Below are 71633 nucleotides of genomic sequence, written 5' to 3'. Positions count from 1 at the left end.
GAGGGCTAGCCCTGGCCAAAACAATGCAGGGTGGCCCTGGGTTGGCCACGGGCTAAAAATATAGTTTCAGACCCAATCTACAACGAATTGGATGATATCGAGGCCTGTCTAGGTCCAGTCTAAAAAAAATGGAGATGAACAAGGCCAAGCGCTATATAGCGTTAAAAGAAGAAATAATTAATCTATGTAAAATATACTTGAAAAAAGTTAGGTCACGACAGTAGAGACCTGCACCCTAAACAAAATATTTATGTCCTTTCTTTTTTAGGTAATTCAGGAAGGAAAAAGGCCCCTAACCTTTTTTTTCATATAAATTAAGAAATTAGCTTTTTTGAAGGTGTCAGTGGGTTGTAAACAAGATTATAAACTACAATATGGTAATTAGGTATGGAGGTGCTACCACCACGACCCAGCTCGTTTGCTTTTTTAGCTTATTGGCCTTGCAAACTTTATCTCACGACCTAAATCTGGCCCCATCCCAAAAGCCCGTGGTGCAACAGCCTAATTGAGAAGGGTGTGGTTTGTAAAGAGCCGAGGCTCTACAAAATCAAAGCAAAGCCCACCTTCAAATAGTATCAAGAAATGTGATTTCAATATTGAAAATCTTTGTGATAGCCTTAAAATATATTTTCATCTTTAATTATAAAATTTAAAGCTTAAAAAATAGTGTAGATCAAGCTGAAAACTCGAAAATCTTGAAAATTGATGGTAAAAAAATGTGTTACAAGATGTACTATTTTCAAATCTTGAAATCCATTTTTTCTTATGTCCATGCATCTTGATGTCAAGATGATCAATTTGAGGATATTTGGGCATCAAACAACCTTTTTTAGTGAATTTTTTGAGGTAAGCTCTAATTTGATTGTTTAGAGCCTCAGCTCTATGTGAACTTTTTCCAATTGAGAAAGGAAGTGAAAAATAACTAAAGACCTAAATAAAGAGCGTGTATAGTATTGAGCCCATTCAAGCATACTATACACAACTCCCCTCGGGCAAAATATAGATATTTAAGAGTATTAGTTTTATCCAAAATTTTGAGATCTATCTAAATATCTCAAGATTATTATTTTAAAAAAGAAAGAAAAGATTTTGAGTTCTCTAGCATCTAGATCTTACTATTGTTGTTCGGTTTTAGGATATCACTTTATTTAAATACAAAGAGGGTGCAAATTAATTTTATTTTTACTTGGAAGTTGGTTATTAGGTTAAGAAAGATTATATTCTCAAAATTTGAGATCTAAAAAATATTCATAACTCTAGCTTTGCCCAAGTGATCAAATGGAGAGATTGCTCCTATAGCACCAAAGCTTTTCACCTAAATCCAAAGGTGCCTAAATGTAGAGGGTAGGGTAGAGAGGTGCCTAAATATAGAGGGTAGGGGAGAGAGCTGAATGAGAGAGAAAGGCTAACTATATAGGTGGCAATGGATCCAGATCCGACTTTCTAAAACTTGAATATAATGGGTTGGTTTCAAGTCCAAATCTTTGGACTCAAATACTATCTGAATTTAGGTCTGGGTTTGGATTCAAGTCTAGATCTGATAATGTTTTTTTGGGTCCTAATATGTGAAACAAATTTAAATATAATTAAATGTGTAATTATTTTAATTTTTTAGTAGTCCGATTGCCAGCTTTTTTTTTATCCGGATAGGAGGACCCGACCTGACCCGCTGCAACCCGAGAAAGGCAGAGTGAGAAGCAGAACATTTTGAAGTCAAGATTTCGAAAAGTGTGACGCCAACCTAAACTCACAACGCCAAATGCCAATGGAGAGAGGAGGGTTTCTGAGATAGAAAGAGAGGAGCCAACGGAAAGCGACTCAGAAATGCTCAAAGACCGATAAACTCAGAGAGAGACAGAGAGATACCAGAAGGGGAGGTTTAAGGTTTAAGGGTGTAGAGAGAGAGCCAGATAGAAAGTAACGAGGGCCGAATGGAAAGCGGCTCTGCCCATCCGCCACCCAAACGCCACTTTGATCCCCCGGAATGCAACGGCGCCACCCCCAAACGCCGCGTCTCCTCTTTCAAGTCGCCGCCGCCCCTTAAGATCACAGTTGGTGAAACCCTATTCCGAATCCTGTGCCCCGCCAACAAAACGGGCGGCGTTATCGGAAAAGGCGGCGGCATCATAAAGCAATTTCGCGATGAAACTGGGGCGAAGATTAGGATTGAAGAACCAGTTCCAGGTTGTGATGAAAGGGTGATTTTGATAATTGCACCCTCGCCGGAGCACCTTAAAAAGCATTCCGGTGATGAGGTCGCTAGAAACGAGGACTCTGTTGAGGAGGTGGCGGGGAAAGAGGAGGGAGGTGAGGCTGAGGTCGAGATTTCACCGGCTCAGAAAGCACTGGTTAGGGTTTTTGAGAGGATTTTGCAGGTCGATGGGGAGAGAGAGGAGAGGATAGAGAGAGAAGAGGATTTAGAGAGAGACAATGGTGAACAGAAGGTTTCTGTGGTCCCTGACTCTGTTGTTTGCCGGCTTTTGGCACCGGGTAATCAGGTGGGCTGTGTTCTTGGAAAGGGGGGCAAAGTGGTGGAAAAGATCAGGCAAGAGAGTGGTGCTCAAATTAGGGTTTTGTCGAAGGAGCAGTTACCACTGTCTGCTGCACTGGGTGATGAGTTGATCCAGGTACTGTTTTGTTGGTGTGGATTTTTGAGTTTTAGGGATTTTGTTGTTCATAGAGGACCTGCGTTTTTTTGTTCTTTCACTGTTTTGGACTCTAAAGAGCTCTTAGCTCAATGTGTTAAGTTTTCTTTGAAAAATATTAGCAGAAATGATATGTTCTTTTGTATTATTATTTTTTTAACTAAAAAAAAAAGTTCCATTTTTTGTTTTTTCTTTGGAGTTAAAAAAAATTGCTTGTTGTATTACTTTTATTGTAGTTATATTGCATGTTTTCCCCATATGGCATGCTTTATTGGACATTAAGAACCTGCACTGTTCATTTCTCTCTTTATGGTTTCTAAAAGAAAGATGAAATGACTCCATACTAGAATTATGTAAGTAACTAGGAAATGCTTAGTAACTCAATGAAAAGAAGCAAAAATAGGCTAGAAAAGAAACTGCATTGTTCAATTCTCCGATTATGTGGTTTTTAGGGGGAAAAGAGAATGAGCTTATACAGATGAATACAAAGATATAGAATTATATATAAATAACTAGGACATGCTTAGTAACTTAATGGAAAGACAAATTAGGCTAGAAAAGAACCTGCATTGTACAGTTCTCTGTTTATATGGTTTCTAAGAGAAAAAATGGAATGAATCCATACAGAGGAATACAAAGATTTAGAATTATATATAAATAACTAGGATATGCTTAGTAACTGAATGAAAAGCAAAGATAGGCTAGAAAAGAACATGCATTGTTCAATTCTCTGATTATCTGGTTACTAAGAGGAACACGGAATGAACCCATACAGAGGAATACAAAGATATGGAATTATATATAAATAACTAGGAAATACTTAGTAAGTTAATGAAAAGCAAAAATAGGCCAGAAAAGAACCTGCATTGTACAATTCTCTGTTTATATGGTTTCTAAGAGAAACATGGAATGAATCCATACAGTGTATTTCAAAGATATAGAATTATATATAAATAAGTAGGAAACGCTTAGTAACTCGATGAAAAGCAAAAATAGGCTTGAAAATAAAGAAAGAACTCACTAAATAGATGGCCACTTCTGCAGGCTACATCCTTATCATTATAAATGTGCCACTTTGAGGGGGCTGCTTTCTTATAGGACCCAAGATCAATTTCTTCTCTGTTATACCCTCTGCCCAAGGTCTTTTTTCATGACAAACAATCAAGTAAAAGGAAATAAGACAATATGGAAAAGGCTACCCATAAGTGATCTCATCTTCTACTTTTATTCTCACATAATCAAGTAGCAAGCATGCCTTCCTAAATAACTCCCTTAGTCGAATATATTTCCTTGTCAACTGAAGCATTATGCAATGTTTATATTTGGACCCCCTTCGAAATTTGGCTTAGTTACATGCAAACCTCCAAAGGAGAGCCTTGTCAGCTTTGTAGTCCTGAATCCTTGAAATTTGAAGCATTTTGTTTTTAATTATATTGCATGTTGCTCCATGTCCCCAATCTTTTGGGTTTTACTGCACTTGAAGGACCTGCATTGTTTGTTGTGTGGTTTCTATGGAGCTGCTTGCTCTCACCAGTTTAGTTTCTTCAAATGAAAGAGGAGTCTGGTTTAGTTTTTGGGTTATAATGCCCATGCCCCATTTGCTCAATGGTCGCAATCATTGACAACTTTCACTGAGTTCCATTCTATGTTGATTGGAGGGAAGATATTGCATACTTTCCTTAGTTTCAAAGAGAAAGGGACCGTTTACTTTGCTTGTATGGTTTTATGGGGGCAGTTGAATTGAATGGGCAGGAATTTTTAGCTTCTCGAATTTGGCTTTTGATGGCGAACAAATCCATAGTTCATAGAGGGGTCATATTATCCTCTTTGGAACTTCAAGAGATAGATTTCTGTTCTTTCAGGTTGCAATAATTATGGTCTGACTCAGGAAGTTGTAAATGTTGTTTGTAGGTTGATCAATTGCTTACTTCAGGTTCAAAATAATGTTAGGTTTATTTTTGCTTTGAAGTTTCAAATAGTCAATTAATTTATCAAAGATACATTGTTTTGGGAGCTTGGGCTAAAGTGTTGATCTTTTGCCTCTAATTTGTTTAGTATACAACCTTTATATTTTTTAGTATACAACCTTTATATATTTTAGTATACAACCTTTATGAATTGGATTGATGGGGTACTGGATCTTGTAGGAAATATTGAGTTCAGGTTTATCAGTATCCACTATTTTTCTGTGACTTTCAAGGAACAGTTTATTTGCGGAATGCACATGAAGTAGGTCCTCGCGGGATGGCTCGAATCTTCTCATTCAACATTGAAGATCGTGTGATTATGTAAATTTCTTCACCATCATGTTTGATGATGTGACTGTGAAGCTAAGAACATTCAATCACAATGAAATTGATATCATTCTCAGTTTGGCCTCAAAACATTCCCAAAATCCATTTCTTGCTATTATCTCGCTTACTATGAGTTTGGCCTCAAAACATTCCCCACACATCCCGCCCGTCCCCAACTCACATCTATAGCTCTTCATATGTATACTCTCCTCCTTAGCTAAAGAATGTGATTTTTTATTCTTAGCTCTTCATATGTATACTCTCCTCCTTAGCTAAAGAATGTGATTTTTTATTCTTAGCCTTATCGAAATGGAAACCTGTATTGCGCATTAATGAAGAGGGGTAGTATGCGTACAAGTGGATCAACGTTTGGCGTTAGTACTTTTTCTTTTAGTTCTCTTTCTAATTGATAATTCGTTTGTTGGAATCCTTTAATTCTGCTCTTATCTGGAGTTTGGCTAAGCGTAGGATATATATTTTATGAATTCATGCAATTCATATTATGCATTTGAAGCATAGACTTCCTGATCGAGTTTTTGTGGTGGATATAAAAATCTAAGAATTTAGAATTTACTCATTAGCTTTTCGGTTTCTTGGCAGATTATAGGGAGCATTGCGTCTGTAAAGAAAGCCCTTCTTTCTGTTTCAAGTTGTCTCCAGGATAACCCAAAATCGGATGCATCCAACTTTTCTTCTGGTAAGCCATTAGCATCGCTGGGTCATGGTTCAGGTTCTCATGCTCAACCAGGCCCATTCGCTTCTAGGGCTCCATCATATGGTCCTGGAGCTCCTCCCTTCGAATATCTATCAAGGAACCATCCTCCACTATCAGGACAAGAGACTGTGGGACATGGCCTTAGAAAGGTTCAAGATGATGAGGTCGTGTTCCGTTTATTGTGTGCAAATGACAAGGTTGGTAGTGTTATTGGCAGAGGAGGCTCCATTGTACGAACTTTGCAGAGTGAGACTGGTGCTTTGATCAGGATTGCTGATGCAGTTCCAGAATGCGATGAGCGGGTCATTGTTGTATCAGCATGGGAGGTGTGTATGTTTTCTGCGCCTAAAGCTTGTAGTACTTTTAGTGATATTTCCAAGTGATAGAGCCCAATTTGTACTTGCAATCGATTATCTAATAATTTATGTCTTTGATGGATTGGTCACCATTTAGAATTCATCAGCTTTCTTGGAAAGTTATCCCTTCTAATATGATACACATTGTATTTTATCCCTTCCAACTGTAAATACCTAGTGTTGCTCTTTTTCTAATTTGTCTTTTAGCTGTATTTCTTATACTATACAGTTTACAAAAAATATGAAAGCAAAAATACTGATAATAACTTGTAAAAAAATATTAATAATTTATGTCCCGTTTTTTTTTTGTGATGTTGTTTAAATTTTTGAATTATTTGAAACTAGAGATTATATGTTATACATCATAGAATGGTGTGCTGCTTCCGACTAATTTGGTAGAAGTATTAGATTTAGAGGTTATTAAATATTGGGAAATATATTAGAAACAATATTATTATATTCACTTTGGGGTTTATTCATTTTGGCTGGCAAAGGGAAGTGCTTCAGCTCTTCAGCAGATTCAGGGGAAGTATTTGCATGTAATATTTAAAAAATTAAAAGAACCTTTGTATATCTAGGATTTTCTTAAAAATTTTAATCTATAATGTTAATTTTTTCAAAGGTTTTGGATATGATATTGGTATGTGTCTGAAATTTTGGGTAATATGGGAGGCATTCTCATGAAATTTTCAATAAGTTGTGGCATTTTGATGAAGTTTTAAATATATCAGTAGATTTTTGAAATTTTTAACGATATATTTAAATTGACTGCTGTGATTTGCTTTGCTTCGGTTTCGGGCCTGAAACTAAAGACTTTGAAGGATGTGCCGAAGTGAAGTGTGGGTTATAGCATTTTATTTGGAGAGAATTTGACATAGGTGAATCTGATAACATTGGTTAGAAAACTGTTTATTGCGGTTGTTCCTACAGGCTTGGACCCTTATTTTTTGAAATGTTGACAGTATGATTGTATTGCTATAAACAAAAATTACAACTTGTCTAGTGGGGTTCAAAAGTTGGGTGCATTTCAAAGATCACATACAAAAAAATGGCACTGTGCACTCAAAAGAGAAGCAAAAAATGGCACTGTGCACTCAAAAGAGAAGCAAAAAAGTAAACTGTGGAACTGAGCTCCAAAAAATGCTATTAGGTCCGACCAGAGACACTAGCTGCACCCTCTTTGCTAGTAGATCTGCTGTAGAATTTGCCTCTTGCCAGGTATGCTGAAAGGAGTTGCGTATATGCCTGCAAAAAAGAAATTTGCTGAAAAATATTCTCTAGGCGCCATGGGCAGGTGGAAGCATTGGAAGCCCTTTCTTGGACTTATGAGGAATAAGGTTTTTTATTTTTTTTAATAACAAAGTTATGAGGAATAAGTGTTATTTGGTTATTTTGGATTCCTATGAATTCATCTTTTGATTACATGAAGTGTTATTTGGTTATTTTGGATTCCTATGAATTCATCTTTTGATTACATGGATGTTTATGCAGAATTCAGAATCACAGCGGTCTCCTGCACAAGATGCTGTTATTCGTGTCCAAACCAGGATTTCAGAGTCCTTGGTTATGGAGAAAGGTGCTATGGTTTCTGCAAAGCTCCTTGTTCCTTCAAACCAGGTCGGTTGTGTGCTAGGAAAGGGAGGGGCAATCATAGCTGAAATGAGAAGAGTTACAGGAACAAGTATACGTATTTTCGTGAAAGACCAAGTGCCAAAATGTGCTTCAGCAAATGACGAACTAGTCCAGGTGAGTTAATATAGCTACTTTTATCTTTTATTTTATAAATATTTTTTCTGGCTCTTTGCATGAGCAAGTCGATTAGGTTTTTATTTTGTTTTTGTCAGTAAATGTTCAATCAGTTGTTTTAGTTATCAATTGTAGATAATCAATTATTTCACAATTCTATCAGCGTGCTTTTTTATGTTTGGGGCATTGATATTTGATAACTTGTTCACTTAGGTCTCTCTCTTAACGTGGCATGCTTGGTTTCCATAGAGGGTTACATGCATCTTTCTCTAACCACCTTGTGTCTTTATAACTGTAATTGTTGCGAAATTTTATTGGGGATGATTACATTTTTATAATTTTCTAACCTCCTAACTGTCAAACTAGCTGTTTGTTTTAAAATATTTAATTATAGGCTCCTGCAGTATAAAAAGTGACGATTTCTATTCCCTTGAAATTGTCAAAAATCCAGTGGATCAGTTTTTTTTTTTGACAATGTAAATCCAGTGGATCATTGTTCTGAGGTCCATAACTTCCAATTCTTGTCGGTTTTGAGTGGGGCTGAAAGGTATTCCAGCTTCTGGCCAAATTTCAGTTAAACAAGCACACTTTTTATGGTAGGTGGATGCGTGGGGTAAATGGACAAGGCTAATTAGATGGTAAGCATTTTCTTTTCTTTTGTATGGATTTTCTCAATTGCATTTGTTTGCAGGTCACTGGTAGCTTGCAAGGAGTTCAGGATGCTTTATTTCATATCACGAGCAAGATACGTGATCATCTCTTTCCTAATAAACCACAGCCCAGAGTTGGTCATGGCCCTCCTTTTATGTCTTCTACATCAGAAATTCCACCTCCACCCCATGATCCATATAGAATGAGACCTGAGATGGCCTCTTCTCCAAGAATGTATTCGTCAGTTGGGTTCTCCAATAACATCGAACGATTCCCTCGTCCTCATCATAGTATGGATCACTTTGAAAATGATTCATATTTATATCGTGGTGAGAGGTCAGGATTGGGTCCCTCTTTTGATCGTCCTCCTTCTCCAAGGGCATGGGCTCCTCAGGTATAGTGGGTTTTGCACCTTTAAGTTCTATGTCAGTCTCAAGTATTTTAGGAAAGAGAGTTTGTCTTGTTCCTCCATTTTATCTGTTTGCCTTGTTCCTCCATTTTATCTGTTTGCCTTGTTCCTCCATTTTATCTTTCAAAATTGTGGTAAAGGCATTAATTATTAGAGAAAAAATTAAAGTAAAACAGCTGCTTTGTGTGCAGCCAGTAGGGGACAGTGGAACTCCTAGAGGCGTGACAGATATGGGAAGGCCTCTTGGTCCAAGAGGTTCAGGCTTAGGAAGGTAAACTGTCATTTTGTTATATGTGGCTTCAGTGAACCTTTGTTTTTATATAGTTTGGTTCATGAGATGTATTAAATGCATAGTTTCAAAAAGTGCTAGGCGGGTCCTAGGCGGCCTAGGGGTCCAGGTCGCCCAGCGCCTAGGCAGGCGCCCCAGCGGGCACCCAGAACCTAGGCGGCCCAGTCGAATCCAAAAAGGATGCTCAGTCAAATATGCTTCTAAGGACTTTAAATCTTCTAAAAAACCCCCCAATAGATTTATAAAACATCAAAAATTAAATCTAATATCAATGAGTGATGTTTTGATTAATTTTTATCAATTTTGAAAAAAAAAAATTTCTGCCTCTGGGCGGGGTGGCCGCCTAGGCGGGGCGCAGGATTTGGGCACTGGGCGCCCGCCTAGGCGGGTTCCGTACCGCCTAGGCAGCCGCCTAGGCCTGGGCGATGTGCCCAAGCCTTCTAGACCGCTTAGGCGGTCTGTTTTTTGAATCACTGATTAAGTGGCATATGATCTGAGCATGAATCCCATGCAGCTGCATATGAATCAATTGCAGCTGTACATTGGGGTTCCTGTCATGTGTGCCATTGAATCTCTCTCTCTCTCTCTCTCTCTCTCTCTCTCTCTCTGTGCTGCTGGTGAATTGGAAAGGATGCAAATTGAACCTTCAAGCAAATGATTGAAACACAAAGCACCATGCCCTTTGGCTACGGGCCAACTGTAGTTTTTCTATTTAGGTAAACAGGTCTCGTAGGCTTCGTCTTAGTGGTAGATATATCGGTTTGGATTGTCTTAGTGGTAGATATATATCGGTTTGGGTAAGGAAGGTCAAGGATTCAAAGCCTTTATGTTCATCCCAAAAAGCCCAAACAAGCTAAATTACCCTTTTTGTCTCCTTATTGGTGGTTAGACGTCAGTTCTTTTGATTGAATGGTCCTGGCTTGCTTCATTTGCTTCCTGAAAATCAATGTATCGAGTTTTTTATCCAAAAATGGATCAATCTATTCATTTGGTTTAATGCAAATCTTCATTGTAATAGATTGTTGATTTGCAATATATTATGGTCCTACAATTGTAAACCTTGTGCCCTGAAACAGTTAGTTGCACTGAATGAGACGTATTCCTGATAAGGCGTGTGTCAGGAATATCTCTGTTCTTAAAATCTATTCCTTCTTTGAACTGCCTTCCTATGCATGTTCACTAATAAATAGCTTTATGCAGTGGAAGCCAATCTGCTGTCGTAACAAGTACCACTGTAGAAGTTGTAGTCCCTCAATATTTGATGGGGTCAATTTTTGGAGAGAATGGAAGCAATCTAAATCAAATCAGACAGGTGCTTGCTTGTGCCAATTTTACATCTCTCTCTCTCTCTCTCTCTCTCTCTCTCTCTCTCTCTCTCTCTCTCTCTCTCTCTCTCTCTCTCTCTCTCCTGAATCTGCAATGCTATGATCAGATATCAGGCGCCAAGGTGAACATGCATGATCCAAGACCTGGTGCCTTGGAAGGATTGGTAGTCATATCAGGAACCCCTGATCAAACTCATGCTGCACAGAGCCTTCTCCATGCTTTCATTCTTAGTGGACAGTCAACACCATGATCCATCATATTGGTATGTGCAAGTTTATCAATTCCTTTATGGATTCATTTTCCTCCTTTTTCTTATGTTTTTGGTTCAGCTAATCTTTTGTGGGATTGCTGTGAAAATTATGTGTACGTTTTGATTGGTATCCCTTTATCCAACAGTTGAAGAGGGGAGGATGCACATGTAGATTAGACAAAAATGGAAAAAACATATCCCCCGATTTATTCGGAAGTATCAGAAAATCCAATTTTGTCTCAGGTGTGAGAAGTATGGAACTCAGACATTCATTTTAGGATTCTGATAACTTTAGTGTCTGAACCCACACCTATATTTATATTAATTGCTCTCAAGAAAGGGGGGCCTATTTTTTGAAACCCTAACTAATAAGTTTTCTTGATAGAGTTTTGTGTTGAGGAATACTGATGTGTTTTTGTTAGTTGAATTTTCTTCGAAGATGGCGGCCAAATCGGCTGCATGTAAATTATTTCAGGTTGGCACCTATGAGCCAATGAATGAAGTGTTATCTATAGAACTTTGCCTTGACATTGGTTTACTCTAAAGTTTTGACTAAGATTTCTTGGGTGATTTTTGGCATTTAAACTCCAGTTTTGGGGTATTTCAAGATGGGTTCTTGGATCATATGGATCATAGCTGGATGCTGAGGATGATATGTGAATTAATTATGTATTGATTGACATAACCAGGATTCATTACTTCATTAAAGTATCTCATTTAGCTGTTCTTTTTCTTTTTCGGTTCTTTTCAAACTATTGTCTATAGTACATTCTTTTTCTTCTGCCTGGAAATTGGCTTCAGCAAGAACAGGAATGAATGGGGCAATGAGATATATTAAATTTAGGTATCGATCAATGTGTATCTAGAGAATCACAGAGACAGAGAAAGAGAGATGCCTTAAATTTAGGAGAATTTATCCAAATAATTTAACTATCAACTATATAAATTTGGAAAAATATATAATTAGAAGCATACAATAAAATCATTTACTTCTTGATTAAAAAGTTCTCAAACCAAACCGTGAGTCTGGTCTTGCTTGTGCCATACGTTGTACCATGACGTCTAAGAAATTTTTTATTGGGCTTATTTGATCATTTTTTTATATTTTTTTATTTCTAAAAGAGCGCCGAGAATGAGAGACCTTAGAGCATATTTTTACACGAATCAAATGTGCCTTTAATGAAAAATATATATTTTTTATTTGGAACACAGAACTTGCAAGGGGAAGTTTTATCATGTGAAAATATTTTTACACGGCTCATATGTGAATGAAAAATACATATTTTTTATTTGGAACTCAGAACATGCAAATGTAAGGGCAAAAATATCAAAATATCATTTTCAAGATCCAAAATCCAAAATAGAGGCATTATGGCTAACTAGTGATATGCACGTTCGTTTTACAAGAGATTGATTATTAATTATAAAAATAAATTTTTATTCTAATTAATATTTTAAAATGACTTTCGATTATAGAGAGAGAGCTTCTAGATCCATCTTTACATAATTCTAGAGAGAAAAAAAACCTACTTTGTCTTATTTGATAAAAATAATTGAGAAACAATTTAGTGAATACAAAAATATTTTTTTTTTATTGTAATTTAATGCATTCTCCTTACTTATGGGTCAAATTAAAGCCCAAAAATTTCCTTATTATATTTTTGTTGGTTTTACTTATATTAGTCACTAAATTAATTTTACTTATATTATATTATATATATATATATATTAGTTATTTATAAGTTAGTATTATTTTGATAAATTAACAAAACTAAAGATGCAAAAATGAAAAACAATAAAGAAATTATCTTTTTCTTTTTTTTATTTAGCATTATATGTTCTACTATATTATTAATTTATATAATTTGTATTGTTAATATGTTATTAATTATTTTTAATTACAAAATACATATATTATTCATTTTAAGTAAAAATTATTTAAAAAATTAGATAATATGAAAATACAAAAATATATTACGTGATACATATAATAAAACCATAATAAACATGTATCTATTACAATCATAATTAATCATAGTGTTGGTATTATTTATTTTTCCTCCTTTTATGATGGTAAAAATATTTTTTCTTTTTTTGAAATTTTATTTTGAAATTTGAAAATTATAAATAAAAAAAAGTACAGATAGAAAATGAAAGGAATAGAAAAAGCAAAACATAAATAAATAAAAGCAAATCGGAAGAGCTTTCTTTTCTTTTCTTTTTTCAATTACTAATTATAGTGATACTATAATTTTTTATTTTTTATTTGCTAATGCAACTTGTATTTTGAGGTTGTTATTTCTACAATATAATTTAAAGTTTTTATTGAAATATAAAAAAAATAAAGTATAATATGTGTAAATGGAAGCTATAAAGAGAGAATTTTGAAATGTGGAAGAGAGGTAGATAACTTTTTTAAAAGTTGATCTATTAGGAAAGAAAGAGAGTGGATTTACGTGAGAATAATTGTGAGGAGAGAGAAGATACAGAAAATCGTAGAAAGAAGGGGAGATTTATTAGGAGAGAGAAGATAGGATAATTGTTTTAGGAAATTTGATTTATTAGGAGAGAGGTTGGTACTTGAGAATATTAGTGAAGAGAGAGATAGAGAGAAAAACGTGGGAGAATTGTAGTATTATATTAGTATATATTTTATAATAAGTCAATAATTATTATTGAAATTAATAGTATTAAATATATTTAGTGCCAAGAGATTATTATTTTCTTAAGAATACAATATACTTGTATGATTAATATATCAAAAAAATAAATTGCTGCAATTAAACCATTGTTCATAGAATTGCCCAATCTAACTGCAAACCACCCGATAAGATTGGAACTGGCTGGTTCCGGTTTTGGGCAGTTAGGGGATCAACCGGAATTTTTTTTTAAAAAAAATGTATATAAATTCTCAAAAATAAGGAATTTGATTTGTAATGCATTTTTAAATATTCTTTACATTATGTTAAAGATTAAAAATTGTTTTGGTCATTAATACTCACTTTTATATTTTTTCATCTTTTTTAGAAAATTTTAAAAGTAGCCCATGGAAAATATAACATGGGTTAAAATCCATTTTTTTTCATTAATTTTCAACTTGATTTGAAAGTGTTTTGTTTTAATCATTTTTTATATTTTTTCTTATTTTAATAGATTTTTTTGTATGTTTTTTAACATTTTTTTTACCGCCTAGGACTTGCCCGATTATAGCGGTTGAATCAGCCGATTTATTGGTTAGGCCATGCCCAGACTCATGTCCGATTAACTATTCCGGTTCGATTTTGCAAAGATTGAGTATACATAAAAAATGAAAATTCACTTAATGCAAAGATATATTAAATTATATTTAAATATATTTCGCTTATTTGGAACCGGAAAATAAACCTGGAGTCGAATAGTATTCGGATCCAAGACCCCTACGCATATCAGGATCGGGTCTACCTCTCGGGTTCCACATAGGGTCCGAGTCCATTGCCAACCCTAGTGTATTTGCTCACGCGGGACCACGAAATCTTTCGCGCTTTCGTTAACGTAGATTCCTAGTTTCTCGGGGGAATGGATTCTTCATTTTAACCCATATTCTGTCTGATTTTCGAACCATCAAACTCTCTCTCTCTCTAAAAATCAAACAATCAAATGTGTAGAAATAAGCTCAGAAAATGCGATCCGAGACCTATACTCCACCTTCTCATTTACCTTCTCTTCATCTATGCAACTTTACTCGTTATTCATACGATTTTTGGGCGTCTTTTTATAGGGAATCACGCCGTCAAGATCAAAAGATCGGCCACTCTTCCCCTTCGTTTCAACTCGCAAGGCACCTTCAAGATTCTGCAGGTTTATTATCACCTTCTTCCTCTGAGAATTTCAGTTGATTTCGTATTTTTTTGGGCTTCAATTGATGAAAGTTTCCACGGGTTTTTGTTTTTATGCTTTGCGGTTTGAGAGATTCGTAGCATTTCGTTTTCCTTGGATTCGTTTCTCTCTTTGAGGTATGAAAGTTGTGGCATTGTTTCATTATGCTGCTTTGGAGGTTGTAGATTATCTGCTTTAAGCTATGAAAAATTCATCAGATTTTTTTCTTGTCTGCATCAGTTGTTGAAACTTTCAATAGATTTCCCTTTTTTTTTTTTGAGCTCCGAAGTTTCTGTGGATTTTGGTTTTTTTGCTTTGATGTTTTGACACTTTCAGTGGATTTTGCTTCCTTGGATTCGTATCTCTGTTTGAGCTTTGAAAAGATGAGGACATTACGGTTTTCTTGCTCTGATCTTTGAACTTTCAGTAGATTTCATTTTCTTTGATTCAGTTATTGAAAATTTCAGTAGATTTCAATTATTTTTTGTTGAGATTTTAAATTTTCATCTTGCTTTTGACCTTTGAATTTTTTTAGCAGAATTGATTTCCTCTGCTTGAGTTGTTGAAAACTTCAAACCATGGAAAGAAGTTGCTAACAATTTTAGCAATTGTTATTGTTCTTACTTAGATCTTCAAAAATTTCAGTGAGAATTTTTTTATCCTTAAAATTTCAGTGAAATTTCACTGAAATATTCACTGGATAGCGTTTTGATGAATGCGCAGGTTGCTGATATGCATTTTGCAAATGGGGTAATGAGCAGATGCAGAGACGTTTTGCCCTTTGAGTTTCATTACTGTACCGATCTTAACACTTCGGATTTCTTTAGAAGAATAGTGAGAGAAGAGAGACCAGACTTTATTGCTTTTACAGGTAATGGCCTAAAATTTCTTTTCAAAATAAAAAAATAATAATAATTGGAGAAATTTAAGAAACTTGGAGAGGAAAAAATATAAAAAATATCTATATTTGCAAAAAATAGAATAAACATGGATATGACGATAAGACTTGTATATCTATGTTACGAGGGGGTCACAATTACTGTTAACCGTTAGATGTGAAATCCATTAGATGGGGGACTGTGCTATATACCTAATTCATTGTTCAAAAATGGTATTTCACAAAATTTGTGAAGCACACCCCTAACCGCGTGATTTCACATCAGATGGCTAACCGCGTGATTTCACATCAGATGGCTAAGAGTGGATGGCTAAGAGTGATTATGACTTGTACCAAAGGTAAACGGTCCTGCAGTATCTAGTCCCTTCTTTATGCAATTCAAACGTAATAGACTTTGATTTTCACTATATTTTTGATGAATTTATGCCCTGTACTCTTATCTAAAATTATATTTATTTCTGGAAAATGGTTACATGAGCCGATCAGCCTATCGCACTTTATAGGCCGGAACAGCCATGACTGAGGGGAAAAGAGACAAACGGCCCAAACTTGCAGGCTAATAATATTAGGATTTTGAGAAAAATAGGGTTCCTGTGGACCCCAAATTTTGCTGACATGAAGGCTTCATCTAGCTGCAAAAAAAAAAAAAAAAAAAAAAAAAAAAAAAAAAGGAAAGAAAGAAGAGGAGGGGTTGTATGATAAAAATTTATCATAGAATGAGTCTGCCATATTGTGTTCCTGCTTCGATCCTAGCCATCCAGCCTTTACCGATTGGCTCATAGAGTTGTCTCCTTTTCATATTCAAAGCCCATATTTATATTTAGGCATTGTTTTTTTATCAATCAATTGAAAAAAACTTTCATGGAAGGAAAAATTGTTGCACTAACTATGAGATTTTTCATCATTTTTGTTATAAAAAAGATGATTTTTTTGTTTCTTACTCATTCCAAACTTCCAATTTTTAGTCTGGAGTAGGGGATTAGGCATTTGACCCTTTTGTATATGATGAAATCTAAGGAGCAAACAAATTACTGAGGTCCTTGATTTCTCTTTGCAAGGTGCAATCCACAGAATAAGACAATTGGAAGGTAGCACAAATACAAATTAGAAAAGTATAAACAATACCATTTAAGACAATTGGAAGGTAGCATAAATACAAATTAGAAAAGTATAAACATGACCATTTATCTTTGGCATAAGAAGGTCGCAATTACTCTTACTTGTTGGATGTGAAATCGGTCTGTTTGGTGTGTGCTATTGGCCAAAACCAACGTTAAAAAAAAAAAAAGTCTCAAATTTTGTTAAACACCCCAAGCTGCCTAATTTCACTCCAGACTGCCAGCTAATACCAAGGGTAATGGTCTTATAGTATACAATTTCAGATAGATATAGAGATTCTCAAGTGTATTCATTATATAATAATACTTAAAAACATTAAAAGGTGTGGAAAGTATGAGTGCTCTGAAGTCACTTGTACTAGTTTGGACAATTCTCTTCACCTTATTGAAAGCATCAAATTATTTGGTTTCGGAAAACCAAGGTCTTAGATGCTGGTTGTCAAGGTTTGTGTCCTTTGGTTTCATTTGTTTTGCCCCTTAAATAGGAGATAACATATTTGGACCAAGCACATCTGATGCTGCTGAGTCTCTTATTAAAGCCTTTCATCCAGCCATTGAATCTAAGATACCTTGGGCTGCTATTTTGGGAAACCATGACCAAGAATCAACCATGACTCGGGAAGAGTTGATGACTTATTTATCTGCAATGGATTATTCAGTTTCACAAGTTAATCCAGTTACATATGGCTACTCTGATGGGGAGAAGAAGGTTAGAGAGATAGATGGGTTTGGCAATTATAATATTGAAGTGAGTGGTGCTATTGGTTCAGAACTAGCCAATATGAGTATTCTCAATCTTTATTTTCTTGATAGTGGAGATCGGTCCACTGTTCCGGGAATTCGTGGGTATGGATGGATCAGAGAAACTCAGCAAATTTGGCTTCGGCAAATTTCTGAAATGATAAAGGTATGATATGAGGACTCAACTACTATATATATATGGGTTTTGTATATAGCTTATACTGGTTCTCCAATCTTAACTTGTCCAATTCTTAGAGGGTATAATGGCAACATCTCTCTGTTTAATAAACACTTCCACATACCCCAAGTAAGGAGCAGTACTTCTGCTTCTTTGATAATTAGAAGGTATAATGGCAACATCTCTCTGTTTAATAAACACTTCCACATACCCCAAGTAAGGAGCATCACTTCTGCTTCTTTGATAATTAGAAGGTATAATGGCAACATCTCTCTGTTTAATAAACACTTCCACATACCCCAAGTAAGGAGCAGTACTTCTGCTTCTTTGATAATTAGTTAATTCATTTTGATGCCATGCTTTTGAAGCTTTAATCTACAATTTTGTGAAATTTTGGATTTTGTTTTGGACTTGTAAAAGTGAAGACAAATAAATGGCATGTCAAAATTTTGAATTTCGATCAGAAACCATGTATTAAGAGGGTAAAAAAAGACTATAATGTATTTTGCAGTTGGCTAGAATTATATTGTTATTCCCCTGTAAAGTTTATAGTTCGTGTCAACATTCATCTTAGAATCATATTTCATTTGATCTTGGTTTGAGTTTTGGCTGGTTCGGCCCATTCTCTATAACCAGTATTCTCATCTTTAATACTAACTATTGTAACCGGAGATTCTCTTTTTGAGTTTTTTACGGGCTTATCCGATGGCAAAACTAGTTTTGCCTTACTCCTGTGAGAGAGAGAGAGAGAGACCATTGCTGCTACGCAAACCATCACAGCACACTTTCTGAATGGTACTTGCTACTCAATGCCATCTCTTCTTCTTTCTTTCTTCGTTTTTTTTTTTTTTGGTAGGACATTTTCAGTGATTATCTCTTCTTGCATTTAGCTCTCACAAACTTTGCAGGTCTATATTGTTAGAGAACTGAGAGCACCATGGGATTTTGGTACTGACAGGACAAGCAAAGGGCAGGTCCAGCACCTGATACTCACCGACCGCCTTCTCTCGCTTTCTTTCACATTCCAATTCCCGAAGTTCGACAACTATGGTTCACCAAATTTGTTGGTCAGTTTCAAGAGGGAGTTGCATGTCCTACCTATAACTCAGGTGTTCTAAATACACTCATCAACATGGGAGATGTAAAGGCAGTCTTCTTAGGCCATGATCACACTAATGATTTTTGTGGAGAGCTCAATGGGATCTGGTTTTGCTATGGAGGAGGTTTCGGGTACCATGGTTATGGGAAAGCAGGGTGGCATAGGAGAGTTAGGGTTATACTGGCTGAGCTAGAGAGAGGTGAGAGAAACTGGAAAGGGGTCCATAGAATCAAGACATGGAAAAGATTGGATGATGGGAGCTTGAGCAAGATTGATGAGCTGGTGTTGTGGACTAATCCCTTGTCCACCTGATATTAAGCCTTTGTCAAAGCTTCTTGAGGTGGTGAAGAGGTTTGCTCAGATGAACTGCTGAGATTTTACATCTGGTTGGCCAAGAACTGAATTGAGTCATCGTGAATGGACTGTTTGGATTGTGATTTATTGGAATGGAGATTTGAGATGGAACTCGAGTCTTGGTAGGTCAGAGCCATTAATTTATGAACTCATCTGTAGTGTGTGTGGATTATCAAGAACAGTCCTGAACTTAGGAATTGGAGTGTTTGAAACATGGAAGAGTAGGAAACTTTTGAAAAATCCTGATTGGTTTCACTCCCCTGTAAATTTTATTGCGACTCAAAGTTCTTACCATTACACTAAGAAAAATATTTTTCAATTGAAATTTTAGGACTTTAGGCAGTTGTATGAATGCTGGTTCCATTTATTTGAATTTGAAAACCCCCTGCCTTATTTTAGTCCCTCACACCTTTAACCTGTGTCCAAAAGAACATCTCCAAAACCATGGCGTATTGAAACCCCTCTCTCTACACCCCTTCCTCCTCTCTCTATCTCAAACTGCCCAACAAAAAGCCTCTCTCTCTTCTATGAAACCTTAAACCCCACCCCTCTGCCCTCCTCTTGTCCCTCTTTCTCTCATCTCAAACCTCCCCTGACCCCTTCTCTTTCCCATCCTCTACGCATACTCTCTTGACCCTATTCTTCAATCTCTCTCTCTCTCCATTTTGAATTAGGTTGGGTAGGTAGAGATGGAGAGAGAGGTATCAATCGATTATGGATCTGTGGGTATTTTTTTTGGGATATGGGTTAAAGGTGATGTTAAGATAAAGAACACAGTTAAAACGGTAATTTAGATAGCGAAAACATGAAGGAGAGGGTTTAATGTCTAAATAATTAGGGTTTAATGTCTAATTATTAAAAATTTAAGAGATCCACATGTTTTTAGTTAGCTAAAATAAAGATTACTTTTGATTACTTTTTGGGGAAATTCATCAAGGCCGAGAATATGCATTTGAAATGGAAAATTATACAATTAGACATTTTATTTTTGGTGCAAGGTTGTCACAGTTAATCTTGACCATTGAGTGTGAAATTAGATAGATGCATTTATAGCATTGATCGAGCTCAAACTTCAAAAAAAAACTTCTTGAACTTTGTGGCATACCCAAGCTATCAGATTTCACATCAAATGTTTGTAGGAATTGTGACCTTCTTGTGTCAAAGATAAATGGTCTTTATTCTATTCCATTTCAAATTGTGGAAATTATAGTATATATAATAAAACTTGGAAATATCCACATCCCATGGTTAGATGCTTTTTTGTAAATTATTAGCGATAATAAATGTATGTAACGATGCCTTAAAGTTGCCATGTAGATCAACTAGATCATTTGTTGATGTTAATACTGAACAAGAAGCATCTAAGTGAATCACACCACATTTATGTAACATGGACACGTGTGTGAATGGGTCTTTACGTTCCCCGACGTGTTAGGAATATGACACTTGTGTCTGGTATTTTAGATGTCTGAACGCTTCTTAGACATTCTTTTAATGATCTTACGAGATCCTCCCACATCTATGTGTGTAAGCCAAGTTTCACATCAATGTGATAATTTGTTTAGAGATATGTATTAAATTTAATAGTGATTATTTTGGGTCCTACACACATAAGTGTGGAAGGGTTTCATATGATCATTACTCTTTTTTTTTTTTTAGATGTCTGTGTCAAATTTGATGGTGATCATTTCGAGTCCTACACACATGGGTGTGGAAGAGTTTCATATGATCATTACTCTTTTTTTTATATTGGTATTATCAAAAGGGAAATGTCCTGGTGAGACCTTCCCACACTCATGTATGTAGCCCAAAGAATCACTGTTAAATTTGGCATTATCTCTAGAAAAGTTAAATCCCACACCCATGTGATAACTTTTCTAGTCTAGAGATCTGTATCAAATTCAATGGTGATCCTTCGAAATATCTTTGTTAGATGCTAAACATCGTCCATCCATATAAGCATATTTCCTATTTTTCCAAATAAGATATTTTGCATATGACATCCAACACCAACTATGCTAATTTCCCACGCATTGCATGATCTCCAATCTAGTTTATTAATCTTGAACCTTAGTTTAAAATTATGAATTTTTCATTTTAAATTTTTAGTTTTAACTAATATGTGCCAAAATAAAAAATAGATTTGTAAGCCATTGCTATAAAGTGTCCTATTTATAACATCTAATATATGTTATTCATAAAAATTAAGATAATGATAGCTATCCTCTCGAACTTTTAGAGAAGGGTGTCATGGAAGTGAGAGGTTACTGGGAGGAGAGAGAGAAGTGTTCGGAAAAACATAGGAGGAGAGTGAAAGTGGGAGATGCATGAAGAGAGAGAAAGAGAGAAGTTTGGAGTATATAAGTGAAGAGAGAGAAAAGATTGGGTTTAAAAATAGCATGTATTTCTCACATTTATTTAGGTCAAAAAATACGTTTAAAGTGGTCACCTGGTCAGAAGATATTTTTTGAAACATTGAGTTTATTTAGAAATAAAACCTAAAAATAGAAAATATGAAGATATTTTCTTATTAATTAATGCCAGTATATACATATTAATGTGGGATGGTAGGAGCATATTTTTGAATTCTTTACAATCACGATTTTTGTTCTAAAACTTGTAACTTTTAGCAGCTGAAATATGATATTACTACGCCCTATTTATTATTTTAATTATATTTTTCTGCATTTAATTATTTTGAACTAATTTATGCCTTGATAAAATAAGAGCATTTCCCGCCTGTATCACAAGAAAATTCTTAATCATAAAATTTATCCACAACAACCATAATAATATATCATATATTATTTGCTGAAAAATATTAAGAATGCGAGGGGAGATTGATTTACGAATCGAAAATCTTTCATAGATTAGATGTAAAAAGTTTGGGGGAAAAAAATCATTGAGAGGAAATAAAAATTCATATCAATATTTTTTTTCTTGATTGATAATTCACATTCACATTTATTATATATCCATATCATGTGTATTATAAAAAGAAAAGGTTTCTATATAATTTGTTAGAAGATGAACTATTTTTAGGACTAAAAATCCCTTTTTTTTTCATGTTTATGAATATTGAAGTCGAGATGATCGATTTGAGGGGTTTTCAACATTCAGGACAGCCTTTTCTTTAGTGGGTTTTTTCAATGCACCTTACTCATACAGTGACACCTTATATAAACTTTTTTTATAATATAATGTAAGATTCAGTGACACCTTATATAAACCATTTTTTGAACTTAAAATTTCATAATTGAGGGTAACAATAAACTTTTATATGATTGCAAGGTTTTGCGGCACCGAAACTGCATTTTCGGTATAGTTTTGAGGTATACCTTATTTCAATAATATAAGGTTGACACCTTATACAAACCTCACCTTTATTTTGTTTGCCCCCATTATTTATATTCATAATCCGAACCTTAAAAGACCATAAAAAAATTTCCCCAATTTGGGTACTAAATTGCTGTGTAATTTATATAAAAACTATAGTTATTATAAGCGACTTCCCTCGTGGATACAACCGCCATTAATTTTTATGGTTTACCCTTAGATAAATATATAGGGATAATCCAATATATTTGAAACAAGATAACTATTTATCACAAGAGTTAACCCGATGACATATATTTAGGTTGATGTGGCTTTAAATTTATTTATTATTTAAATTCTTATGGGGTACTAGAATTTTACATATAATTATTGAAAAAGGAAAACATTTGCCATATATTTCATGTTTGAAAATTGAAGCAAAATATTTAAGATGTGTCCTTAAACTTATAAATTATTGGAAAATTAAAAAATACAAGTTTTCATATAATTATTCATAAAAAAACACTTCAATGTAATTCATTTTTCTAATTTAATTCAATTTTCAAATTTTGAAGTAACAACATAATTAGGACCATGTTAAGTTAAATTCACAAATTATAGAATAATTATAAAGCAATAATATTTGTCATATAATTATTCACGAAAAAGAAAATTTTATTTATAATTAATTTCTCAAATTTTCAAGAAACACCATATTTAGGGTCAAATAATTTTAAATTCATAAACTATTGAAAAATTATAAAATAATAGTATTTAACATAATTATTAAAATAAAAAATTGCCATATAATTTAATTTTTGAAATTTGGAGCCACAAGATCATGTGATTTAACTCTAGGAAGTGTAGAACATAATATATATAAAGAAAAGACGTTTACCATATAAATATTTAATAAAATAAATTTTATGTAACCCACTATTCTAATTTCACTCAACAACATGCTTATAAACTGCTTTAATTATAAAAGAAAAATAAAGAAAAAAGAAAAAAATTATATAACAATTTATCAAATTTTTTTCATATAATTAAATTTTCAAAAGTTGAAGATATGTGTCTTTTCCAATTGAACTATTGTTTCATGTGGGCTGGACCACATTTATATAATATGCAGTCTAGAGGTATGAAGCATCCATATTAAAGATGGATGCAAATAAGTGATCCATCTAAAAAAATTGTAGTTAACGGCCAAAATGTTTTATTAATATAATTATTATTTATAAATTTTAAAATTTATTTATTTATTCATATAATATGATCTCCATATTAAATATTATGTATTATCTAGAAATCAGGATCGAATTATATTTCAAACATATATTTATTGCCAAGACCGAATTTCTACATTGCGGGCTTGGCCGCATGCTAACCGCGTCCTTTCCAATTTTCTCTCACGGGGGTGTTTTTGCAATACTGTACTACTTTTGGGGATACTTTCGCCATTGTCAAATTACCCCTATGATGCTTCTCTTCTTTCTTTCATCGCTCAATTTTTATTTTTTTTTCAGAGAAATCTTCTCTCCACATAGAGTTTCTAAAAGAGGTTTTTCTCTCTAAATCTCTCTAAAAGAGGTTTGCTTCTCTTTAAATCTCTCTAAAAGAGGTTTCTCTTTAAATCTCTCCCTAATTTTGCTTGGTCTTTGAAGGGTGAAGCTTCCTAACCATTCCTTTAGGATTCGAGGTTTTTGTTAGAGGTATTTCTACTATGGAATTTCTATTGTTTTCATATTTTTTTTCTGCCATTTATCGTTTTAATTTTAGTTTTGACTAGGTTTTCAGTTTCTGGATGCATGCATTAGGGTATCAGCTAAAGTAGAATGGTTTTAGATTTGATCTGAGAAACAATTGGGGTTTTTTAGGTGGTTTGGATCCACTGATAGTTAGGGTTTTTGGTTACATAATAGGTTCGGTTGTTGATTCTCTAGGTTTTAGTGTAGTTTTTGCTCTCATGGCTAGTATTAAAAAATAGTTGTAGGTTTTGGTCTGGTAGCTAAAACATTTGGGGGATTGTTTTCTGTACTGCTACTGAAACAGGACCCTGTTTTCTCGTCCTAGAATTATATGTCGTTAAACATTGAATTGAAATCTCTACATGTTCAGAGCTAGTTCTACACTCATAATTTGTGGAACAATTTTTTGTTGAATTTCTGTTGGGGTTTTATTTCCTTTTAGTTTATCCATGATATTTTTCATGTTTTGCAACATCTAATGTTCTCTTTGAAACCTATATTTTTGTTGGTTAACACAATTATTTCATAGTCATCGACTATCTAGTTGGGGCATTGTCTTAGAAGAGCTTATGATCTAACCATTTAATCCACCTTTATGTTTATTTGATATGACTTTTGTTTTTTTCCATGAAAATATTTTCTTTTCAGTCTGAGCTCTTAATTTTACTTACCTTCTTGTTTTTGCTACTTCCTCATCTTCCTGGTTTCCTTCTCTTTTTATCCTTTTCTGTTTAAATGGTTAGTTAGGCTAGGCTTTTGTTTTGTTAATTTGATTCTGGTAGGTCTCATATTTTGCTTCCTCTCTTATTCTTCTTGCGTGCTGTTTCCTCTGTCTAATTCATTTTCGTTGTTCTTTGGAAACCATCAGTTTAAAGTAGATTCGGTACCAGTTATGTGAAGAGATGTCTGATAATCACAGTGTTGAGATCAACAGCCAGGCCAATCGAAATCTTCATCAGCATCATACCACATTCTCTCATGCTTATTCAGCTGCTCAAAACCCCATGACCGATCCTCAAGTCCAAATGCATGGGATGCACTTGCCCGGTCAGATTGATGATGTGAATCCAGAGGCCCAAATTCATGGGGGTGATCCAATGCATGTGCATTACATGCAAGAGCATGGGCACCCACTTCAAAACAATGATAGTGGTTTGGAGGATGATGGTGAGGAAGGTGGGGGTAGCGAAGGCATGGAGGGGGATGGATCATCTGATGCTGGTAATTTGGGAGACCCTCATACTGCCATCCCCTTGCGAAGTCAGGGCACAAACCAGCTTCAACTGTCATTTCAGGGCGAGGTTTATGTGTTTGATTCGGTTGCTCCTGAAAAGGTAGCTTAGTTTGTTCCTTCCTTTTCTTTTCTTTAATTTTTTGGGAAACTATATTATAATTCAGTGGAATATGGAAGAAAACAATGGTCCGTTGGCCATTGGCTTATCATTGATGTGATCATCATGCATTGATAAATGATGTACGGTGACGGAGGTAAAGAGTGGAGAGTAATGGTGGGTCCCACTCTCCCATCGCCATCCACCATTTGGTTGAATGCTGATATCCATGTGGGCATGGTTTTTCAATAGACCATTGGAAACATTATATTCTGTTTTATATTATAATTGATATCTACTTTTTGTTTTTATGTTTACTCTATAGTGGTTTACCTTAAATTTTATTGATGTTATGATGGAGGACATGCTAGCTGCATTGGTTACATGCACTACTTGTGCAGTTTGTTTGCAGCCATTTATATATTGCATTGGTGGGCCAGTGTTTTAGAGATTTGACTCGCCCCAAAAATCGGCCACTGTCCGGAGCAAGTTGGCTCGGGTTGGCGAGTCTTGTCCTCATAAAGCTGTACTTTTTGGAGAATATTTGCCTGATTTTTTAGACTTCATCAGATTTGCGTAGAGGCTGATCAGTCTTGGGTAGACTCAGACTGTCCGAGTCTTGCTATTCCCGATCTGGCAGGATGCTAGTTCCAAGTGACTTGGGCAATCTGAGTCGGACTAGCTAAGTTTTTAGAATTAGATGGATATTTTGAGTATTGAGCTGAGTGAGTGGGTTTTGGATTGGGAGAGGGGGGAAGGTGTGTTCTCTTGTGTGGGTAGACATGTTGAGGCTCTTATTTTGGAGTTGCTCGTTTGTCAGCTAAGGGGCAGGCAATGTGGAATGTGAGTTGCAAATTTCATGTTGACTACATAAAAGATGGGAAGAGGTGGAATGTTTTAAGGCTTATTTTTTTTTGTTATCTATCAAATTTTGGGGGAATGCTGTAGCCATGGTTGTTTTTTTTGAATATGTTGACTGTATTGAATGGAAAGTGAGTACAGAATGTGAGAGGAGAGGGGGGCAGGGTACCCACAGACGGGTTCCACGAAAAAAATAAGCAACCCACAAATGGGTGCCCTGTACAAAACCAAGGGTGTATCAAAAAAGCTTTACATGAATTGAGCCATTATAACAATTCCAATCTGTGATTGGGAGTCGAGCGAAGGTTCCCTAATGGTTGCTCAGGTTAGCTTGAGACAAGGTTGTAGCTGCCTTTGCTAGGGAATCAGCCTCACCATTTGCTTCTCTCCAAACATGATTGCATGAGATTTGTAGATTCCTTGTGAGTTAACAGATTTCTTCGAGTATGTTGTCAAGCCTCCAAGGCCAGGGGGCAGTGCCTGAGGCCCAGGCTATAACACTGTAAGAGTCGCCTTCAACTGTTACATACTGCCCCCAGCTAGTGTCTAACTTCCTGAGGCCTTCGTGGAGGGCAGAGGCCTCCGCAATTGTTGAATCAGAGACACCAATAGGAATAGAAAGGACTAAAAGGTATTGCTGTGTGGTCGCGGAACAAGCCACCTATGTTTGCATGGCTTGGGTTTCCGAGAGAACACCCATTGAAGTTAAGCTTGATGTGGCCCTCTTTGGGTGGTCTCCAAATGGAAGAGCGTGATGGCCTTTGAGTTTTGAAGGAGAGAATGGGAGTCCAGTTGTGGAGAAAGTCAGAGTGGCAAAGGTTTTTGAACTATTTGTGGTGAGTGGCCCAGAAGATGACTGCTTCTCTGATCTTTACTACTACTGCATTCACCGGAGATGACTGGCTTTAAAAAATTCTGGCATTTCTCTTAGTTCAGATTGTCCAAATGGTGGCGGCCACCAAGGCCTGCCACAACAGGTGATGGCCTTAGGCCAGGGTGTTGAGAAGGTAGAACTGATGAGATGAGGCCCATCAGGTGGAATCACCCACTGCCATTGGAATAACTGAAGGATGTCAGCCATATAGACGAGGCTACCTTGCAATGGATGAAGAGGTGAGCATTGGTCTCCTCGTCCTCAGTGCACATAATGCATCTATTTGGGATTTGGAGACCTTTCTCTGCAATTGATCTACAGTAAGGGCTCTCTCGGATCCAGTTATCCAATTGAAGAATTGAATCCTGGGTGGAACCAAAGGGATCCAGACTTTGTTTACAATAGAATTAGGGCAAGCAGGGGAGCTTCTGGGATGAGCTAGAGAAGAGTAGAAAGAGGCCACCGAGAAGGAACCCGAGTGGTTGGGGGTCTAGATGAGGCTATCTTGGTCTCGAATGGGCGCGAAGACAGAGTTTAGAGTGATGGAAAGGGCTGTTAATTCCTGGAATTCTGGATCCGAGAGTGGTCTTCTGAGGGTAGGACTCCACACCCTCCTATTGCCCATCAGTTGAAACGGGGATTCCACAGTTGCATTAAAGTCTAGGGTATAGGTCTTTAAGGGGTTCATTCTCCAGTCAAGTATCGATCCAGAACAACGTTTTGTTGCCCTGCCTAGGCCTGTACCTGATCATGGATTGAAAGTGTGAGTAAGAACGCAATATGGACTTCCATATCCTCGAGGAGTTGCTATGCGCTGGTTGGGAGGGGTACCCAAGAGGGGTCTGAACTGTGGTATTTTGAGTTGATCACCTCATGCCAGAGATGGTTGTTTTGGGTAGCTAAGCGCCACCCCCATTTCCCAAGTAGAGCAAGATTTTTCTTTGCAGACATTCTTCCAAGATATAAGATGGATCTTCCTATCCCCGTTGCTGGACCACAAAAAGTTTCTCATTAGCTGCTCCAAACGGTGGGCCATCGAGGTTGCCATATGAAAAAGTGACATCTGAAATATAGGGGTGCTAGAGAGAGCGTGGCTTTAATCAAAGTAAGGCGGCCTATTGGAGATAGGAACTTTCCTTTCCACCCTGCCAATCTACAGTCATATTTATCAATGATATGGCTCCAAAGATTCAGTCTAGGCTTACCTATGCAGAGGGGCAGTCGCAGATATGTGGAGGGCAAGTCCTCCGACGAGCAGCCCCAGTTTGAAGCAAAATTTCTCACAATAGAAGGGTCCAATGCCACACCACTCATCTTAGATTTGACCTTATTGACCTTAACTCCTGTGGTCATCTAAAATATCTTGAGGAAAAGACGAAGAGCATTAAGTTGTGCCTGCGATGCCTCACAAAACAACAAGGTATCGTCGGCATATTGTAGGTGAGTGATCAGTGGTCCCGAGTTGCTGATATTGAATCCATTGAGCAAGCCGGCCTGGTAAACTCGAGAAATTGATCTCTTGAAAACTTCAACTACGATCGTGAATAAAAAGGGGGAAAGAGGATCTCCTTGGCGGAGCCCCCTGGAGGATGGAAAGAAACCTATGGGAGATCTGTTGATAAGAATGGAGAAGTGTGGGCTTGAAATGCAACCTTTGATCCAAGCTCTCCATTGACTACCAAAACCCATGCGATGGAATGCCTCATCAAGGATGGACCAATTAACATGGTCATAGGCTTTCTCCTAATCGAGTTTGATGATTAAACTGGGTAACTTAGCACGATGTCAAGAGTGGATGGCCTCATGAGCAACGAATGCACCATTGAGAATTTGACGCTCTTTAACAAAAGCTCCTTGACTTGGCGAGATCACTGAGCTAAGGACCTCTCGCAGTCTCGAAGCGAGCACTTTGGCGAGAATCTTATAAGAGCTATTGATCAAGCTAATAGGCCTAAAGTCTTTGAGTTCTTCCGCCCCCTCGACTTTAGGAATGAGCGCAATAAAAGTGGCATTCATTGCATGATGAATGATTCCTCTAGAATGGAATTCATGGAAGAAGGCCAGAATATCCTCTTTTAAGGTTCCCAAAAATCTTAAAGATAGCGATTGGGAATCCGTCAGGACCCGGAGCTCGGTCTTGGCCAAGATCTGAGATTGCCTTTTAAGATTTCAGACTTTTCAAAAGGCCTTTCGAGCCAACCAGCAGAAGAAGGAGAGATGGTTTGGAAAGAAAGATCATCCAAGGGTTTAGGGCATCGAGGTTCCTCAAAAAGTTTTTTGAAGTACTCAGTGATTGCATCTTCTATCAAAGGAGGTTGATCGAGCACAGTATCTCCCACTCTAATCTGAGTAATGGTATTATCTCTTCTTCTACAATTGGCTATTTTGTGAAAAAATTCGGTGTTGAGGTCACCGTGTTTAAGCCATTTCACTCTTGATAGTTGGGCTCAAAAAATTCCTCTTTCTTTAAGAAGAGTTGTAGTTCAAACTTGGCCTCGGCTCGGCGGGATCTCTCATTATCTGCAAGAGGATGAGTCTCCTGTGTAGAGTCCCACAATTGGATTGAATGGAGAAGATGGCCTTTTGGGATCGAAAATTTTCTGGTAGCAGAGCACTATAAGCTTTAAGAGAACCCTTAAGACATTGAAGCTTCTTTTGGAGCCGATACCCTACCCATCCGTGGACATTGCTAGAGAAAGAGGTCCACCACTTGTGAAAAAGGTTATTGAAATTATACTCCTTTAGCCAAGCCAGCTCGAATCTGAAGGGTTTGGATGAACGAATGGCTGGAACGGTGTCTAACATGATAGGGCCAGAACCCAACCTTTCACAACTTTCACAACTTTAGAGGATAACAAGTTGTGAAAGGTTGGGTTCCATATGACCCAAATGCCACTCGATGCCCCTAAAGTATCTAATGCCCCCCACTGACATGGTCTAGACCCCCAAACTTGTCGAATGAGGGAGAGGGAAGGCCCAGGGAGTTTAGTTTCAACCAGGGTTAGAACAAAGCGGGAGTGAGAGGAAGCGAAGTTGTGGACGTGCCTGCATTTTCTTGGGTTGCCCAATCCCTTGATATTCCAAGTCAAGATCGTCATGAGGGGGTAGAGGGGAGGGGCCAGATTTGGAAGATCGCCGAGATGAGGGAAGATCAAAAGCAGTCTCCTGAATTCTTGAGACATTCTGACTGTAATTGATCCCAAATTCCAAATTGGCTAATTCTTGTTTGCCCTTTGCCGTAGTCTTGGGTTGGGTCTCTTGATATGGAAAAACAAATGTTTTAAGGATTTCTTGGGGTTCATTGAAACCCATGCCCATGACCTTCATGACCGAGTTGATATCACCCTGAGCTTTATCCATGTTGTCTATGAAAGACGAGCTAACAGAGGTGGGAGAGTCCACGAAAACAGACTCAGCTGATGATAGGCTAAGGCAGTTGGGCATGGGAGAGCTGCGTGCATCTTCAAAGGTGGGTAGGGGGTTATGAATCTCCATTGGCATCGTAGCCTGTCGTGAGACAAAGGGAAGATGCTCTACTCCTACAGTAGGACAAGGGTGTTGAAGGTCCAAAGAATCCATAGAGAGTTGGAGGAGAGAAGCACTGCACCTGCAACCTGTTGAGGCGAGGGAGGCGAGGAGGGGAAAAGGGCTGGTAATGGTTGGGGATTGAGAGATGTCTAGAAGCTAGCAACCTTGAAGATACAGGTGGAGATAACGACAAAAGAGAGTAGTGGTTAAAACTGACCGGGGAAAAGTAAGGAAGAGAGATAGAGGGAGGGAGCCAGCAAGCCGGCCAAGAGGGAGGGAGCTGGCCAACAAACGTAGCAGGCCCAGGGAAGGGGGGTTGAAGCAAAGGTAGAGACGGAAATGGCTTATAGGAGTAAGGCCAGCCAGAAAAGAAATTTAAGAGGGGAGGGCAGAGGAGAGCAGACAGGATTCGCGTAAGGAGGTGAGGGCTCCTGATTGCATGGGATAGAATTAGAGAAATATGAGAGGATGAGCGCTAAAGGAAGAGAAAGAGGGGAAGATTTAAGGGAACGTAAAGGATTGAGGGGGATGGCGGGAGACAAAACATCAATGAGGGGGGAGTGCAAGGCTTACCGTTGGTGGAGAATGGCAGGGTTGCTCAGCCGTTGGAAAGAAGGCGCGGCATGAGGGTTGCGAACTTGGTGGTACATAAACTAGATTCTACAATTCCTAGTAAAGAATCTGAAAATTTATTATGCCTATCATCTCTTAAGCATAATAAGATAGAATTATTTAATCCTAGTCTCGTCAGTGGTTTTATAGCTACTTGGATTAATCCTATATGTAAATATTTATAATTTTTATTTTTATGGGCTTGTATTACTTTATTTGATAGTAATTGGAAATTTTCTTGTTCACTATGAATAGATGGACTTTGTTCGACTGTTTTTATTGCATATCCAGTTTCTAATTCAAATGTTCCTTTTTTATAGACATCTGTTATTGGTACCTTAGGGATATTCCAATTTTGTACTTGTTGTTCTATATTTTCTATGATAACTTCTTCTTTATTTTTTACCCTTAGAGTATTCTTTACTGGTAATAAAGTTTTATTAGATAAAGTTCGAATAAAATTTTTCATTGAAGGTACGGATAATGACTATAGACAACCTCATACGTCCTTTATGACCTCAGCGGCTCTTTCCTTGCCTTAACGATCTTTTTGACTGGGCGTCAAGTAGTCTTAACTCTCGGACTATCTTTCTAATGGTAAAATTTTATAAGTTATTTATCTGTTTAAACTTTATATCTATTGAGTAATGGCTCTGATACCAATGATAACCAGGACCTAACTTGGACCTAACTTGACCTAACTTTTGCTATATTTTGCTATATTAGATATTTTAGATAAGCATTAAATAGGCAAAATTATAATTGAAGATTATACTTATTATTCCTAAATAATATAAAATTGTCCCTATAATTATGATTGCAGCATATAATGAAATATCTAAGATAATCCAGTTAGTATAAACAGTATTACGAATCTTAAAACTGAATATCAATTTAATTTGCATAGAAACAGGATACAAGAATTGCTAACAAACTTACTAACAAACTCTTATTATAAACTTACTGTTTACATATGCAATAACTTATAAACATTCTCCATTCCTGAGGACAGTAACTCGGAAGGGAATCAAAGCTGCAATCACACATTTGTACAGAATGGTTTATAAGATACCATCTGTATGTACAATAACAAGCATGGATAAAGTAGGGTAGAAACAGTTACCAGATACAGAGAAAATATAATCCTCAGAAATAATAATCCAGAAATACCACACCAGGAGAGGAGATAATTACAAGAACTCAGAGAACAGAGCTGAGAGAGAGAGAGAGAGAAGTATTTTAGAAAGCTTCGGGGAAAGCTCAGAGAAAAGCTGGGGAAAGGCTCTCCTAGCTTGAGCTTCTTCTCCTTCTGCTTCCCTTTATATAGAGGCTGAAACTCTAGCTGATATTAATTGGATTGGATTCGTGGATTCTCCTTGTTCGCCATTTGGATAAAAGTAGCTGCTTTTATAAAGTTAAAGATTCCTTTGGTCGAGGCAAAGCGGGGCAAAGCTGACTGGTTGATGACTTGATGAAGAAGGCTTTTTGTCCAGTAGCGTCGGCTGCGGATGTGACTATTGTCGGTGGAGGATCTTTGCATGTCGGTGGTGCGTCTTTATGTACAGTGACATCACAGGTGGAAGATTCTTCAACTTTATCTATCTGAGTTCTTGTAATTATCTCCTCTCCTGGTGTGGTATTTCTGGATTATTATTTCTGAGGATTATATTTTCTCTGTATCTGGTAACTGTTTCTACCCTACTTTATCCATGCTTGTTATTGTACATACAGATGGTATCTTATAAACCATTCTGTACAAATGTGTGATTGCAGCTTTGATTCCCTTCCGAGTTACTGTCCTCAGGAATGGAGAATGTTTATAAGTTATTGCATATGTAAACTGTAAGTTTATAATAAGAGTTTGTTAGTAAGTTTGTTAGCAATTCTTGTATCCTGTTTCTATGCAAATTAAATTGATATTCAGTTTTAAGATTCGTAATACTGTTTATATTAACTGGATTATCGTAGATATTTCATTTATGCTGCAATCATTATTATAGGGACAATTTTATATTATTTAGGAATAATAAGTATAATCTTCAATTATAATTTTGCCTATTTAATGCTTATCTAAAATATCTAATATAGCAAAGTATAGCAAAAGTTAGGTCAAGTTAGGTCCAAGTTAGATCCTGGTTATCATTGGTATCAGAGCCATTACTCAATAGATATAAAGTTTAAACAGATAAAGAACTTATAAAATCTTACCATTAGAAAGGTAGTCCGAGAGTTAAGACCAGTTGACGCCCAGTCAAAAAGACCGTTAAGGCAAGGAAAGAGCCGCTGAGGTCGTAAAGGACGTAAGAGGTTGTCTATAGTCATTATCCGTACCTTCAATAGAAAATTTTATTCGAACTTTATCTAGTAAAACTTTATTACCAGCGAAGAATACTCCAAGGGTAAAAAATAAAGAAGTTATCATAGAAAATATTGGACAACAAGTACAAAATTGGAATATCCCTAAGGTACCAATAACAGATGTCTATAAAAAAGGAACATTTGAATTAAAAACAGGACAATAAAAGCAGTCGAACGAAGTCTATCTATTCATAGTGAACAAGAAAATTTCCAATTACTATCAAATAAAGTAATACAAGCCCTTAAAAATAAAAATTATAAATATTTACATGTAGGATTAATCCAAGTAGCTATAAAACCACTGACGAGACTAGGATTAAATAATTCTATCTCATTATGCTTAAGAGGTGATAGGCATAATAAATTTTCAGATTCTTTACTAGGAATTGTAGAATCTAGTTTATGTAATGGTCCAATATATTTTAATTTCTTTCCTAATTATTCAATATCTCTAAGTGATCCAAATATATTAAAAGTAATAACTCTCAATATAAAAACTCAAGTGTTTGACATGAACCCGGGATCACAAAATATAGCCTTAATCTATAGAATTTGTTATAAGGTATTGACTACATTAAGCCCTAATATAGTCCCAATAGACACTAAAGGACATACTACATTCTTTCAGACAAACTTAGATAAATCAAATACAATAGTACCTAAAACCATAAATTGGTCTCAAATTGAACTTCCAAAAGATTGGACTATTCAAACGGAAAACCATGAAAATAAAATTCCTATCAATAAAACCCCGGAACAGATAATTGAATACCCAGATGGTGAGGTAGAAATATTTATTAGTAATAGGAAAACTAAAATAAATATTAGAGATGATATTAGTATCACACCCTCTAAAAGGACAATATCTCCTCGAAGGTCTGTATCTTCAATCTCTTCTTCAGAACCTGAAATTCAAGGGTTAATAAGAACCAGAAATGGCATACATAAACCAGAATATAGACAAATAAAACCAAGCACCTCTAATAGTGAAAACATTTATCAAGATATAGATTTTCAAATTTTAACCATACAAAAACAAAAGAAAGTAAATATGGAATATATAAAGAATGATTATCTATCTGATGAAAATACAGATATAAGAAATTGGTATCTAAAAACATTTTCTAAAAAACTAATACATATAACACATAGAAGATATAATACATTTCTAAAAACAGAAAAATGTACTATAGGTTTCTTTGAATGGTTAAGACCAATCCTCATAAACAAAGGAGTATCAATTCCAAGTTTTGATAAAGTTAATAATTGTGAAATAAATAGGATTAATATTTTGGAAAAACAATATCAAACCTTTAACTCAATAGAAGGTGAAATTACTCAGAGTATACACCCTCCAGAAAAGAGTTTATACATAAAAAGGATCCTCAAAAGATAAATCAGAAGTCAAAATAATGAACGAAACCAAGGCTACACCTTATAAAATAGCTGTAAGTGACCAACGAAAGGTCAATTGTGTGGTCCACTACCAAAGTTTGAAAAGGCCCAGGTCCAGAGAGGTGGGGTCGAGACGAAGAGAGAGACGGCAAAAGGGCCGGAGCAGTCGGTACAAGGATTGGAGAGGGTTCCTTGGGGACAGAGAGGGGAGGTCCCATGTGGAGAGTGGGCTACGAGGATTAAGGGGGGTCAAGGTAGGTATGAGAGGTGGATGTGTCATCTAGCAGAGATGGTGGAGATGGGTGGTGATGAGTATTAAAACGTGGTGGGGCGGGAACAAATGAAGTGGAGGGGATAAGAGAAGAAGGCATGTGAGAAGGCAGCTGAGCAGCTTGGGGCTTTAGAATAAGGGGTTAGGTGAGCAACAGGCTGCATGTGAACGACAGTTGTCTGCTCAAGGGCGGCAGACTTCAGGGTAGTACTAGGAAAGTTGCTAGGTGGGGCAGCAGGTGGTGTGCTGCCGGGTGGCTGAAGCAGAGCAGCAAGTGGCGTGTTGACCCCTTATTTCCTTGGGATGGGTTCCGTGAGGGTGGTGCTGTGGGCGAGGCCTCGCGGTAGCTGGACCAGATGGGGCATGCGACGCCCAATGATTGAAGGATTTACAATTGTTCTTTGGTGGTTGCCATCGTTTTCGACGCACGGTGGTCCAGCCTTCTGGATTAGCATTTAGCACTGTGATGTGATCCAGGATGGAGGTCCTGGACATGGCGGATGGCAGCAGGTGAGGCTGCGTACCATGTAATGGAGCCACGAAAGAACAAGCCTTCGATCTCAAGCCATAGGAAATTAGGAAATCAAAGAGGGTCGACAGTGTCAATGAGAATTTGAATAGTCCCCAGGGGTAAAACCTCGAGAGATTTTCAGTGAGTAGATATGAACACCTCGCATGCGTCACCAATAATCTTGAAGGTCGATCGATGCCGAGCCTGAAGGGGAATGCTAGATAGTCGCAGCCACACTCGAAGGGATCGAGCTGCTCCAAAGTTCATGGTCCAGCAAGAGAGCTTTAGGGAACCACCTCTGAAACTGGGGTTCTTCCACAGCAAGGCTCTGTCTGCATTGGCCTTGGAAGGGAACGAGAAAAGAATTTCACCATTGCAGAGAATACGGCAACTAAGATTAGGCTCTTTCCAGAGGTTTTGTCCCCACTTCTCAATGCTTTTGAAGTCATCTTGACGGGGCAAGAAGCGACCCTCCAAGCTGTTTTGGAAGGACAGTGATAGGGCCGAAATCTGTGGACTGCTGATGCGAAGGAAAAGAGGGTTGGTGGGCTTGCATGGATTTAAACTGAGGCGAGGGGGATGGTTGCGACATGAAACTGGAGCAGGCGTAGGGCTGCAAATATCAGGGTGTGGAATATCGTGCTGAAGCGATGAGGCTGCTGGATTCTGATGGGGATCAAGAGGCAGTTGTGTAGAGCCTTGGTGTAAAGGGTGGGAGGGGCCAGGGATCAAAGGGGGGTTTCCCGGGCAAGGGACAACCCAGGCTGGAGCCCTGGCCTGAGCCGGCATCAACGAGAGCCTGCACAAAACTGATTAGTTGTTATGGGTTTCTCTGCTTGCTCTCCTGCCTTTCATTTCTCTCCCAACTCTCTCTACCACTCTCTCTAGCTCTCCCTGCTACTCTCCCTCTCTTTCTCGAATGTCCTGCTCTTGTAGCCATGGTTGTTTGTCGTAGTTCTTACTATTTTCATAAATTTTTTTTATTGGTTACTAATTTTACGATTTCTGTCCTTACCAAATTGTTTCTTGGTAAGCATTTTTTGTCCTTACCATCATCTTATTTTTCTATTGCTTTTCAATTTATAATCCTGTTGTGAATGACTCCTAAGGTACTAGAAGCAGTTTGTTATGGTGTAATTCATGTTGAGATTCTGTATTCTGCAGGTGCAAGCAGTACTTTTGCTATTAGGGGGACGTGAAGCGCCTTCTGGCCTGCCTGCAGTTCCATTATATGGACATCAGCTTTCAAAGGTACCATTACTTTGTAAGCTTTTTTTGGTTTGCACATGTCACAATTCTTGTTTTTCTTCTTGGGCCCATGTTAAATGACTATTGTTCAGGGATTCACTGATCCTGTTACCCAGCGCATGAATCAGTCCCACAGAATGCAATCCTTGAGTAGGTTCCGTGAGAAGCGAAAAGAGAGGAATTATGATAAGAAAATTCGGTACTCTGTACGCAAGGAGGTTGCGGAAAGGTACAACCAAGAGATTTTGCTTGTATATTTTTTCTTTAGCACTTATTTCTCAGACTTGAGTCCATATGCTAGGTCACGGAGTTATTTCTTCATCCATATCTATGTTCTTTTTTGTGATTTCTGAATCCATAAAATTATTATTTTACCTGTGCTTTTAATATTAAACTTTTTACTGTTCATATGTGACGTTTCTTCAACTAGACTAATCACCTCTACTTTTCAAATTGCTGCTGCTTGATACCCACAATAAGTGATGAGCAACTGAAATTGAAGAATCTGGCATCACTTCTTTTTTGTCTTCCTTACAAAGGACATGAATTTTCTATGCTAGAATGAACATAATGGACATGTTAATCAGAAGACCAGGCATCTACTTCAGTTCAGGCTTACTTTCATTTTTGGTTGTATATTTGTCTTATGATGAGCTTTAAATCATATGTTATTTCAGGAAATGGATTTGTTTGGTTCTTAATGCAATTTGTGGATTTAATGTGACCCAAGAAGTGCTACAGATAATGTTACATTTCTAGTGTTGTTCCTGATGCGCCTCTGTTTTTTTGAATAGGAACATTGTTGTGGGTCAAGTTCAAGGATTTGCTCATGTAAAGTCTTTTCTTCTGTTTATTGTTTTTTCAATCTTTATTTGATTATGCAGTGTTGTTACCATTTGAGTCCGGTCTAAGTCAATTTCTTATGAAACATGGGTCTCTGGATTAGCTTGGAAGAAATCATGTTTCTTGATGTTGATCCTGGCCACTGCCCTACTATTCTTCTCTTCAAAGATGCTTTAGATAACCAAATTTTGAGTTTCTACCTGAGCTCACACCGGATGGAAATCTCCACTTTTCTTATTATGTGCATATTCTCTTTTTCTAAATGCTCACTGCCTTTCACTCAATGCAATATACCCATTTTGATGCCTTGGCCTTTTTTTTCTCGTACTTCAAGACCTGCTTGAGCCGAACCGAAGTAGCATTGCAAAGAAACGCACTTCTAGACTCCCAACTTCCAAGTATATCCCAGTTTAAGTTTATCGCACACAATATAACACTATATTGACTTCCCTTGGTATATGATTTATGTTCACAATATTTAAGTTAGATAACAAGTTTTTCTCTCGAGATATTGTTTCTACTTCGTACAAAAAGATGATATGGGCTTTTCTGGAAATGCTAATTTTTGGAATCTATAGCCCTAGCCAGTTCCTGAGTAACTATTCCCTGTATTCCATTGCTGAATGCAAAGCCTTCCAAAACTGTAAATACTGCTGCCAAAGTAGTATCTTCATAACCCAACCTCGGTAACACATCAAGATAGGTCCCTCCATGACTCCTTTTTTTGTTTCGCTAGAAAGGAAATTTCATTGAAGTAAAAGAAATGCACGCTAGAAACAAGACAGAGTGTGTCTGATAAAAGTGGTAGACAGTCATCGTTATAATGCCTGAACTCTATTTGTTGGTAAGTTGGGAATAATGGACACTTTGTTACCTAAACCACTTCTGGGATGCATAGCAGGGCATGCAGATCCTCTATGGGACTAAAATCCTGGCTACGGGTAAAGTACTGTCCATATGCTTGGGTGAGTTATCCTGGTAAATTAATGTGACAGTGAAATACTAGTTCACTACCTTGGCTAAATGCATCCAGAATGCCGGACACCCTTGACCCATAAATGCATAGTATCTAACAATTATCTTCCCACACTGCAAAGCAAAAGAGAAAAGCAAAAAATGAAAATTCTGCTTGCAAGGTTCCAACTGCATAACCAGTACTTTAAACACAATAAAAATTAATTTCAATTGCTATTCAACTGACGCAGTTGTAAGAAAAGCTTTACCAAACAATCTTTTTGATATTGTTCATATGATACATTAGATGCATGATGTTATCCATATTTTTGTATCATTTTGCATAAAATTTGCAGTTGGAATGTGTTTCGGCAACTACATGTTTTCTGTTGGCCTTTCATTCCCTTCCTTTGCTTTTAGCCCTACAGATCTATTTGGTTCCCTTCCATAGAACTTGAAAAACTATTGATTGCCTTCTATTGACCCTTCTTATAGGGTTGGAGTTCTTGCTTTAGTGAAATATGTTCATCCTTCTTTCTTGCTTGTGTAGGATGCAGCGGAACAAGGGACAATTCACATCTTCAAAAAATGTGTCAGAAGATGCGCCACCACCTGAACTAACTTGGGAATCAAATCCAACCTGGGCTGCAGAGACTAATGAACCGGCTATGTGGGTGCCATATTCTTTATCCTCATGTAACATGGTGTTTCTTTTACGTGTGATAGCCTCACCCATTGATATGCAATCTTTGTCATTTTCCCTTTCTTTCCTCTAGATGTGTGTGGACATGTGTGTGTGTGTTTCACATAATAAATATGTTACTAGTTTCCATTTATGAGATAGAAATGTTCAAGATGTCAACTGATGCAGGGAAGATGGACGAAGGATGGGGGAAAAATAAATAAAATAGAAATACTGGTGAAGTTGGGGAAAAATAAATAAAATAGAAATAGTGGTGAAGTGCTGAGAGAATATACCCTCTCTTAGGGTTTGCAAGGGAGTTCACCCCGAAGATCTCTTCGTAAGATCAAAGAAACAATTTCTTTTCTATTTAAAATAACCAAGTTCTCCAAAAAGGGACATCTTCCCTTTAAATACAAATTAAAGGAATTAATTAAAAAATAGAACAATAAAACCCAAAAACAACTCTCTTCCTCAATTTTCTTTCTCTTATCTCCCTCTCACCCTCACATACATTTCTTTCTAACTTCCCTCTATAGATTCACATGAATCCCATAATTTTAGGAAGCCCCACCTTCCTCATGCACCACTTTATGTACTTCTCATATATCCTCTTTATGACATATGCTAAAAATTTATCTTTAAAATAAAATAAACATCCAATTTTACCCTTAAAATTTCTACAACCAAAAAGATAAAAATAACCGTAGAGAAACTAAAAACTCAAATATCCAGATCTAAAATCCAGAAAATATAAAAATAAAGAAAGAAAGTTTTGGCAATGTTTTATATTGGTTACCTACCTAACAGAACCCACATCCTTTATCCAGGCTTGAGACGGGTTAAGGGAAAGTTTATGGTCCTTACCCTTCTTATACAAAAAATAAAAAAATTACCAAATGACCCATTGCATCATTTTTGTGAGGTTGGAAGAGGCTCGACTTCGAGCTTGTTAATTTCATATATTTTAGTGGTCTTCTCTAAAGTTGGTGATGAAGTCCCACCATTCTCCTTGGTACTTTATCTTCTAACTTTAGATGAAGTCCCACCATTCTCCTTGGTACTTTATCTTCTTTAACGAACCAATTAATCAAACATTTGATGTGTTGTTTGTAGTGGAACTCTGGAATACTGGACTCTAGAATACCAAATTTAATCTTGATTTCTCATTTGAGGTTAAAGGATGGTATTTCATTTATTGCAACTAGCTTATCTTCTTCATAATTGATTGTTGAAATTTGTAGCACTTTTGAGGTGTTTCTTTTGCACTGATATTCACCTTTTCATGTTTTTCGTTCTTTTGATAAAGTCTATTGAATCGATTTTGCAACACTTGTTACATTACTTTGCTTAGATCTTCTTTGAGTATCTCAAATTTTTGATCCAATCGCTCAAATATGTGATGGAATCAATCCAATGCTCCATAACTTGTAGGCTCTAATATTATCCGATGCAGGATGATGGAGGAAGGATGGGGAAGAAATAAATAAAACAGAAATAATAATAAAGTGTTGAGAGAATATACCTCCTCTCAGGGCTGTAACCGTTCACCCCAAAAATCTCTTTACAAGATCAAAGAGATTCCTTTCTATTCCAAATAACCAAGTTCTCCAAAAAGGGACTCCTTCCTTTTAAATGCAAACTAAAAGAACAAAAAAAAACCCACAAATTTTTTTTGTCATGCCCTTTATTTATTTTTTTGTTTTTTGGTTTAATTATTCCATTCCCTTCTTTCCACCATCTTACTTGATGCGGGGAAGATGGTGAAAGATGGGAGTGAAATAATTAAATAAAAAAAATAAAATCAAAGAAGATGGTGGGAAAATGAAATGATGGAAAACGGGAAGGGGCTTGTCTTCCCCACTGAATTACCAAGAAAAATAAATAAATAAATGTTAAAATTCTCAAAAAAAGGAAGGAATGAAATAATTAAATAAAAAATAAAAAAGGGGGATGAGAGAATATGCCATCTATGCAAGGGAGTCTATCCTAAAGATCTCTTCACAAGATAAAAAAACTAATTTCTTTCTTCTCAGAATAACCCTAGTTTCAAAAAGGGACCTCATTCCCTTTAAATACAAATGAAAAATAATAATAATAAAATAAATAAAACAAATTCACAAAAAATTCTCTCATCTCTCCCACATTTTCTCTTTCTCTCCTCTCTTAATCTCACTTGACTCTCGCAAAATCTCATGCAAATCTCTTCTCTTCCTAATTGTTAGGAAATCTCCATCCTTATCTTCTTTCCCCCATATCCTCTTTAGCCTATCCTCATCTTAAAAAAAAGTAAACTTCCAATACTATCCCTCAAATATTTGCAACCAAAAATAAAAAGAATAACCTAAATAAAGCTAAAAATCCAAATAACACCCAATCTAATATCTAGAAAATATAAAAAGTTAAAAAATTTAAAACCCCACTGTATCATTGTCCCAGGGTTAGAAGAAGCACGACCTCGAGTTTGTTGAATTTACATCTTTTAGAGGCCTACTCAAAAGTTAGTTATGAAGTCCCACCATTCTCCTTTGTTCTTTGTTGTCTTTAGTGAACCAATTAGTCAAACACTTGGTGTGCTATTTGTAGTGTATCTTTAGAATACCAAACTCTAGAATATCAAATTTAATCTTGATTTCAACTTTGAAGTAAAAGGATGGTGTTTCATGTATTACAACTAGTGTATCTTCTTTTTCATAATTGGTTAAAATTTATAGCACTTTTGGGTTGTTATCTTTGGCACAGAGATTTACCTCTTCATATTCTTCTTTTTCCGGTTGCAATCTACTGAGTCGATCTTGTAGCACTTGTTGCATAATTTTACTAAGGCCTTCTAACAAGTCTCTTTGAGTCTCTCATATTTTTGATCCAATCAATCCACATACTCCATAATGGCATAATTTAATACCAACTGATGTAGGGAAGACGGCGGGAAGATGGTGGAAAGATGGGAAAGCAATAATTAAATAAAATAGATGAGTGAATATACCCTCTCTCAGGGTCTGCAAGGTAGCCCACCCCAAAGATCACTAAACAAGATCAAAAAACCGATTTTTTTTCTCAAAATAACCCTAGTTTCAAGAAAGGACCTCATTCCCTTTAAATACAAACTAAATGAAATAATATATAAAACAAAATAAAATATCCCACAAAAAAATTTCTCTCCCCCCAAGGTTTTCTCTCTCCATCTCCCTCTTAACCTCACGTACATTTCTCGCTAACGTCCCTCTTTAGATTCACATGAATCCCTTGATTTTAGGAAGCCCCCACCTTCCTCATGCACTTCCTTGTGTACTTCCTCCATATCCTCTTTTTAACATGTCCTAAACATTTATCTGTAATGTAAAATAAACTTTCAATTTTACCCCTCAAATCTCCACAACCAAAAAGATAAAAATAATCCTGAAGAAAATTCAAAACCCAAATAACTCTTGATCTAAAATCTAGAAAATATAAAATAAAAATTTAGAATTTTTTAAAACCCACTGCATCATGAAAATTTACCCCTCAAATCTCCACAACCAAAAAGGAAAAAATAACCCTAAAGAAAATTCAAAACCCAAATAACTCTAGATCTAAAATCTAGAAAATATAAAATAAAAATTTAGAATTTTTTAAAACCCACTGCATCATGAACCCTAAAAAGGACAAGTTGGACATGACATGTCCATTTCGTTATCCGGAAATAATTTTGGTAAGGTTCTATATGAGAGTCCTTAAGTTCCCTTTATAAAGTAGTGGGTAAGAGATAAAAGGGAAAACTGAGAGAATAATATCGGTGGCCTGATATTATTATTAAAAAATGAAAATACTTAAAATTGCTGGGAAAGGACAATGTTCTCTATGGGTGGTTGGTAAAGATTGTTATAAATTGAGCTTCTATTAAGATACATGGTAGGAAAAGGAAATTTTAAAATTTCTTTAAAGCCATGGAAGAGTAAAAATATTAAGCATGCTTTATTAAGAGTTGAAAAAGGGATATTGTGGCAATAAACAAAAAAGAAAAAAAAAATTAATTACCCTGTTTCAAAGACATGTTACTTTGAATATAAAGGACGTGTGAGCTTTTAATTTTCTTGAAACATGTGTCAAAGTGGAAATGTCGCGCAACATAAATCAGGTGTGTTGTGTGCATTTTTTGACTTTTCAAAATGTCTTTCATGTGTCGAATGCAGGAAAGACCCTAGGCATGTTTCTTAGTAGCATCCTCTGGGGGGGCACCTAGGACTGGGGGGAAGATGATGCATGTCTGTGAAAAGATGAGGCATGCATCCACTATTGTTTTGAGGTGGAGCAAACAATACTTCATACAACCCTAATGGGGGTGTTGAATCTTGAGGGCCATTTAAGAGCTAGTGGGGCCATCAGGCTTGCTGATTTGGAAGTAAGTGTGAATATCTCATGCACTGGGACGGTTTGGAGTGTATTGTGGTTGTTTCTGCATATTGACATGGGCCTAAGTCTTAGGCCAATGCGCCCAAGGAAAATGAAGTAGTGATCAATTTTGGGAGCTGACATGTATTGTAATAGCACCCATGTATCCTTTTAGTACTACTCTCCTGTGTTCAATACCAGGTGGTACCCCATTGTGTGTTAGGGCTTCTCTTGCATATTATGCCAGTTAAGAGTGTAATTTTTAGCTGGTGTTTGCATAACTCTAGTCAAACAATAAGCTACCTTAGGTTGGGTACTAGGGAAAGACAGTTTCTGAATGGGTGCTGATTACCATCCTCCAGCTGGTGTGAAACACATCTTAAAGAAGACCTTTGACCTAGATTAAGATTCGGATGAACCCTTCATGGAAGTACAAAGTGCTCATTCATACTCGTTCTTTGGGTTCAGTTTAGGATCATGACCCAGAGACCTCTAGCCATGGAAGCTCTGCAGGGTCTCACATTTGTGAGTAGAGGAATTATCTGATACTGAGAAAGGCATCTCTGTCAGTTCTATCAAGAGTAGAAGTTTTTGTAGCTTTTTAAAATGCCAAGAGTTTCAGCAGGTGAGTTCCAACAGTTAGTTGTGGACATTTATGGTAAGATGGATATATGGAACAAAGGATTGATATATGCTATTTGGTACTTGAATATAATGCCATTGCATTCATATGGCTATAATTATTTTATTAGATATATACTTCGATTTATGAAAATTTTTAATCTGTCGGGAAATTTCTTTCAAGTAACTGTCAAGTTCCTTTTGTACATAGATTGCCCATAAAGCTAAGCAGGGCTATTTCTTTCATATGACTATTGCCTCGTCCAAATAGTGGGGCTAAGGGCGTTCTGATGCTGTTTTGTAGATAAGTGGGACTACAAGAGATAGGCTTCCTCGTAAATAGTGGTGGACCAGTCTGCGACATCTATCACTCCTAAATGGGTGGAAGGAACAAAGGTGTTAATGCTAAAAGTTTGTGCACCCATATGGGCCCCCAAGTGTTGTAAATGCGACCAATATATATGTTGCTCGCATGGGGATACTTTTGAACAATGAATGCGTTTTCAGTTTGTTGAACATACAGAGCTAGCTGTATATGATTCCTATATTTTTGCAACCATTTTGTGTTCTGATACCATGAGGTTGTGAGCGTATGCCTCCCTACAATTAATGTCTTTAAGTCTTTGTTGTGACCTTGTTGTCATTGTCGTTATTTGGTTTCTAATTTTATTTTGAATAGTCTTTTTTTATTCAAGTAGCTTTCCGTACAATTCTAGTTAACTCTTTTTGTCAATTAATATTATTTCCAGATGTCGCCATTGTGGCACTAGCGAAAAATCCACTCCAATGATGCGTCGTGGGCCAGCTGGGCCCAGGTCCCTATGCAATGCATGTGGGCTTATGTGGGCAAATAAGGTAAGAATGGTAGACAATCGGATCTCTGGTGCTGTGTATTGATGTTCTAAACAATTGAATTTCTTTCATCTTTTACTTTCCTTTTTGTGTCAAGCCCTTAGCTTTACCGTTTGAAAACCACGAATTTCATCTTTGGTTATTGCATGTTGTATTTCATCATTAGATCTTATGAACACTTTTGATGTTTGTCTCCTTATCACTAAATTATTCATTAACATCTTGTCTATGGTTGAAGTTGCACACTTGGACATACCAACACCAGGATTTATATTAAAAAATAATTGCAAAGCTATTTTCTAGTCATAATTAAGTCGGCAGGATGGCATACAATAAAAAACGCTACATGTTTTTCATGACTTGTTTGTCAGGGATGCCATGTGATGTATGCATCACCGAAGATCCGAGTGGAAGTGTTGACCTGTAACTTGGATTTCTCTCTATTCATTTGACATTTAGTTGAGATTTATTTATAGCTTCCTTTTTTCGACCAGTGTCTTATGGTCTATTGCAATGAGGGGCACACTGTTAAACACCTGTAGAAAAAAACTCTTTAAAAATCCTGTGCAATAAGTTTGAGCTTATTATGTTTTGGGCCTTTTTGGGTTTGCTGAAGTGAGCCTGAAGACTGTTGCTGACTTGCTTTTTTGTGGGTTATTGATATATTATTTATATTTTTTGGGTAGTCCGTAGGTAGACATTAAAATTGCGACATAGTTTTGCAATTGTCAGCCTTTAAGTCAAAGCCCATTTCCTGATTGAGGTACATCTTTTTCATCTTTTTTTTTTTGCTATGTGATTTAGAAATTTTCTGTTTAGGGTTAGTTCTAATTCTCTACCCATTTGGTGTGCTCTTGATGACCCCACTGGTGGGAGTCACTCACTGTTTATTATGGTAAATGATATGCCCAATGGGCTATGGGTCTCCTTTTGGTCATTGGACTAGCATACTTTTCCTCAAAACTCAGAAAACCAATATATGCATCCATACTGGGACCCTGGTCATAACTGTTTCATAAAAGTAATGGCATTTAGATGAGAAAATTGGTGTCAAATAAAAAAGAAAAAATGGAGCTAAACAGAATATAATGCAGAAAAGAGGGGAAAATGGGGAAATATCTGAAAAAACAGAAAAATCAAAAGCAGGGACAAAATTAGGGAAAGCATTCAGAAAACATATTATATCTGTTCTAAAATGACTTTGTTTTAATTAAAATTGAACAACCATTATTTTCGATATTTTGCCGATAATGGCCACTATTTCTAGCTGCATCATTTCTGTTTTGGAACTCTATTCACGGCCTTTGCATCGTGTTGCGTAGTGTCAGGTTTATATAAAATTTGCTGGTTTCTTACTGTACGGATTGTTTTCTTACCTTCTCATGATCCTTGTCTTGATGGGTGGGATCTATTAGCAAAATACAGACCAACATTTCCATGTATTGGATGATGTTTTGAGCATCAATATCTCTATTAACACATGCTGCAGATTGAGATATGCATTGTCTTGGATTTGCTTTGATGCAGGGAACACTGAGGGACCTTTCTAAGGGGGGTACCTCCTTGTCAATTCAGGGTCACTCTACAAACTCAGGCGAGCAGGTATGGTGTACGTGACCCATATTTTTGCAACATTTCACATTCATTTATGTGGTTTCTTTTTCACTTTTCTAATTTCTCATTCTCTGTTATTGTTTAGAATGAAGCCAACGGAACCGACATAAAGGGCGATAGTCAGGTGACTCAGGTCGTTATGGCGTTGCCTTCGAATGACAACTCCTCATCATGACAGTCTTCTTGTTTCCCTTACCCACAGGGGAAGTGATTCCTTTGTAAAAAATGGGAACTACTATCTATGATTTATACAGGTAAAAATGGGTGCATTTTTATGGGAGTAACTTGTATGAGGAACTCATTTGTTTCCCTTTTAAGGATGCCAATCCTGTTTTATATCTTGCTTTGGCATACTTTCCAGCTTTTCACTCGATGATGAGATATGATGGTTTATAACCATGTGTTCCCCATATATGCCTGACTACAGTGTGAGCAGTGTGTGAAGTTTAACCATCAATAGAAGTATATATAGGAAAGGAGCTGGATCGTGTCGAACACCTTCACTTTCAAAAAAGCTGACTCCCGAATCTATCTGAAAGAAAACGAGTAATGGCCTATGTCTTCCCCACTGAATTACCCAAAAAAATAAAATAAAATAAGTAAATTTTATATATGCATTTGAAGTAGTTTTATTATTATTATTAACGTTTTAAAAAATGGATTGGCGACCCCATCTGTATAACTGGGTTGGATCAGTAGATCAGCATTCTAGATTGGGGAATTGGCCAGATCAGCTAGATTTGGCCGTAAGATAGATTCAAAAAATTACTAAAAATCCCTTAAAATATTGGTTTTTTGAGTTCTAATTAGAAGGGGGATATTGCATTATGCGCTTTCATTATTTTGTAAATATATGTGAAAATTGAGATGCCATTTCTTAGCTAGGTGTTTATTGATATTAATATTGACATTTGATTATTTATACAAGTTTTGGTATGTTACAACTCATTCTGTTAGTTATGCTGAAGAAATGAGGGAGAAGGCGATTTTTATGATTTTTTATACTAATTGTGTACATTATTGTGTGATTTTTTTTTTATCACACATTGGACTCTCTCTCGCACATCCGCACACAAAGCATATTGGACATCTTCCCCCTCTCTCTCTGGGCGGTTTAGATATTGAAACGATTTGGTTCCTCATTAGACGTCTCCCTGATGTCCCTTATTGAAACGACTTGGTTCACATGCATTTGAGTTTGATTATTCTTTGATGGCTTTTCGAATTAATGGAATTTAGGTATTATTTGGTGCGATTATGTTAAAAAAAAAAACTATGGGAATTGGTCGGGACTGAATCGATTTTGGGAAGGTATGGGTGCCAGCCCTGTTTTGCCTGAAATCTCGCAGCCCTGTTTTTCCTAAAATCTCGTTTATATATATATAAAAAGTTTATAGAAGGTTGCAATCTTAAAATGTAGAACCAAATATGCACATCAAAAAGCCATAGGAAAATGTTTTAATGTTGAAAAACCCTCTAATTGATCATCTTGATGTCGAGAAGTAGGAACATGAAAGAAAAAAAGATTTTGAATTTAAAAAATAGTGTATCTTACGACACATTATGCAAACTTTCAATTTTCAATATTTTCATATATATATAGATTTACTTGATTTTAACCATTTTGAGGTTTAAAATTTTATAATTAGATATAAAAATAGATTTCCAAATGATCTCAATATTTTTTTATACCAAAATTGCATGATATGATAAAATTTTGGGGTGCACTTTAATTGGATTGTTTAAGGTTACAATCTTATAGAAACCACACAGACACTATATATATATATATATATATATATATATATATATATATATATATATATATATATATATATATAGAAAAATATTGAGATTAAATGCGCACTAGCTTATATGAACATATGAGCACAACGGTTTAGATTGAATCTAAGTCGATTTGACGGCCACGATTTCATTTTGTGTTTGAGTTTTAATGTTTTTCCTATAAATCTAAATAACTTGAAATTTTATACGTCCATTCTTCTCATCAAGGCGCACCTTATAAAAATATTTAAAAACTAATTCGTAAAATAAATATTGATCAAAATACCCTTGAAAACTTCAAAAGTATTTTGGTCAATTTATTTTTTGCAAATTATTATTTTTGATATTTTTATTTGATTCTCCTATTTTTGAAGAATACATGTTTAAAAGTTCAAATTATTTGGATTCGTAGAAAAAAATTAAAATTCAAATATGAAATGAGATCGTGACCGTCAGATCGTTTCAAATTCAATCTGGGCCGATTGGCTCATATGAATAAATATATTCATATGGGAAAAGTTTATATAAGGTTGCAACCTTAAATGTAGACTCACATATGCACCTCAAAAATTCATCGGAAATACTGTTTTAATGTTGAAAAGCTCTCTAATTGATCATCTCGACATCGAGGTGTATGAATATTAAAAAAAAAAGTTTTCGAGTCCCAAAAATAGTGTATCTTGCAACACATTATCTAGACCGTTTATTTTCAAGATTTTCATATGTTTATAGATCTACTTGATTTTAACTATTTTTGAAGTTTAAAATTTCCTAATTAGATATGAAAATCGTTTTTAAGATAATCTTAAAATTGATAAAATTTGGAAGTGCGCCTTAATTGGATTGTTTAAGGTTGCAATCTTATAGAAACCGCGTCCTATATATATCTGCCCTAACGATCTGGGTTTTGCGATTGAAAATAATGGTAATTTTTATATCTTTGGTAATGAGGGTTCAAAAATGGGATTTTTTTTAGAGAGAGAGGCACCATTGGAACTAATAATAATTGGGTTCAAGAAAAAAAAAGAAAAAAAATTGAGGCCAATGAACTTCAAACAAAGGGGTATGGTTTTGGAAACTCCTAATCCTTTGACGCGATGCTTTGGGTAGAAAGATAACAGCAAATGAAAAAAAGCAGGTCGAAAGAAATGAGTTTTATTAAGGGGAAAGAGAACAAACCAAAAAAGAACAGGTTGAGATTGGAAAGGAACGAGTTTGAAAAAGAGAATATCTACGTTCAAAAGAATGACACGAGTTTGTTTGCTATTTTCATTTTTTTTTTTAATATTAACTTTGGTGACTTTGGACCTCATTAGGAATGAAACTCTAAACATCACTCTAAACATCATTTTGTTATGCCTAAGCTTTTCTATGCTTCCAATAAGGTATAAAATTTATATACTTCCCCCTATCCAAACTGTCCATTTTGAATAGATGGTTGAGATGGTCTCAATCACAATATCACATCTTTATACTATTTGATTTTTAATTTTTTTTATATAAAAAATTTCGACATCAAATTTTGAGTGGCCACTCCTCTCTTAAACATGCACCAGTAAAAAATATAAAAACAGTATTCCCAATAAAATAAGATAACCAAAATGCCCATGAAAATTTGAAGGGTATTTTAATCATTTTATTCTATCAAAAATATTTTTTTAATATTGTTTTAGGTGCACCCATTGAGATGATAGCCCATATCAAATTTTATATTTATATAATTTGTAAAAATAAATAAAAAATAAAATACTCTAAGGCGTCGGATCTAAATCAAACTGTCAGTGGCTCACTTCATGTAAGTTGGACGGCTGGATGCGCAAGGAAGTGTATATCTTCTGTACAATATGGGAAGTATAGAAACCCTTCCCATTGATAAAACGGCATAATCTTTGCAAAGAACTCTCTGTTTATTATTGTTTAAAAAATATATAATCCCATATAAATATATGATCAATAACAGTCACGTATAGATATCTATACTTATTATAGTATAAAGATACCTAAATTAGATATCATAATCAAGAGATATATCATACGATCTAATCTAATCAGGAGATACATATCCCTACACGACACATATACATTCATATCTATTCACATATACCATAATAGAATCTCATCATCTTTGTACAGAGCTCTTTGTATATTATTGATTTAATAATACACAATGCCCATATTCAGTAATAGACATGGATAGATATCTATACTACCTATTATAAGTATTAATGATACCTAAACTTATTAAAATCAAGAGATAGACATCCATATTATTATAATCAAGAGATATACATCCATACGATTTAATCTAATCAGGAGATATTATTTACAAATAATGGATTTCGAGTTTCTAAATGCTTAATTCTGATATGCAGTCAATCCACCAGGTTTGGCTAAAACTAGGGTTTTAAAGCTTGTAGATTTGACAATCAACACATTAATTAAAAAATATATATATCTCTGATCTAGATCAGATTCAATGGGTGGGAAATCTAAATCCCTCCTGTCTGATCCCCCTAATTTTATTTTTTATCATTATTACTATAAGAACTTTTTTCCAACCAATTAGGGTTGACTACAAGAATCCTAGTCTTATCAAGGATCATACCCGCAGTTATGCCATTGTCTTCTTATCTCTTCTCACTACTTTCAATTGTCTTACTTTAATTTTTATTATTGCTAATCAAATTGATATTCCATATCCGAATCACCGATCTATATAACTGATATGTATTTTAACACACTAGTCTAAACAAGATAAAAGGGGATTCAAGAGTGAGTCGTATGGGTCTTGACTCTTGACTAATTAACTCTGGTGAACATTTAAAAAAAAAAAAATCCAAAAGTTGACCCCATATTTTTAGTAACCACACCCATTCCTGAAAGTTATTGAGCCGGTGTGCATTCAGTGGTCCTACCGACCACCTATAATACATGATCCGGCACCCAAAATGCATGTAAAGGGGTGTTTCGATCCAAACCATAAATCTACACCAAACCCTATATTTTGATCTTTGTAGTATTAGAGATCGATTCGATACTTGAAGTGCATAACTGATATTATCATAGAGAAGACATGGTACTTTATGTGCCGCTAACTTCTCAAAAAAATATTTAAAATGCAATCCGGCACTTACAAGTATTGGATAGTGTAAACTTTTCAAAAAAAAAAAATTTTAAAATGCGTTCCGTCACTTACAGGTATTCGATAATGTTTACAGGAATTCGATAGTGTATTTTGGGTAATAAAACCTAACAAAAACATGGCGGTTAGATTTTTTCAAAACATATATTAAACGCACCGTAAAAAAGTTGCTGTAATCAAAATATCAATATGCAACAATGTTAAAATAACACAGCCCTGCACAAGCACAAGTCACCAGGAAAATTCCTCAATAAAAACTCCCAAACGCGTGGATTGATGTTTTACCTACAAATTGGTTACCCTTTCAGCCTAAGCCAACTTGGGCGAGTCTCGAGTTGAATTGTCGATTATCTTAAAGGGGCTTTTCTATAGATAGACCGTTAATCTTTTTGTATATGGAAGTCACAATCATTATTATCCCTTAAATTTCAAAATAGGTGGTAGTAAGATTGTCATTGAATAGACACAAGGTTCCAAAAAAAAAGTTATCGGACTTCATGTTGACACGTATAGCTATGAGGTATTACCTGTCTTAGCCTCTATTTGTAGGAAATCAATATATCCAACGGTTATATAGTCCAATGTTCATATGAACGTAACCCACTCTCTCTAAAAAGTGAAGGGATAAAAAATCCAAGCTCTGCGATTATCAGCCTCATGGCCTTCTCTGATCTCGGGTTTAGTTTCTTCCATGCTTCATCAATTTTTACTATCATTGGTATCATAACGCGGTTGCTATAATGATCTTGGTGGTGTTGTAATTTTCTTGATCTCAATTCTGTGCCTTTTCTTTGCTGTCCCATGTGCCTGAGCCGTGAGTTCTTTCCTTTTATTTATTTATTTATCTATTATCAATTTTTTTTTAAGGTTGCCATCTTCTATTTTAGGAAAGTAAACACGTTTTCAAAACAATATACTTCTATTGGCATTATTGCAGTGAATTTCACTGTATACCACTAATTGTCACTGAATATCATGCATTTTTTATCAACTCGGCCATCTCAACGCGTGTATATCTTATTCTTTTATCATCGCAAATTGTTTAAAGGATTAGCATGTATATCTTTGTTTAAGAGATTGCTTGGAATTACGAAGTGCTATTGATAAAATGATGGAAGGATAGATATTTTAGATTTCATATGGTAATTTTGTGCTATAGAGATATAATTGCCTATGTGAATAAAATTATCTATGCGACTAAATTTTTTTTTCCCAATAAATATCAGTGGCTACAAATTGTGCTATTCTATTGGCTTAGATATTGCCTCTATATATAAAATAATATGTGCAGTTGATTTTTTTTTTTTTTTCACTAAATATCAGTGGCTACAAATTGCTATTTTGTTGTCTTATATATTGTTGATATTTCTATTAAAAAAAAAAAAAAAGAAGGAAAGGGCTGAATACATATTTTGTTGCTTTATATATTGCTGATTTTTCTATTAAAATAATAATAATAATAAAGGAGAGACAAAAATTATAGAAGACTTATTTTTGCTCATTTTTTTTGTATTGCTGATATTTGAATGCAATTAATGCACTTACTGCTTTGGTGTGATATAGAAATTGATACTTGATATTTGCTCTTTTATCATAATGGCTCACACACCTTGATATTGCTTTTGCACCCTTGATAAATAATAATAAAGAATAATTTTATATTATCTTTGATAATTATAGTACTTATTTATAAATTGAGAGCTTGCCTATTTCATCAAAAAAAATTTGGCATCACTTAACTACTAATATTATTTGTGAAATAATTGCAGCTCTATCTGTATATGTATTTACCATAAAATAAATAATTTTGGTGGCATGTTTAGTTTATTTATAACTTAGAAAGTATTAGGTTACTCACACATAACTTAGCAAATGGCTAGTAGAATTGTAATGGTTGAACTTTCTAGAGTCGAAAAACTGAATGGAAACAATTTTGTCATGTGGAAGAAAAGATGGAATATCTCCTCATCCAAGATAGAATAATATATGTACTAAGAGAAGATCCACCAGTAGTTAGTGATAAACTAATTGAAAAAGAAAAAAAAAAGTTAGAAAAAATTTTAGAAGATGACCTCATAGTAAAAACTTCTATGTTAACTTTTATGCAAGATGACTTTATTAAGGTTTGCGAGCATCATGAAACATCAAAGAGCATACTGGATGCAATAAAAACTAAATATAACTCAACCTCTTAAACACACTTCCAATTGCTATTAAAGCAATATAACTCATTTAAGATGAATGCGGGTAATAATATAGTGGAACATGTAAACAAAATACTTGTTATGACTAATGACTTAGCCATTGTTGGGAATAAAGTCCCTGAGCGCATGTAAGTTTCCACCATCTTAAATAACCTTCCACCTTCATGGAGGATGATAACAATTGCATTTAGGTTTAATGCAAAATCTCTTACTTTAAGAGACCAACCTATGCAACTAGCCTTAGAGCAATAGCATATGAACAAATATAAAAGAAGTGAGCTCATGCTTGCTCAAGGATCTCCCAGATCTAGCCCACCCAAGCATAACAACAAAAAATTTCAAGAAAAGTTTAATAAAATGAACAATGGGTTAAAAAATAGAGGAACTAAACCGTACAACCAAGAATCTAAAATAGGACCACCAAAATGCTTCTTATGTGGCCAGTCAGGTTACTTCAAGAACCGTTGCCCACATAATAGAAACTCACAAAATCTAAATAATAGCGAAAATGAAAGTAAGAGACGTAAAATTGTTTGTATGGTTTCTGAGTGCCCGGTTAACATCAAAGGATGGTGGGTAGACTCAGGTGCTAATCGGTAATCGCAAGCTTAAAAGGCCTTTTCGAGGATTTCAAAGAAATAAAAGCTAGGGAGAAACACATTTACATGGGAAACAACACCTATTATAACATATTAAGTGTAGGAACTTGTAGGTTGTATGCATGGACAAACGACATTGTATTAACTAAAGTATATTTTGTCTATTGTATGAGATGAAATATTGTATCTGTCCTATTGCTCATTATAAAGGACTTTGAAGTCTGCTTCTGATCATTAAAAGTATCAATCGGAAAGCATAGACAAATTTATATGTGGGGACACTTGGTTGATGACCACAACTTGTTTTTTCTTCATATAAATGAGAAAGCTGATAATAAAATTACAATTTATTCTGGTTATGTTGATTGTGTAATAGTTTGTTGATGGATATACTTGGCATCTTAGGCTTGGCCACATAGGAAAAGACAAAATAAATAGATTAATAAAAAAATATCTTATTCCAAATCTAAATAATGTCGAATTTCCAACCTGTCAATACTACTTGTCCGAAAAAATGACTAGAAAATCATTCAATAAAAGGGATAGAGCTAATGAGTTATTGAATGTGGTCCACTCTGATAGTTGTGCACCCCACAATATTAAAACCCATAGAGGGATGTCATAGTTCATTACCTTTATTGATGATTTTTTCTAGATTTGGATATGTTTATCTAATCCACCATAAATCAGAAACTTTAGAAAAATTTAAAATATATAAAAAAGAAGTAGAAAACTAATTGGGTAGGAACATCAAAGTTCTTAGAACTGATAGGAGAGGTGAATACACATCCAAAGCTTTCAATACCTATTGTCAAGAATATGATATTAAAAAACATACAATTATGCCTTATACGCCACAACAAAATAGTATAGCTGAAAGGCGTAATAGATAAACGACAAGATCTATGATGGCTCATGCTAATCTACCCAAGACCTTCTGGGGAGAAGCAATAAACACATTAATGTATATTCTTAATATGGTTACAACTAAGGCAATAGTTCTACCCCTTATGACCTGTAGACATGTAGAAAACTTGATCTATCTAACTTAAAGAAGTGGGGGTCGACTGCCCATGTCCTAATCCTACATCAACATAGAAATAAGTTAGAAAATAAAACACTTTTTTGTAATTTTATAAGATTTCTCAAAGGTTCAAAGGGATATCGATTTTATTATAAAGATAAAGGACCCATAGAAAACAGATATATTAAGTTCCATTTAATATTATAGATGATTTCGAACCACTACCTACAATGGATATGGATAGCTTTGATGACTTATAACCACTACCTACACACCCAATATTAAGTGGTCAAAAGAGGTTTAGAGCTCCTCCACCATACCTTGATGATTTCTATATCTATATGAGTGAGAAAATAGACAACCTTATTGACCTAGATGAAATCCATGACTCTTTTGACTTCAATGATGCTATGAAGTCATAAAAATATCAAGAATGGCTTAATGCCATAAGAGAAGAATTATATTTTATTTAAAAAAAAAAGTTTGTGATCTATATGATTACCATCAAATAGAAAACCTATAGGTTCTAAATAGATACTTAAAATGAAGTTAAAATCTGATGGATTACTTGATAAATTTAAAGCTAAGTTTGTAGCAAAGGGTTTTACCCAAAAAAAAAGAGTCGACTATGTCGACACTTATTTCCCAGTTGCAATGTTTGTATCTATTAGATACCAAATGGAGGTAAAGACTGCATTGTTGAATGGTGAACTAAATGAAACCATCTACATGAAGCGACCCGAGGGCTTCATAATTAAAGGCCAAGAAAATAAAGTATACAAATTAAATAAGTCTTTATATGGTTTAAAACAACCTTCAAGACAATGGTACTTAACATTACATGATGCCATCCTACATATAAGAAATGAAGTAAATAATATGTCCTGAAGAGTGAAAGTAAATTCACAATACTCTCATTATATGTAGATGATATCAAAATAGCTAGAAATGACTTAGAAATGATTGATAAAACTAAGTCATTGCTTTCTTCTCGGTTTGAGATGAAGGATATAGGAGAAACATCTTATATCCTAAGCAAAAAAATAACTAGAGATAGAAAATAAAAAATGTTGTGTTTGAGCCAAGAGAGATATCTTGACTCTGTTATCAAAAGATGGAAAATTATAAGCCATTGTCTACTCTTGTTGAAAAGGGAGTCAAGCTGTCTAGAAAGGATTGTCCAGTAAAAAGACAAGAGAATCCTAACGTTCCTTATACACAAGCTATTGGTAGCTTGCTATATGCAGTAAGATTTACAATACCATATTTGAGTTATGTCGTAGAATTTGTTAGTAGATATCAAAGTAATCCAGGCATAGATCATTGGAAACCAGTAAAACGAATTCTAAATTACATTAAGCAAATAAAGCATCTAAAATTGTGTTTTCGAGCAGATAAGCTTGAAGTTATATGATATTCAGATGAAGATTTTGCTGGGGATAAGGATGATAGTAAGTCCACCTCAGGACATACTTACTTCTTTGGAGGGGTAGTTGTTTCTTGGTCTAGCAAGAAACAAGAGTGTGTAGCTAGGTACACGCAGAAAGCATAATACATCGCATGTAGTATTACTTGTACTTTTGCCGTTTGGATAAAGCGCTTCATAGAAGACGTGAAGCTGCAAATAATCGACGGACCAATCCAAATATTTTGTGATAATCAAGCTGCAATTAAATTAATTTAAAGTAAAGCAAATAGCTCCAAAGGAATACATATAGATGTTCAATATCACTACATTCAGGATGTAGTTGAGAAATGTAAAGTAACTATTAGTTACTTGCCTTCATCAGATATGATCACTGATCCATTAATAAAAGATCTAAGTGTTGAACTACTATTTAAGCACACTAGCTTAATGAGACTTAAAAATGTTTAAGTCAGTCGATTTTTATGAGTGACTTAGCGTGAAAATCCTTATGATAGACGTTTGTTATGAGAGGCATATCTGCAAAAGCGTGAGAAAAGTCTTATGATAAGATATTTTCTTAAAGGTCATAATCAAAAGTGGGAGTATGTATCGGCCATCATAGTCAAGTGGGAGATGTTGACACATATGGCTATGAGGTATTACGTGTCTTATCCTACATTTGTAGGAATTCAATATATTCAACGATCATATAGTCCAACATCCATATAAACGTAACCCCTCGTTTTTCTCAGAGACCCGTTGGAGATCAGGGAACTCCTTCATTTTCTCAGAGACCAGTTGGAAAAATACAACGGTTATCCATTCTTCTCCCTATAAAATAAGAAGCCAGAGAGATGATGCTAATAACAAGGAAAATGTGTACTCTCACTATCTAAAAAGTGAAGGAATAAAAAATCCAGGCTCTACGACCACTAGCCTCACAACACCCCTTCTATGACTTCGAGTTTAGTCTCTTCCACACTTTATCAATTTTTACTATCACTTCATGACTTAAACAAAACCATCCAATTTGACATCTAATTATTGGGAATGATTTGACATTTAATGATTGAGAATGATTGTGACCTCCATGTCTCCTTGTAAACATACCAATGAAGCTAAAGGGCGAGTTTTATAGGATAACTGTGAGACCAACTTTGCTTTATAGGGCAGAATATTGGGCAGTAAAAAACAATACATTCATAGAATGAATGTAGCAGAGATGAGGATGATGAGATGGATGAGTAGCAAAACAAGAAAAGATAGAATTCAAAATGAATACATCTGATAAAATTTAAGTCTGGCACCAATAGACAATAAAATGAAAGAGAGTAGACTTAAGTGAGTTAGTTATGCGTGGTGTAAACCCAATATAACACCTATTCAAATATGCAAGTTAATTCAAGTGGAAAGGTAAAAAAAAATTAAGAAGTAGGCCCAAAAAAGATATGATTGGAAATAGTGAAAAAAGATAAGTGGACTTATAAATTTATTAAGGATATGACTCTTAAGTACAATAGTGGATCTAGATTCGTGTAGTTGATCCCAATTAATTGGAAAAAAGTTTTGACGACAATGAAGATGATAGTTTTGCGCCCAACAAATCGCTCAACTCTGTTTGATCCGCGGTACCAAATGTCCAATTTCGTCCCGCATGACCACGAAAGGTAGAGAGCAGAGTAGCACTTGTGAAAAGATACGGCCAGTTTCTGTCACCGCTTTCCCTCTCTAAAACTCTGAATCTTCCGTGCCTCGACGGTGTCTCTCTCTTCTCTCCTAAAGTACGAGCGCTTTCTCTCTCTAAAAATCTGAACCTCTTTCCTCTCTCTCTATGGACCCAGGAACCTCTTGAAAGTCACTCAAAAGTGAAACCATAAAATTCTTCCTGACCACTTCAACCCATGACCCCTCTCTCTCTATCTTACGCAATTTCCAGTGCAGTTCCTCTTTCTAGATCCAGTTGAGAAGGTTTTGCCGTGACTTAAGAGGTTCGCTGCCCCAAAACGAGCTCTAAGAACTTGCAAAAACATTTGCTGTGAAACCCTAATTTGTAATCCATGGCGCCGCGTAGCAGATCTTCAAATAGATGGAGGTTTTTACAGTTAGCTTATTATTTAAAGAGACCGAAGCGTTTGGCTCTCCTATTCATCTCCTTTGTTTCTGTGTCTTTTATTGTTTGGGATCGTCAAACCCTAACGAGGGAGCACGAGGTGAGCTAAAATTGCATTTTTTAAATTCTCAAAGAATGAGTTTTTGTAGTTTTTTGGCTCTTTAATAGTTTATTAGTGTTCCTGTTTTGATTATTTGGCATATTTTATCAATGTCAAACTCATCAATACATCTGATCGCTTATTGATCTCATTTTTCATCACATTTGCCCAGAATTAGGTTGCAGGATTTGGAATTTCATAGAATATTGATGAATTTCTTGGAATATATGAACGTATTTGCTTATCAATATTGTATTTTCAGCTTGAAATTTCGTCCTTTTGCTTCATATAATAAGAAGGTTAGAATTCTTAATGAATGCATTAAGAAGAACTCACGTGTGGCACCAATAGGTAATAAGATGAGAGAAAGTAGACTTGGTGGGTTGACCAGCACAAACCCAATACGCGTGATTTAGTTCAAGGCGTAAAAAGGGCTACGGGGTAGGCCCAAAATCACATAGTTAGAAGTAGTGAGAAAAGATACGGGACTTATGGACTGAGGGTATCGCCCTTGATAGAGCAGAATAGTGGACCAGATTCGTATAGCCAACCCCAAATAGTTTGGGAAAAGGCTTTGATGGCGATGATGGTGCGTCATATAATAACATTTGTTCTAGATATTTATGAATTTCATAGCATATTACTGGATTTTGTTGGGGGATTAAATGTATTTTCTTGCAGTTATTGCTTGCTAGCTCAAAATTTCCTCGTTTTGCCTTGTCTAATGATATATGCTATTAAGCATTTTGAAAGCTGGAGGATGTAGAGAAGCAATTGAAGTTAAATTTTGAATTTGTCCAATTTGTTGTTTGATTTGCACGTGATACTCTATCTAATTTTGACTGCCATGACATTTAGACTATGTTGGTCGAAATGGTTATTTCTAGCTGAAGGATACAGTTGCCGAATGATTTATATTCCTTAAAATAAATCAGTTTTTTCCCTTTTAGCACATTTTTTAGCTTTCATTGAGGAATAAGTAGTTTTTACTTTTTTTCTTTGTGGTTTATTTATTTTTTTGTTGATGAATATTTATGGAAGTTTTTGGTGGTCATTAGAGAGACATGACTTTTTACTTTGATTGTTTTAATTTTGAAGATATAATGCACACGAATTTTGTTTGAGAGAAAAAGAAGGACAGTCGAATGCAGTGGCTGGGGATCGTTTTGCACAAAAATTACAAGTTCGAAATTAATGTCCATGCATAAAAAATCCATGTTTTTCCAATATGGGGACTCTTTGACTTTGTCCTCGATTTATTTTTGGTTATTTTTCCATTGTTTCTCATGTAGCTTGTACCAGTCCTGTTATAATGATTTATTTGTTTTTTTGGCATGGTGATTAGTACATGCAAATGTTTTCTGAATGGTATTCTGTGAATGTTCTGAAATATGTGTACTCCTAAATGGTCCACTGTTTACCATAGAATGAAACTGAATGCATCATTTGAAAATGCATTAATTTATTAATATTCTTCCTAAGCTAAGTCCACAATTACACTGCTCCAGATTGAGGTTTCCAATTTGAACGAAGAATTGGATAGGCTGCAGAATCAGGCAAGGCAGCACAGGGGTTTCTTTTATTGGAAAACAGGCTCGTTTTGCTTATGGAAATATTTCTATGGAGTTATTTGTGCTGTTGGTTTAATAGCAAGTAAAGCATTCTATTCATTGTGCTTCATGTTGTTTTGTTTACTGATTTTTTGTCAAATATTTTTAGTTGCAAGAACTGAAGAATTATCTGAGTAACACGGGTGTGAATGTTGACTTAATTTCCAAGCCAAAATCCCCTTCTAAGAATTCTATTCAAGAAGATCCAATTGACATTCATCGTCGAGAGAAGGTGAAAGAAGCCATGCTCCATGCATGGACCTCATATGAGAAGTATGCCTGGGGACATGATGAACTTCAGGTTTGCTTATCAGTAACACCTTGTCTTCACATAACTTCTCATAAGCTAGGTCTTTCTTTTCGTTTCTCATCAATCCCTAGTTTTCCTATTTGATGATTGTAGCGTATACTCTACTTGTTCATGTATATTAAAGGGACTGCATTTTTACTTTTTTATGATTATTTATGGTTCATGTTTAAAGATATCTATAAACTGGGATGTCAAATAAGCAACTTGCGATGCTGCTACTTATTTTAAACATTGAAACTTCTGTTTTGACTTTCTTATTACATACAACGAAGCCTAAATTGACATGCTGAAATTTTACCTAGTGTTGATACCTCTATATTGAACAGTGAAATGTCATGAATTGTTTTGTTCTGTTGCTAAGATCTGCTCTTCCATGTTTTTTAAGACTTCACCTTGTGATATTGAGTGTCTTTTATTCAAGAATTCACTGCTAGTGGAGTTCTATACTTTTTTTCCATTTGTTGTGTTATTTGCCAAGTTATACACAAGGTATCAGTGGCTAATGTTTGTTTTGGGTTTTGCCCATTTCAGCCACAGTCCAAGAATGGCGTTGATCAATTTGGTGGTCTCGGTGCAACCATTGTGGACTCTCTTGATACATTATATATCATGGGTTTACACCAGCAGTTCCAAAAAGCCACAGAGTGAGAATGTTGAGCTTATTTTGTTTTATTCTTTTCATTGCAGGAGTTTGCTTCTTTTCTGATTTCGTTTTTAATAATATCAGTTATATTATTTTTTTAATCACGTCACTGAAAGTATGATTTTTACATTGCCCGATTTCGTTGAGAAAGTTTCTGCTCAACTTTGTGAGTGTTTTGGGTAATCTTTATGGACTTCGTAAATTTTTTTAAGAGACCTATGGCTTGCATCTGACATCTTTTAGGTAATGACTAGGTGGATACCTAATGCCTATCCAGATAGATCCACTTCCTCACAAATTTCCTGTTTTCTTGTTGTTTGACTATAGGTGGGTTGCTAACTCCTTGGACTTCAACAAGGATTATGATGCCAGCGTTTTTGAGACAACCATAAGGTTGCTTTATAAGGTTTAACCTTTTAAATTCTTATATTTTTCTTCTCTTTCGCACAAGAGAGGATCTACATAACAAATAGTAACCTTGATTGTAGCATATCTGAGCTTGAGGTGCACAAGCATCCCTGTGTTCATTTTAGTTGCATATACCTGACATTCTTTTATATGTCACTTTGATTTCAGAGTCGTTGGAGGGCTTCTAAGTGCATACGATCTTTCTGGGAATAAAGTGTTTCTTGATAAGGCAAGAGATATTGCAGATAGATTGCTACCTGCATGGGATACACCTTCTGGAATTCCATACACCACTATCAATTTGGCACGTGGAAAGGCTCACAATCCAGGATGGACAGGGGTAATTACAGTTATTTTTCTTTTAATGTTTGTCTTATTAAGTTTTTGTAAATATACTTAATGCGATTCCGTTTATGGCCGTTCGCTAGGTGTCCTTTTAAACTTGTATATCTAGATGGACAACAATACCTGTGTCAGAATTGTAGTGTTTCCCATCCATTACTTCTCCATTGATTACTTGTTCGTATTGACTTTGTTCCCTTTTTTTTAGAATTATTTCAACAAAGAAAGTATGCATCAGGTTGTATTTAATGCAAGCATAGATAGACACATGCATAAAAGACAATTACCAAGAGTATATAGAGAGCATGAAAAAAGTGGAGTGTTCTCCTTGAGAGCCAGTGTATCACTACCCAGTCATTCTTTGGCAATGGCAAGGAACTATTTTTTGCTTTAACCTCTTTGAGGATGTGATTAAAATTTGACCTCCACACTCAAGCCAACATCTTAGATTTCTTCTTCTGCGTTCCTCCAACCTTTGTTGGATCTGTCTCCGCTTACAAGGTCTAGCAATAACATTGAATAAACAGTTTGATGACCTGTTAGAAGTGCTCTTTTTTTTTGCCTTTTGTTGAATCACCCACATCCTAGTTAGACCTGGGTTTTTAATAGAGCTAGTGTTAAAGTCAGCTTGAAAGTCCCATTGGCAGAAGCTATTGTGCATACAGCATATTAACTCTCTGGCTTTCACCATGTCCTGAAGTGCCAAGGCTCCAGAAAACCAAGCATACTTTGAGCCCTTTTTTAACCACTCTTTTGCTTATGCAGATGCCTCTGGAAATCGCTTATTGCTTGCTTTTGTAATGTTGAAGCTGAGATTCATGCCATGGCCCAGTAAAATGCTGGCTTTAATGGGAGTAGCTAATCCTTTGCAAAGTTTTTAAAAAGAAATATCTCTTCACTTAGAATCACCATTGTTCTGACCTAGTCACTTGGCCAAAGCAGCCGAGCACGTCTCTTCTCCTGCCACATGGCCAAAGTAACCGAGCACTTCACATGTCACGTTATGCATTGTTCCTTTTTACTTCTTATGCATCTAATCCTTCTATATATGTGACTTTTGATCTTCCTTAAATCCTTCAGGGGTATTTCTGTCATATCCCCGCTTCTTTTGTTTCCTTGTTAATAATTGGTTCGTAAATCAGTGCTTGACAAAATCTTTCATTTTGTGCAACAAGAAGGAAACTCTGATGTTGATTACATCTTTTATGGAATCTCACTAGAGATGTAGTGATGTTTATTTTCATGACAAATTTTTTTGAGTCGAACCCCTATATTGTTTTACTTTTCTAATGCAAGTTTGTCTAATACAAACCAACTAACCTGCATTTTTTTTAGCCTTATAAATTTGATAAGCAATGTGTTGTTCGTGATACCCAGGGAAATAGTATTTTAGCAGATCTTGGCACTGAACAATTGGAATTCATTGCATTATCTCAGAGAACAGGTGACCCGAAGTACCAGAAAAAGGTGTGTAATAATCAAGATCATGTCTTCTCCTCAATAGCGCTATCTCTGTTCACTTTGTAAATGCAAAACATATAGGAAATCATTTTTGTTATTAATTGAGACCCTTTGTGATTAATCTGATATTCGAAACTACGTTCCTTGTTTGTTCCTCCCTGTTAGGTGAAGAATATGTTTTTATGCTATTGCTATGTAGTGACAATAACATCTCTTTAGAAATTTACTGGATTTGACATCTCAATTGGGCATGCTACATTTAGATTTCATTATTTGATGCAATTTACGTGCACATGTAAGCAGCTGCTTTCATGTCTATAAACCTTCGAGGAACTCTGAAAAAATCCACCATTGCCATTTGACTCATGGTTTGACATACACATCTTGTTACCTACAGTGAGAGAATTTTTCAAATGGATCCTTTTAATTACAGGATGTGGTAGTTGAACTTTGATTTGTGTTTCCAGATATAGAAATGCTTAATTTGCAGATATGTCTGGCTGAAATAACATGCTTGTGCAATTTTCAGCTCTTGATCAATTCTGTTCCAGGAGAAGTTATGGTATCCTGATGAGTGTGTATTGTATTTATGAATATTAAAGGGGAATTGTGTGAGGCTACACGTGTTTCTCAAAGGTTCAACTAAGACCTCCCCTCTTTTCTCTTGACTCTTAGCACAACCTCTTTACCCTGACCTGCCTCTCAATTTTTCTCTGTCTAGCTTTGGGAGTCATCTTCTCTTTTATCTCCTTCATTTTCTCTCTTTCCAATAAATTTTGTCTATCCACCTCCCTATTCTTATTTTTAAAGATTTCCTTATGTTACATTTTAATAGCTCATATTTTCCTTATTATCTTTGTAATCAAGATCTTGTTCGTTCCCCATCATGTTTTCTCTCTTTCCACCTTCATGATTTTTAAAAATCAATTCATTATAACTATTGGATATTGCTAGCATGTTAACCAAACCTTAAACTCCATGTTGTCCTCTTACAAAGGATATTTTCACAGCTTTTGAGTCATTTGACATTTTTTGAAGTTGAGCAAGGTCCCATCTTCTCAAGATGGTTCTAGAAAATATCCCATCATCATCATCATCATCTCATCCTTATCCCAACTTCCTATTCTCTTGGACTTGCTCCTTTACCCATGGTTGTCCAAAATGGCACAGGAACCGTTGTCTGCTTATCATCGCAACCGAGTGTCATTGTGGCTCCTTGCTTTCAAGGAATGCCCTAGCTAACCTTTGCGTATTTCTCACTGCACCCACCCAGGTGCCAGTACAGCTTGTCACTTACAGGGAACACCCTAGCATGGCACATAACATTGGATCAGAATTCATGATAGAGATGTGGCAAAAAGGTTTTACGCTGGCTGCCAACCTAACACAACCTTCCTTTCTCATTCAGGCTTGGGACCGGCCGTGGCGGAGAGTCTAGAAAATCTCCCATAAGTACCACCTTACTTCGATTATGAAATCAATACAATGTTTTCATTATTTTAGTGGCTTTTTTATTACTCTGGTTGGATGATGTTGAAATGGTCAACTATAGAGTGTTGTGCATATTGGCCTCTATGCTTCTACGTGAATGAGACAAGGCCATGAGTTTACTTGATTGATTCTTGCTGTACTTTCTGTCGGACTTGCTTATATATGTAACTGCTGAGTGAGTTTATCTAAATTTTTTTATATAAAATAGTATGTAACTTTCTTTTTGAGTTATGAAGGTGTACTTTCTGGTTGATATACTCTTACCAAGATGAATGTTGTGCATTATGCTTCTAACGCAGGTAGAAAATGCGATCTTCCAACTTAAGAAGATCTTCCCTAGTGATGGCTTACTTCCAATATATATAAATCCCCATACAGGGTCAAAATCACATTCACAAATTACATTCGGAGCCATGGGTGATAGGTACATGCTTTTTTTTTTGAATAATCTGCATACTGTTCGACTACAATGTATGCTCATGAAGGTTGATGATTATGCTCTACTTTTGTACTGTAATTTTTTTTTTATAATTGGTTGTTTTTTCATTGATTATGTTGAAGTTGTCCAAAATTGTTGTATGAACACTCCCATGGGGCTGTACAATGTACAAAATACCATATCCTGGGCTTGCAAAGCCATTTCTTGCCCATGGCACCTCAATGACATTTTTTAAGAGATTTCTGATCTAAGTGAGGGATTAAGAATTTCTTGGAAACACATTTTCAAGGAAGCTTACTCTGCAGCAGACCTTTTAGCGAAGGTGGGTCCCCAATCCAATATGGATCCCTGAACCTTTCTTTTCTTGTTCACTTGAGCTGTAGAGCATTTGTTTAGACATTTTGGGGTTTTGTAAAGGATACTAGTTATAGGTGCCGCATTTTGGACACTTCATTTTTACTGCAATATAAATGAATTTTTTTAAAAAAATGTATAGACAAAATGCACAAAGGAATAGAAATACCAAACAGTTATCATCATCATCAAAGCCTTTTCCCAACTATTTGGGATCAGCTACATGAATCATGGTCAGTCATTCGTCTCTATCAAGGGCCATACCTCAATAAGACCATAAGTCTCCATATCTTTTCTCACTACTTCCATAATATTTTTTTGAGCCTACCCCTTGCCCTTTTTGAGTTTTCTACTTGAACCAATTTACACCTCTTAATAGGTGTTGTATTGAGTCTGCGTTGTACATGGCTAGTCCACCTAAGTCCACTTTCTTTCATCTTATCGCTTATTGGAGCCACACCTAAGTTCTTCCGAATGTATTGATTTTGAATTCTATTCCTTCTTATATTGCCGCCCATCTATCTTAATATCCTCATCTCAGCTAAACTCATCTTATAGGTATGTTGTTTCTTGAACACCCAACATTCCGCATCATAAAGCAAAGTTGGTCTCACAACTGTTCTATAGAACTTCCCCTTCAGCTTCATTGGTATGTGGCGTTCACATAAAATTCTAGTTGCACATCTCCAATTCACCCACCCAACTCTAATTCTATGTGCAACATGTTCCTCAATCTCTCTATTTTTTGGTATCATTGACCCAATATATTGAAAATGCACTCTTTTTGATATCTTGGGTCAAATATCAAACAATGAATTGGTTGAATGCCTTGTGAGATCACGAGAGAGGATCTCGAGATTCATTCTCTTGCTATTGCACCTGTGAATTTATTGGGTTCATTCCCATTGTGCTTAAAGGACGCATTAAGACTCAAGGCTAATTCTACTATTTCAGCAAACAGCCCCTTGCCTTAGCCAATGAAATAGTATTTTCTGATTCCCCTTCAACCTGGAGGGCATCCCAATTGGGGCTCAAAGGGTCTCAGCTCCCTTAACTGTGCTGTGTTAATGTTGATGGGTAAAGTTTTTAATCACTTCTTTGCCTATCCATTTCTAACCACTTTGGCTAGACAAAAAGAAATCTAATTGCATCCCAGTATCTTTGCATCTTTTATAGTGAAAATATGCATGTTAAATTTTGATTGTGCGTGCATAAGTTGACAAGTTAACTATGATTAACTCAAAAAAGAAAAAAAAAAAGGTTGAACCTAGTTAACTTGTACAAGACAATGTCAGAGAAGTGAGACAAACAGTACATTGGGTTAAGCCTGCCAAATGTTTTTTATAAATTTCTTGCTTATTATATTTTATCATATTATTTTATCATCCACATCTGCATATATTTTTTTAACAAAGATTGTGATTAACTATTTGATGCATTGCAGCTTTTACGAATATTTGCTTAAATCCTGGATACAGGGGAACAAAACTGAAGCCGTGCAACATTACAGGTGTGTCCTTTTTCTATTGTGTTTTGGGTTAATGTAATTTACTCAAGTGCTATGCTGTCACAGTATTTTGAGAAATCATTGCTTCATTACGATGCCTTGCATCAATTCCTTAACATTTTGGTGGATTGTATATCATTAATATACTCATGGTGAACAGAAAAATGTGGGAAACATCAATGCAAGGGTTGCTGGGTTTGATCAGGAGAAGCACTCCGTCATCTTTTGCCTACATTTGTGAGAAAACTGATGATTATCTTTCTGATAAAGTGAGTTTTTTTTTGTGATAAATGTGGTGAGTTCCTCATTTGCTGCACTTTATGCATAGCCATGGGTGAACCACCTTTGTTGTTATGATTTCAGATGGATGAGCTAGCCTGCTTTGCTCCAGGGATGCTTGCTTTGGGATCATCTGGCTATGGTCCTGAAGATGCAGAGAAATTTCTTTCACTGGCGAAAGAGGTAGATTTTGTCAGTTCAGCTTAGTGCTTCTGTAGCAGTCCATGTGGAAGTCTTGATAAACTATGGGACTTGATAATTGATATAATAATGGCAGTTCTCTATTGAAATTAATTTAAGTATAACATTGCAAATTTAAAGAGAACTTAACATATGCCATGTGCTCATGTTCACATCTATCGAGAAATGTATGCATGTTTTTAAATTAATTGTAATAATTTCATGGATAAATGTGAATTCTACAATTAAGGGAAAGTGACTTTACTAAGCAACAATTTAGGGAAAGTGACTTTACTAAGCAACAATTAAGGGAAAGTGACTTAACCATGCTTAGTTACTGACTTAAACTTCTATACCATGGTCCAATACGGTGGTTGTCTCATGGCCAAGTTTATCTAACTTGTTATATTTCTTATCATTATGGTCGTTGAGTGCCCTACCAAGTTGCTTCCCAAGTTGTTTGAAGTTTGAACTATTGGTTCTAGATTCCAATTCGAACCTCCTGACTCTGAGTGGAGAGCCTTGTGCTAAATATATATAGACGGCTTTTCTTTTTTGATTGTTGAAGAGTACTATGTAACTTGCCTATGTAAAATTTTTGGAATTGTTTTTTTCTGTAACCAGCAACTAACATTTGAATCATATAAATACGCGTTAAACCTGGTGCACTTCACGCATTTCAATGGTTTAGCTTTCAAAAGTTTCAGTTTTTCTTTTTCTTTCACCCTCTCTGAGTTCTAGTGCTCTTGAATACAAATTCTGCCTAAAAATTGTTATCTTTATGTAGCTTGCTTGGACTTGTTACAACTTCTATCAGTCAACCCCAACAAAGCTTGCTGGAGAAAACTATTATTTCCACTCAGGCCAGGTTTGATTATCTCGATTTTGACATTTTTTAATTGTTTTTTCCCTTTGTAATCTAGTATTCTAGATAACTGTGACTGTTGTAATCAGCATTTTTTGAAAGTGTACTATGATTCACCAGACAATCAAAAAATCATAGCCCATTGGGCCATCACTCTCAATTGAAATGATTGACAGTGATGGAGAGGTGGGGTCCACTGTAAAAGAATCTGATGGTGCCCCCTCTCTCTCAACATGATCATCCACTATGAAATGGATGGTGATGGCCAAATGGATCATGGGTTTTTGTTTGTCCCTAAGATTATAGCATACTCCCCCTTTATGAAATTTTAGTTCAAAATCTGATCATATCTTTTATGTGTGATGATACCAATTCCCAAATGGCAGGACATGACCGTAGGAACCTCTTGGAATATTTTGAGGCCGGAGACCGTGGAATCACTCATGTACCTATGGCGTCTAACTGGAAACAAGACTTACCAAGAGTGGGGTTGGAATATATTTCAAGCATTTGAAAAGAACTCTCGGATTGAGTCGGGTTATGTTGGACTAAGAGATGTATGCACTTTAGCTCATCAAAACTTAATTTATTCACCCAAAAAATCAATATTTTATTTTCTTATGGAATATTGGAAAACAGTCATGGAATACTTGCCTGATTCATTCTGATGCTCCGTAAACTTAGGATCTCAGAACAGTCCTTGTACTAGTCATGTTTTTAAATGACCATTGAACCCAAAACACATCTAATGGAATGGGGAAAGTAGTCATTTAGGAAATTTTTGACGGAATTAAATATCATCTTCTCAATCCCCATGTTCTCATCCATCCAGTCCCAGACCATGCCAATCGGGGCATTGTTTATGAAATTCCACGTTTTAGACCACTACCACCAATGTATGCATGTGTTCGTTAAAAAAAAAAAAAAGCTCTTAAGGCTTTCTTAGCGCTGTTTTGATATCTTGCCCTTTTCGTCGTCCATTCTTTTTTTCTTTTCTTTTTTGAAAATGCATCAATTCATTTATTGGGTCTCTGCTTTGCTCTCTACAGGTGAATTCTGGTGTTAAGGATGATATGATGCAAAGCTTTTTCCTTGCAGAGACGCTGAAATACCTTTATCTTCTATTCTCACCCCCTTCACATATCTCCTTTGATGAGTGGGTGTTCAATACTGAAGCCCACCCACTGAAAATATTACCAAGAACAGATACATTTACTGGTTTTGTTAATGGAGAAGTTAGCGTGAGCCACGAAAGGCCCAGACGCACTGACCACTCTCTAGGGAGAAAGGAGGGTCGAGAAAGGATTGTTCATTAGGCTTAGTAATTGTGTTCACCTATAGGGTTCTTTCTGAATTTTAACGGTGCCGATGTGGAGCAGAGGGTTTGGAAGGCCTTGATGGCTTTCCTATCAGCAATTACATGCTTGTGGTCCTCTCAGCTCGAGATTTGATTATTTATAGAAGGATAGAGATAACAGATGAAGAAGAGGGGTTTCTGGACTTCAGCGGCTCGTCTCTCTTTTGAAGAAACTTCTCTATGAACGAATTTTTGTCGATTCAAATGGTATTCTATTATCAAATTCTTGGGAAGTAATTATTTTTGAGTTAGCACAGTATGAAATATATATGTAACGTGACTTCAAGCTTGTTAAGAAATTTCTAATGCTTCATTCTTACTTTCAACCATGATAGTGTGGTCTAGTATGAAGCTAATTTATGACAGTCGAAAATTCCATTTTGTGATTTGTTCCACTTACTCTATGGCCATAGGATATACGTTACACTACAATTTTGAATCAAAAGAGAGATTTCAAGAAAGGGTAGATCTATTCACTCTATCAATAATCGAGCTCGATTTGATGTATCGTAAGGGATTTTATTTTCCTATTGATTCTTACGGATTTGATAAAAAAAATTTATTGAACGAGACCAGGGATGAATCGAAAAAGGAATCTTTATTGGTTCTACTTATTGAAGGATTAGAACAAAATTGGTTCGGATCTCTTGCAAGAATGGTTTGGAAGATCCAAATATAGTGGATTTGCTAGCAACAACATAATGGAGTCGTCAATCAATATAGATTGATCTGAAATTTGATTTGATTCAAATCCAACGTGGCACCTTTGGGTACATAAGAAATGTATTGAAGAGATTCTTTTTAGGCCTTGTTTGATAACATTATAATATCTTGATATTTCTGGATATTACATAATCAAATATAATTTTCATTGTAGAAGGTATCAGATATTACAGTATCTAATATAATTTTGATTATAGAAGGTCTCAGACGATGTTTGATGGGTCAAATCGTATTTTAATTATTTATGGAGAGAATCAAAGAAAAATCTAAAAAAGCTAGCTTGTCTAGTTACCCTAGGACCTAGAAAAATAAAAAATGAACTTTTATGAGTATTGAGATCACTTGCAAAAATATGGAAAAACTGAGTTATAAAAAATCC

The 71633-nt window shown here is 35.7% G+C and overlaps 4 protein-coding genes across 19 annotated transcripts; all 4 read left to right on the top strand.

Annotated features, from left to right (window-relative positions):
- The first annotated feature begins 1690 nt into the window (after window positions 1-1690).
- Window positions 1691-11414, top strand: LOC18435680 (RNA-binding KH domain-containing protein). 5 transcript variants are annotated; one of them, XM_006845723.4, is made up of 8 exons: window positions 1691-2627; window positions 5540-5980; window positions 7502-7756; window positions 8448-8801; window positions 9008-9087; window positions 10306-10417; window positions 10538-10693; window positions 10828-11414. In XM_006845723.4, exons 1-7 carry the CDS (start codon window positions 1932-1934, stop codon window positions 10679-10681), a joined length of 2082 nt encoding a protein of 693 aa, XP_006845786.1. In that variant the 5' UTR covers window positions 1691-1931; the 3' UTR covers window positions 10682-10693; window positions 10828-11414. The 5 variants fall into 5 exon arrangements, 3 of the variants coding, with proteins under 3 accessions (XP_006845786.1, XP_020523546.1, XP_088709255.1); XM_020667887.2 differs by having other exon boundaries at window positions 8993-9087; XM_088853129.1 differs by lacking the exon at window positions 1691-2627 and adding an exon at window positions 7229-7347 and having other exon boundaries at window positions 5906-5980.
- Window positions 11415-14252: 2838 nt separating this feature from the next.
- PAP28 (purple acid phosphatase 28) lies at window positions 14253-19164 on the top strand. 6 transcript variants are annotated; one of them, XM_011625589.3, is made up of 4 exons: window positions 14253-14518; window positions 15260-15407; window positions 17212-17459; window positions 18430-19164. In XM_011625589.3, exons 1-4 carry the CDS (start codon window positions 14318-14320, stop codon window positions 18880-18882), a joined length of 1050 nt encoding a protein of 349 aa, XP_011623891.1. In that variant the 5' UTR covers window positions 14253-14317; the 3' UTR covers window positions 18883-19164. The 6 variants fall into 6 exon arrangements, with proteins under 6 accessions (XP_011623891.1, XP_088709257.1, XP_020523549.1 ...); XM_088853131.1 differs by having other exon boundaries at window positions 18380-19164; XM_020667890.2 differs by having other exon boundaries at window positions 17104-17459.
- A 4599-nt stretch (window positions 19165-23763) lies between these two features.
- On the top strand, window positions 23764-47251 carry LOC18435678 (GATA transcription factor 28). 7 transcript variants are annotated; one of them, XR_016045450.1, is made up of 8 exons: window positions 23764-23829; window positions 24856-25321; window positions 36893-36979; window positions 37069-37205; window positions 39324-39443; window positions 44752-45302; window positions 46827-46901; window positions 46999-47251. XR_016045450.1 is itself a non-coding variant. In XM_020667947.2 (8 exons), exons 2-8 carry the CDS (start codon window positions 24890-24892, stop codon window positions 47086-47088), a joined length of 1047 nt encoding a protein of 348 aa, XP_020523606.1. In that variant the 5' UTR covers window positions 23764-23829; window positions 24856-24889; the 3' UTR covers window positions 47089-47251. The 7 variants fall into 7 exon arrangements, 3 of the variants coding, with proteins under 3 accessions (XP_020523606.1, XP_006845784.1, XP_088709254.1); XR_016045449.1 differs by having other exon boundaries at window positions 23764-23951; XR_016045451.1 differs by having other exon boundaries at window positions 23764-23951; window positions 37771-39443; window positions 45197-45302.
- A 13792-nt stretch (window positions 47252-61043) lies between these two features.
- Window positions 61044-70857, top strand: MNS1 (alpha-mannosidase 1). The gene is made up of 12 exons (XM_011625587.3): window positions 61044-61196; window positions 61737-61849; window positions 62176-62241; window positions 62425-62596; window positions 63976-64065; window positions 65850-65974; window positions 67788-67853; window positions 68011-68119; window positions 68214-68312; window positions 69097-69177; window positions 69561-69731; window positions 70224-70857. The coding sequence occupies exons 1-12, from the start codon at window positions 61140-61142 to the stop codon at window positions 70488-70490; spliced, it is 1416 nt and encodes a 471-aa protein (XP_011623889.2). The 5' UTR covers window positions 61044-61139; the 3' UTR covers window positions 70491-70857.
- The last annotated feature ends 776 nt before the right edge of the window (window positions 70858-71633 follow it).

Source organism: Amborella trichopoda, chromosome 12, assembly GCF_054954075.1.
Source record: "Amborella trichopoda isolate Santa Cruz 75 chromosome 12, AtrichopodaSantaCruz75HAP2 v2.0, whole genome shotgun sequence".
Classification (NCBI taxonomy): domain Eukaryota; kingdom Viridiplantae; phylum Streptophyta; class Magnoliopsida; order Amborellales; family Amborellaceae; genus Amborella; species Amborella trichopoda.
The sequence above is the reverse complement of the archived record's forward strand: the minus strand, read 5'-3'. Positions and strand labels throughout refer to the sequence as shown.

Coding starts and splice junctions, on each gene's coding strand:
- PAP28 (XM_006845722.4), top strand. CDS start 14,318: ATGTGTAGAAATAAGCTCAGAAAATGCGATCCGAGACCTATACTCCAC. Junction 15,408..17,037: donor AGACTTTATTGCTTTTACAG/GTAATGGCCTAA, acceptor CCCCTTAAATAG/GAGATAACATATTTGGACCA. Junction 17,460..18,429: donor AAATTTCTGAAATGATAAAG/GTATGATATGAG, acceptor TGGTACTGACAG/GACAAGCAAAGGGCAGGTCC.
- LOC18435678 (XM_020667947.2), top strand. CDS start 24,890: ATGTCTGATAATCACAGTGTTGAGATCAACAGCCAGGCCAATCGAAAT. Junction 39,444..45,196: donor GAGACTAATGAACCGGCTAT/GTGGGTGCCATA, acceptor TATTATTTCCAG/ATGTCGCCATTGTGGCACTA. Junction 46,902..46,998: donor CTACAAACTCAGGCGAGCAG/GTATGGTGTACG, acceptor GTTATTGTTTAG/AATGAAGCCAACGGAACCGA.
- MNS1 (XM_011625587.3), top strand. CDS start 61,140: ATGCTCCATGCATGGACCTCATATGAGAAGTATGCCTGGGGACATGAT. Junction 67,854..68,010: donor GAAGCCGTGCAACATTACAG/GTGTGTCCTTTT, acceptor CATGGTGAACAG/AAAAATGTGGGAAACATCAA. Junction 69,178..69,560: donor ATTATTTCCACTCAGGCCAG/GTTTGATTATCT, acceptor CCCAAATGGCAG/GACATGACCGTAGGAACCTC.
- LOC18435680 (XM_020667887.2), top strand. CDS start 1,932: ATGGAAAGCGGCTCTGCCCATCCGCCACCCAAACGCCACTTTGATCCC. Junction 7,757..8,447: donor CAAATGACGAACTAGTCCAG/GTGAGTTAATAT, acceptor ATTTGTTTGCAG/GTCACTGGTAGCTTGCAAGG. Junction 9,088..10,305: donor AGAGGTTCAGGCTTAGGAAG/GTAAACTGTCAT, acceptor AGCTTTATGCAG/TGGAAGCCAATCTGCTGTCG.